The sequence below is a fragment of the Lolium perenne genome, chromosome 2 (genome assembly GCF_019359855.2).
Source record: "Lolium perenne isolate Kyuss_39 chromosome 2, Kyuss_2.0, whole genome shotgun sequence".
In the NCBI taxonomy this organism is placed as follows: Eukaryota; Viridiplantae; Streptophyta; class Magnoliopsida; order Poales; family Poaceae; genus Lolium; species Lolium perenne.
The window spans coordinates 15,032,677-15,104,765 of NC_067245.2; the positions used below are offsets into that span (position 1 = coordinate 15,032,677).

Consider the following 72,089-nt stretch of genomic DNA (forward strand, 5'->3'; position numbering starts at 1 on the left):
CCGGGGCATCCCCAAGCTTAGAGCTTTCACTCTCCTTGATCATGTTGCATCATACTCCTCTCTTGATCCTTGAAAACTTCCTCTACACCAAACTTAGAACAACTCATTAGAGGGTTAGTGCACAATAAAAATTAACATATTCAGAGGTGACACAATCATTCTTAACACTTCTGGACATTGCATAATGCTACTGGACATTAGTGGATCAAAGAAATTCATCCATCATAGCAAAAGAGGCAATGCGAAATAAAAGGCAGAATCTGTCAAAACAGAACAGTTCGTATTGACGAATTTTAAAATGGCACCAGACTTGCTCAAATGAAAATGCTCAAATTGAATGAAAGTTGCGTACATATCTGAGGATCATGCACGTAAATTGACTTAATTTTCTGAGCTACCTACAGGGAGGTGGACCCAGATTCGTGACAGCAAAGAAATCTGGAACTGCGCAGTAATCCAAATCTAGTACTTACTTTTCTATCAACGGCTTAACTTGGCACAACAAAACACAAAACTAAGATAAGGAGAGGTTGCTACCGTAGTAAACAACTTCCAAGACACAAAATAAAAACAAAGTACTGTAGGTAAAAACACGGGTTGTCTCCCATAAGCGCTTTTCTTTAACGCCTTTCAGCTAGGCGTGTAAAGTGTGTATCAAGTATTATCAAGAGACGAAGTGTCAACATCATAATTTGTTCTCATAATAGAATCAAAAGGTACCTTCATTCTCTTTCTAGGGAAGTGTTCCATACCTTTCTTGAGAGGAAATTGATATTTTATATTACCTTCCTTCATATCAATGATAGCACCAACAGTTCGAAGAAAAGGTCTTCCCAATATAATGGGACAAGATGCATTGCATTCAATATCCAAGACAACAAAATCAACGGGGACAAGGTTATTGTTAACGGTAATGCGAACATTATCAACTTTACCCAAAGGTTTCTTTGTAGAATGATCAGCAAGATTAACATCCAAATAACAATTTTTCAATGTGGCAAGTCAAGCATATCATAAATTTTCTTAGGCATAACAGAAATACTTGCACCAAGATCACATAAAGCATTACAATCAAAATCTTTAACCTTCATCTTAATGATGGGCTCCCAACCATCCTCTAGCTTTTTAGGAATAGAGGCTTCACGCTCTAGTTTCTCTTCTCTCGCTTTTATGAGAGCATTTGTAATATGTTGCGTGAAAGCCAAATTTATAGCACTAGCATTAGGACTTTTAGCAAGTTTTTGCAAGAACTTTATAACTTCAGAGATGTGGCAATCATCAAAATTCAAACCATTATAATCTAAAGCAATGGGATCATCATCCCCAATGTTGGAAAAAATTTCAGCAGCTTTATCACAAAGCCAGTTTCAGTGATTTTAGCAGTTTCAGGCAGTTTCTCGCGCTTTGCATTAGAAGTGGAAACATTGCTAACACCAATTCTTTTATTATTATTATTAGTAGGAGGTGCAGCAATATGTGTAGCATTAGCATTACTAGTGGTGGTAATAGTCCAAACTTTAGCTACATTCTTCTCTTTAGCTAGTTTCTCATTTTCTTCTCTATCCCACCTAGCACGCAGTTCAGCCATTAATCTTATATTCTCATTAATTCTAACTTGAATGGCATTTGCTGTAGTAACAATTTTATTATGATGATTCTCATTAGGCATAACTTTTGATTTCAAAAGATCAACATCAGTAGCAAGACTATCGACTTTAGAAGCAAGTATATCAATTTTCCCAAGCTTTTCTTCAACAGATTTGTTAAAAGCAGTTTGTGTACTAATAAATTCTTTAAGCATGGCTTCAAGTCCAGGGGGTGAACTCCTATTATTGTTGTAAGAATTCCCATAAGAATTAGCATAGCCGTTGCCATTATTATAAGGATATGGCCTATAGTTGTTACTAGAATTGTTCCGGTAAGAATTATTGTTGAAATTATTATTTTTAATGAAGTTTACATCAACATGTTCTTCTTGTGCAACCAATGAAGCTAATGGAACATTATTAGGATCAATATTAGTCCTATCATTCACAAGCATAGACATAATAGCATCAATCTTATCACTCAAGGAAGAGGTTTCTTCGACAGAATTTACCTTCTTACCTTGTGGAGCTCTTTCCGTGTGCCATTCAGAGTAGTTGATCATCATATTATCAAGAAGCTTTGTTGCTTCACCAAGAGTGATGGACATAAAGGTACCTCCAGCAGCTGAATCCAATAAATTCCGTGAAGAAAAATTTAGTCCTGCATAGAAGGTTTGGATGATCATCCAAGTAGTCAGTCCATGGGTTGGGCAATTTTTAACCAGAGATTTCATTCTTTCCCAAGCTTGAGCAACATGTTCAGTATCTAATTGTTTAAAATTCATTATGCTACTCCTCAAAGATATAATTTTAGCAGGGGGATAATATCTACCAATAAAAGCATCCTTGCATTTAGTCCATGAATCAATACTATTCTTAGGCAGAGATAGCAACCAATCTTTAGCTCTTCCTCTTAATGAGAAAGGGAACAATTTTAATTTTATAATGTCACCATCTACATCTTTATATTTTTGCATTTCACATAGTTCAACAAAATTATTAAGATGGGCAGCAGCATCATCAGAACTAACACCAGAAAATTGCTCTCACATAACAAGATTCAGTAAAGCAGGTTTAATTTCAAAGAATTCTGCTGTAGTAGCAGGTGGAGCAATAGGTGTGCATAAGAAATCATTATTATTTGTGGTTGTGAAGTCACACAACTTAGTATTTTCAGGGTTGGCCATTTTAGCAACAGTAAATAAAGCAAACTAGATAAAGTAAATGCAAGTAACTAATTTTTTTGTGTTTTTGATATAGCAAACAAGATAGCAAATAAAGTAAAACTAGCAACTAATTTTTTTGTATTTTGATTTAGTGCAGCAAACAAAGTAGTAAATAAAACTAAGCAAGACAAAAACAAAGTAAAGAGATTGAGAAGTGGAGACTCCCCTTGCAGCGTGTCTTGATCTCCCCGTCAACGGCGCCAGAAATTTAGCTTGATGACGCGTAAAGCACACGCTCGTTGGGAACCCCAAGTGGAAGGTGTGATGCGTACAGCAGCAAGTTTCCCTCAGTAAGAAACCAAGGTTTATCGAACCAGTAGGAGCCAAGAAGCACGTTGAAGGTTGATGGCGGCGGGATGTAGTGCGGCGCAACACCAGGGATTCCGGCGCCAACGTGGAACCTGCACAACACAACCAAAGTACTTTGCCCCAACGAAACAGTGAGGTTGTCAATCTCACCGGCTTGCTGTAACAAAGGATTAACCGTATTGTGTGGAAGATGATTGTTTGCAGAAAACAGTAGAACAGTATTGCAGTAGATTGTATTTCAGTAAAGAGAATTGGACCGGGGTCCACAGTTCACTAGAGGTGTCTCTCCCATAAGAGAAACAGCATGTTGGGTGAACAAATTACAGTTGGGCAATTGACAAATAAAGAGGGCATGACCATGCACATACATATCATGATGAGTATAGTGAGATTTAATTGGGCATTACGACAAAGTACATAGACCGCCATCCAACTGCATCTATGCCTAAAAGTCCACCTTCAAAGTTATCATCCGAACCCCCTCCAGTATTAAGTTGCAAAGCAACAGACAATTGCATTAAGTATAGTGCGTAATGTAATCAACAACTACATCCTTAGACATAGCATCAATGTTTTATCCCTAGTGGCAACAGCACAACACAACCTTAGAACTTTCTGTCACTGTCCCAGGTGTCAATGCAGGCATGAACCCACTATCGAGCATAAATACTCCCTCTTGGAGTTACTAGCATCAACTTGGCCAGAGCATCTACTAATAACGGAGAGCATGCAAGATCATAAACAACACATAGACATAGCTTTGATAATCAACATAACAAGTATTCTCTATTCATCGGATCCCAACAAACGCAACATATAGAATTACAGATAGATGATCTTGATCATGTTAGGCAGCTCACAAGATCCGACAATGATAGCACAATGGGGAGAAGACAACCATCTAGCTACTGCTATGGACCCATAGTCCAGGGGTAGACTACTCACACATCACACCGGAGGCGACCATGGCGGTGTAGAGTCCTCCGGGAGATGATTCCCCTCTCCGGCAGGGTGCCGGAGGCGATCTCCTGGATCCCCCGAGATGGGATCGGCGTTGGCGGCGTCTCTGGAAGGTTTTCCGTATCGTGGCTCTCGGTACTGGGGGTTTCGTCACGGAGGCTTTAAGTAGGCGGAAGGGCAAGTCGGGGAGGGGGCACGGGGCCCCACACCATAGGCCGGCGCGGCCAAGGGGGGCCGCGCCGCCCTAGGGTTTGGGCACCACTGTGGCCCCACTTCGCTTCGTCTTCGGACTTACGGAAGCTTCGTGGCAAAATAGGCCCCTGGGCGTTGATTTCGTCCAATTCCGAGAATATTTCCTTACTAGGATTTCTGAAACCAAAACAAGAGAAACAAAGAATCGGCACTTCGGCATCTTGTTAATAGGTTAGTTCCAGAAAATGCACGAATATGACATAAAGTGTGCATAAAACATGTAGATAACATCAATAATGTGGCATGGAACATAAGAAATTATCGATACGTCGGAGACGTATCAATGACCTGAGAGAAACCTTCACCAATCTGAGAAGATTCCGGATGAAGCTCAACCCGGCCAAGTGCACATTCGGCGTGCCGTCTGGCCAGCTCCTTGGCTACCTCGTCTCTCAGCGAGGGATCGAAGCCAACCCGGAGAAGATCAGTGCCCTGGAGAAGATGGAACTGCCGCAGTGCCTCAAGGACGTCCAGAAGTTCGCTGGCTGCCTGGCCTCCTTGAGCTGCTTCGTCAGCCGGCTGGGGGAGAAGGCACTGCCCCTGTACCAATTGATGAAGAAGGCGGACAAGTTCGTCTGGTCACCGCAGGCGGATGAAGCCTTCCGTGATTTGAAGCGCGTGCTCTCAACCGCGCCAATCCTTGCAACGCCGGCTTCAATGGAGCCGATGATGTTATACATCGCAGCCACCAACCGAGTGGTTAGCGTTGTCCTGGTGGTGGAGCGCAAAGAAGCCGGCAGGGAGCAGCTGGTTCAGCGCCCAGTCTACTACCTCAGCGAAGTGCTTTCCCAGTCGAAGCAAAACTACCCCCACTACCAGAAGGTCACCTACGGCGTGTACATGGCGGCCAAGAAGCTCAAGCAGTACTTCCAAGAGCACCCCATCAAGGTGGTTGCCACAGCGCCCTTGGCGGAAATCATTGGCAGCAAAGACGCCAACGGCCGGGTTGCCAAGTGGGCCCTGGAGCTAGCCGCCCACACCATCCTCTGCGAGCCGCGCACAGCCATCAAGTCACAGATCCTCGCGGACTTCTTCGTCGACTGGGCCGAGATGCAGTACTTGCCGCCGGTGCCGGATTCCACACATTGGAAGATGCACTTTGACGGCTCGAAGATGCGCAACGGCTTGGGAGCCGGCATCGTCATCACCTCTCCCAAGGGAGACCGGCTGGACTACGTCCTGTAGATCCACTTCGCCGCATCAAACAATGTGGCGGAGTATGAAGCGCTCATTCATGGGCTCAAGCTGGCCAAGGAGATTGGCGTGCGTCGCATAGTTTGCTTCGGCGACTCCGACTTGGTTATACAGCAAGCATCTGGCGACTGGGACGCGAAGGACGCCAACATGGCCTCGTACCGCTTCCACGTCCAGCAGCTATCCGGCTTCTTCGACGGCTGCGAATTCCATCATGTGCCACGGGCAAACAACGAGGCGGCTGACGCCTTGTCCAAGATTGGCTCAACCCGGCAAGCCATTCCGCCGGGTGTCACCTTGGCGGTTCTCAAGAAGCCGTCCATCACACCGTCACCGGACTCGGATTCAATATTCTTGCCGGCTGACCCGGGGGCTGCTCAGCCGAACCCGGGGGCTTCATCGCCCAAGTCGGGGGGCTAACAAGCCAAACCCGCCGGCTACCATGCCGAACCCGGGGACTTCTCAGTCCAACCCGGGGGCTTCATCGCCAAACTCGGGGGCTAGCAAGCCGAACCCACCGGCTAGCAAGCCGAACCCGGCGACCATGCAGTCGAATCTGGAAGCTCCCACGCAGGAGGCCTTGTTGGTTAGCGTATTCGAGATAAGATGCGTACCTTCATGGGCACAAGAATTCCTCTCCTACCTCACCGACGGTGTGCTGCCTGACGACAGAGTCCAGGCCAGGCAGATTGAGAGAAGGGCCAAGGCCTATACAATCATCAACCACCAGCTGTACAAAGGCAGCGTAAGTGGGGTGTTCCAGCGGTGCGTCGAGCCGGCTGAAGGGATTGAACTCCTGCGGGAAATCCATCAAGGAGAGTGCGGACATCACGCCTCATCCAGAGCCATAGTGGCCAAAGCTTTCCGGCACGGTTTTTACTGGCCGACTGCGCTCAGAGACGCAGAAGAACTGGTGAAGAAGTGCAACGGCTGTCAGCGCTTCGCAAAGAAGAGACACCAGCCGGCTTCCGCCTTGAAAACCATCCCCATCACATGGCCGTTTGCCGTATGGGGCTTGGACATGGTGGGCCCATTCAGAACGGCGCGAGGCGGCATGACACATCTCTTGGTGATGATTGACAAATTCACCAAATGGATCGAAGCCAAGCCAATCAAGAAGCTGGATGGCTCCACAGCCGTTACATTCCTGAAGGAAATGATCGTGAGATTCGGCTACCCCCACAGCATCATCACCGACAACGGCAGCAACTTCTCCCAATGCATCTTCTCTCGCTATTGCGGGGAAATGGGGACCCGGATGGCCCTAGCCTCTGTGGCGCACCCGGAGTCTAACGGACAAGTGGAGAAGGCTAACGGTTTGGTCCTAGCCGGCATCCGGCCCCGGCTGGTGGAGTCGCTCGAGCGAGTAGCCGGCTGCTGGATTGAAGAGCTGCCCAATGTGCTGTGGAGCCTGCGCACAACGACAAACCGCTCAGTCGGCTTCACACCATTCTTCCTCGTATACGGGGCCGAAGCCGTCCTGCCGACTGATATCGAGCACGACGCGCCAAGGATCAAGCTCTACACAGAAGCCGAAGCGAAAGAAGCTCGCGAAGATGGAGTCGACCTGGTCGAAGAGGCCCGGCTGCTGGCCGCGTCCAGATCTACTATCTACCAGCAGAGCCTCCGACGCTATCACAGCCGGAAGGTCCAGCCCTTAGCATTCCGAGAAGGAGACCTAGTGCTCCGGCTGGTCCAACGGACAGCCGGACAGCATAAACTGTCATCCCCATGGGAGGGTCCCTTCATCGTGAGCAAGGCAGTAGGCAATGATTCCTACTATCTCATAGATGCCCAAGAGGCTAGAGAAAACAAGCCGGACAAGGCTGACGAGGAGACTAAACGTCCCTGGAATGTCAACTTGCTCCGCCCATTTTACACTTGAGAGCAGGAATGTATGTATCCCTTGTACTCCTTTTGTAAGTTATGAAAAAGCATGCGCCAAGAGCGCCGTTTCCGACAAGTTTTTCGCGTACTCTACTTTGTTCCGCCAATTGGCTTAAACCCTCTCACGCGGCCGGCTAAGTAACGTGATCCGGTTTCCAACAGCCGGCTTCCGATCCAGCTACAGACCGCAACCCGGCTGTCCGGCTGGCGGGAGTAAGGCCTAGGGAGCCGGCACGTGAAAGACGACTAAGGGAAAGAGTGAAAGCGAATTGACTTGCAACTTTTCACAAAAGTGCCTGATACGTCTCCGACGTATCGATAATTTCTTATGTTCCATGCCACATTATTGATGATATCTACATGTTTTATGCACACTTTATGTCATATTCGTGCATTTTCTGGAACTAACCTATTAACAAGATGCCGAAGTGCCGATTCTTGTTTTTCTGCTGTTTTTGGTTTCAGAAATCCTAGTAAGGAAATATTCTCGGAATTGGACGAAATCAACGCCCAGGGTCCTATTTTGCCACGAAGCTTCCAGAAGACCGAAGAGTCAACGAAGTGGGGCCACGAGGCGGCCAGACTACAGGGCGGCGCGGCCTAGGTCTTGGCCGCGCGGCCCTGTCATCTGGGCCCCTCGTGATGCCCCTTGACCTGCCCTTCCGCCTACAAATAGCCTTCGTCGCGAAACCCCCAGTACCGAGAGCCACGATACGGAAAACCTTCCAGAGACGCCGCCGCCAATCCCATCTCGGGGGATTCAGGAGATCACCTCCGGCACCCTGCCGGAGAGGGGAATCATCTCCCGGAGGACTCTACGCCGCCATGGTCGCCTCCGGAGTGATGTGTGAGTAGTCTACCCCTGGACTATGGGTCCATAGCAGTAGCTAGATGGTTGTCTTCTCCCCATTGTGCTTAATTGTCGGGTCTTGTGAGCTGCCGAACATGATCAAGATTATCTATCTATAATTCTATATGTTGTGTTTGTTGGGATCCGATGAATAGAGAATACCATGTTATGTTGATTATCAATTTATATCTATGTGTTGTTTATGATCTTGCATGCTCTCCATTACTAGTAGATGCTCTGGCCAAGTAGATGCTTGTAACTCCAAGAGGGAGTATTTATGCTCGATAGTGGGTTCATGTCTCCGTGAATCTGGGGAAGTGACATAAATCTCTAAGATTATGGATGTGCTGTTGCCACTAGGGATAAAACATTGGTGCTATGTTCGAGGATGTAGTTACTGATTACATTACGCGCAATACTTAATGCAATTGTCTGTTGTTAGCAACTTAATACTGGAGGGGGTTCGGATGATAACCTGAAGGTAGACTTTTTAGGCATAGATGCATGCTGGATAGCGGTCTATGTACTTTGTCGTAATGCCCAATTAAATCTCACAATACTCATCATATCATGTATGTGCATGGTCATGCCCTCTTTACTTGTCAATTGCCCAACTGTAATTTGTTCACCCAACATGCTGTTTATCTTATGGGAGAGACACCTCTAGTAAACTGTGGACCCAGGTCCAATTCTCTATACTGAAATACAATCTACTGCAACTGTTCTACTATTTTCTGCAAACAATCATCATCCACACTATACATCTAATCCTTTGTTACAGCAAGCCGGTGAGATTGACAACCTCGCTGTTTCGTTGGGGCAAAGTACTTGGTTTGTGTTGTGCAGGTTCCACGTTGGCGCCGGAATCCCTGGTGTTGCGCCGCACTACATCTCGCCGCCATCAACCTTCAACGTGCTTCTTGACTCCTACTGGTTCGATAAACCTTGGTTTCTAACTGAGGGAAACTTACTGCTGTACGCATCACACCTTCCACTTGGGGTTCCCAACGGTCGCGTGTTGTACGCGTGTCAAGCTAAATTTCTGGCGCCGTTGCCGGGGATCTGAAGAAAAGTTACACCCCAGAGATTGCCAACTCCCACGGGAATAGCTCTTTTTCTGGCGCCGTTGCCGGGGAGATCAAGACACGCTGCAAGGGGAGTCTCCACATCCCAATCTCTTTACTTTGTTTTTGTCTTGCTTAGTTTTATTTACTATTTTGTTTGCTGCACTAAATCAAAATACAAAAAAATTAGTTGCTAGTTTTACTTTATTTGCTATCTTGTTTGCTATATCAAAAACACAAAAAAAATTTAGTTACTTGCATTTACTTTATCTAGTTTGCTTTATTTACTATTGCTAAAATGAGTAATCCTGAAGTTGAAGTTCGTACGTTTAAGCAACGAGGGGGAGAATGTTTAAGAGATGCTTGGTATAGAATTAGTGATGCCCATAACAGGTGCACTAAGAAACACTCCACCACTATTTTACTCAGGAATTTTTATGTTGGTATCTCTAGCTGGAATAGGTATGTTCTTGATTGTCTCGCGGGAGGTAACTTCCTAAGTACTCCTGCATTAGAAGCTAGCTGCATTATTGAGAGTCTATTTGGAATACCCCCTGTTGATGAAGTTAAAACTGAAATCTCTCTTGAGGATGTTATGAAAAAATTGTAAACCATAGAGAAATTTTTTCCAAGTATTGAAACTAAATTGGAAATGTTACTTGATAAAACTGATGAACTTGATAAATCCTTAGGAGGAATTGATGAAAGAATTAGTGTCCTAGGAACTTGTGTTGTCCATGATGATCAAACCAATAGGATTGACGAACTTGAAAAAGCTATGGGAACCTTGAGTTCAACATTTTCTTCTCTTAAATATAAGGAGAAAGCTTATGTGGGTAAGGAGCAAAAGTTTATGTATGTCTCTAAAGTGCCTAAACCAAAGAAGTATTATTATAGGCCTAAAATTGACAAAGCCCTTAGTACCACTACGGATGGGGGAGCTCATGATAACGATGCTCCATCTCTTGATAATACTTGATACACACTTTCTGCGCCTAGCTGAAAGGCGTTAAAGAAAAGCGCTTATGGGAGACAACCCATGTTTTTACTACAGTACTTTGTTTTATATTTGTGTCTTGGAAGTTGTTTACTACTGTAGCAACCTCTCCTTATCTTAGTTTAGTGTTTTGTTGTGCCAAGTAAGTCGTTGATAGTAAAATTCATACTAGATTTGGATTACTGCGCAGAAACAGATTTCTTTGCTGTCACGAATCTGGGCAAAATTCTCTGTAGGTAACTCAGAAAATTATGCCAATTTACGTGAGTGATCCTCAGATATGTACGCAACTTTCATTCAATTTGAGCATTTTCATTTGAGCAAGTCTGGTGTCTCAATAAAATTCGTCAATACGAACTGTTCTGTTTTTGACAGATTCTGCCTTTTATTTCGCATTGCCAGTTTTGTTATGTTCGATGGATATTTCAATTCCATTGACTTTCAATAGCTTTGTGCAATGTCCAGAAGTGTTAAGAATGATTATGTCACCTCTGAACATGTATATTTTGATTGTGCACTAACCCTCTAATGAGTTGTTCTAAGTTTGGTGTGGAGGAAGTTTTCAAGGATCAAGAGAGGGAGATGATACAACATGATCAAGGAGAGTGAAAGCTCTAAGCTTGGGGATGCCCCGGTGGTTCACCCCTGCATATATCAAGAAGACTCAAGCGTCTAAGCTTGGGGATGCCCAAGGCATCCCCTTCTTCATCGACAACATTATCAGGTTCCTCCCCTGAAACTATATTTTTATTCCATCACATCTTATGTGCTTTTCTTAGAGCGTCGGTTTGTTTTTTGTTTTGTTTGAATAAAATGGATCCTAGCATTCATTGTATGGGAGAGAGACACGCTCCGCTATAGCATATGGACAAATATGTCCTTAGGCTTTACTCATAATATTCATGGCAAAGTTTATTCTTCGTTAAATTGTTGTATGGTTGGAAACAGGAAATGTTGCATGTGGTAATATATAATAAAATACTTGTAGGACATTGAGCTTTGATAACTTGATTCTTTGCAAATGTTTTGAGATATTTAGATGGTAAGGCTTGCTGAATAAATAAGTTAAAATTAGTAGTGGATTGTTGTCTTTAAGCTTGTGCCGTACTGCAAACTCTATTTAAATAGTTGAAGGCGTAGTTGGACTTGATAGCTTTCCATGTCTGAGAGTTCATCGTAATAACTAAGTTGTGCTGAAGGTCGAGGGAGCTAGCGGGGTACTTGTGCCACCGTGAACGGCCCTCCTTGGAGTAAAATTTTAATCATGCTCTTAATGATGAACCTGCTAGTTGTTTGCAATAAGCTTGTGAGTTCTTTTTGACTAATGTTAAGCTACGGTTTTTGGCACTTCCACCATCCAAATTTGCTAGCCTCTTCGGTACTGTGCATTGCCTTTTGCTCACATTGAGAATTGTGCATACTTCGCCGGTACATCCAAACCCGTGGGAGAACTTTCTCTTGTTCTCCTACACATAAGCCCATACATCTCCTCAAAACAGCCACCATACCTACCTACCACAGCATTTTCATAGCTGTTCCGAGATATATTGCCATGCAACATCCATTTTTACATTACATGCCATGTTGTCATTTATTATTTATATATTGCTTTGCATGATCATATACAGCTGATGTGTGGTTTACCCATGTTACGCTAGATCATTGCACATCATGCTAATCGCGCAGGCATACAGTTTCATACATCATGTTTCATTCATTATGAGTTATTTGTACCAAAAAGTGTGTTGTCATATTAGGATGTTGCCCCTAAAAATGAAAAGAGCCGTGGAGGCCATCAAAAAGAAAAAAAGAGAAGAAAGAAAAAAAATGAAAAGAAAGAAAAAAAAGAAAAAAAAAGAAAAAAAGAGAGAATAAAGAAAAAGGGGGCAGCATTACTATCTTTTATCCACACTTGTGCTCATGTTTTAGCACCCGCATTATTCATAGTCATCATTTGTGCTCATGTTTAGCACCTACATTCATATGAGAGAGTTTTCATGTTTTACTAGTATAACTATGTGGGGAATTTACACTATAGAACTTGGGTTGTATATTCCAATGATGAGCCTCCTCAAAAGTGCTCTAGGTCTTCGTGAGCAACCAAGTTGGATGCACCCCCACTAGTTCCATTGGAGAGCTTTCATACACATATAGCTCTATGTGCATCCGTTGCATGGCAATCACTACTCCTTGCATAGCTTCGATCATAAGGCTTCCGCTTGTCTAATGGTCATTTACAGCTTTGCAAGCCTTTCTTCCATTTGGCCTTCCAAACCCCCATTAACGTTCTTTATGCCATAACATCCTGGTGCTAATACCAAATGCTTGCGCTCACCGGTTGAGTAGACTTCGAAACAGTTGATTCATGACGTTCATGTTTATGTTTACTTGACTGAATCCTTCTTATGTTGTGAAGATTTACTTGATGCTTGGAATGAAGGATAGAACTTCTATGTTGAATACTTAATACATCTTTAATGAACTTTGTACGGTTGCATGTCTTTGAAGCAATGGTTCATGAAAACTTCTAGCTTGTCTAACTCTTGCATTATCATCTCTTATATCAATATAGATACTTGCTTTGAATGATTTGATCTCAGCTCATATGCTTTACAATAGTATGATCAAGGTTATGATGGCATGTCACTCCAGAAATTATCTTTGTTTATCGTTTACCTGCTCGGGACGAGCAGGAACTAAGCTTGGGGATGCTGATACGTCTCCGACGTATCGATAATTTCTTATGTTCAATGCCACATTATTGATGATATCTACATGTTTTATGCACACTTTATGTCATATTCGTGCATTTTCTGGAACTAACCTATTAACAAGATGCCGAAGTGCCAGTTGCTGTTTTCTGCTGTTTTTGGTTTCAGAAATCCTAGTAAGAAAATATTCTCGGAATTGGACGAAATCAACGCCCAGGGTCCTATTTTGCCACGAAGCTTCCAGAAGACCGAAGAGTCAACGAAGTGGGGCCACGAGGCGGCCAGACTACAGGGTGGCGCGGCCTAGGTCTTGGCCGCGCGGCCCTGTCATCTGGGCCCCTCGTGACGCTCCTTGACCTGCCCTTCCGCCTACAAATAGCCTTCGTCGCGAAACCCCCAGTACCGAGAGCCACGATACGGAAAACCTTCCAGAGACGCCGCCGCCGCCAATCCCATCTCGGGGGATTCGGAGATCGCCTCCGGCACCCTGCCGGAGAGGGGAATCATCTCCCGGAGGACTCTACGCCGCCATGGTCGCCTCCGGAGTGATGTGTGAGTAGTCTACCCCTAGACTATGGGTCCATAGCAGTAGCTAGATGGTTGTCTTCTCCCCATTGTGCTTAATTGTCGGGTCTTGTGAGCTGCCGAACATGATCAAGATCATCTATCTGTAATTCTATATGTTGTGTTTGTTGGGATCCGATGAATAGAGAATACCATGTTATGTTGATTATCAATTTATATCTATGTGTTGTTTATGATCTTGCATGCTCTCCGTTACTAGTAGATGCTCTGGCCAAGTAGATGCTTGTAACTCCAAGAGGGAGTATTTATGCTCGATAGTGGGTTCATGTCTCCGTGAATGCAGGGAAGTGGCAGAAATCTCTAAGATTATGGATGTCTTTGTTGCCACTAGGGATAAAACATTGGTGCTATGTTCGAGGATGTAGTTACTGATTACATTACGCGCAATACTTAATGCAATTGTCTGTTGTTAGCAACTTAATACTGGAGGGGGTTCGGATGAAAACCTGAAGGTGGACTTTTTAGGCATAGATGCATGCTGGATAGCGGTCTATGTACTTTGTCGTAATGCCCAATTAAATCTCACAATACTCATCATATCATGTATGTGCATGGTCATGCCCTCTTTATTTGTCAATTGCCCAACTGTAATTTGTTCACCCAACATGCTGTTTATCTTATGGGAGAGACACCTCTAGTGAACTGTGGACCCCGGTCCAATTCTCTATACTGAAATACAATCATCGCAATTGTTCTCTTGTTTTCTGCAAACAATCATCATCCACACTATACATCTAATCCTTTGTTACAGCAAGCCGGTGAGATTGACAACCTCGCTGTTTCGTTGGGGCAAAGTACTTGGTTTGTGTTGTGCAGGTTCCACGTTGGCGCCGGAATCCCTGGTGTTGCGCCGCACTACATCTCGCCGCCATCAACCTTCAACGTGCTTCTTGACTCCTACTGGTTCGATAAACCTTGGTTTCTAACTGAGGGAAACTTACTGCTGTACGCATCACACCTTCCACTTGGGGTTCCCAACGGTCGCGTGCTGTACGCGTGTCAGTGCCGGATTGCCGAACTCGGCTCGTTCGACTGAAATACTGTCGGCCTCACCCAGCGGCCCGCTCTTGATCCGGCGACGGATCGCAAGTCGGACATACGACCGGCAAGAGCAAAGCCAAAGAGTGGGGCGGATGGGAAAAAGCGAACAAGTCGAAAGAAAGCAAGTCGGTACACAAATGATTAACAAACACATTAAAGTGTGACATAATAAAAGGACGATAATATTCATACATATGCACCCGGCATCCCGGGGATTTAACAAATTGTCTTGGCAAAAGCAACAATTAAAAGACAGGTAAACTAAGCACCGGCTGGAGGAGGACCAGCCGGAGGAGCATCAGCGGAGCCGGCTGCCGGGTCGTCCCCAGGCGCATCTTCCGCCTCCTCATCTTCCATCTCCTCATCCTCGTCGTCAGACGGCGGGTTCGGGTCCGCGATGAAGAGGCCCTTGTCGACGAAGTCGGCGATGGCGCTGGCTCGGGCAAGCCGGGCAGTCTTGTATTCGGCCGGGAGCTTGTCCTCCACACCGGCTCGCCGGTACTCGAGCTGCCCAAGGTCCACCTCGTTGTACCAGGAGAGGACGAAGGACAACGCCATGTCGGCTCCAACGCGCGTGGCAGACTCCTTCCAATCGAGGAAGCGATCCGGCGCCCGCTCCAGCCAGGAGATGAGGTTGGAGAGATCTTGCGGCACCGCCTCCGCAGGCCACAGCATCTGGACCAGCTCCTCAGCCGCCTTCCGGAGCTCCCAGCCAAGCTTGGTGATGGGCTCGACGCGGGCGGCCATGGATGCCATGTAATCTTCCATGGTGAAGTACTCCGAGCTGCCCTCGCCAGTCGCCCGCCTCCTAGCCTCGCGCGCAACGCCAACGGCTGCCAACGCCGCATCTCGCGCCTCCGGGAAGGCCGCTGCAAAGAAGAAGCACGTCAGAAATCGTCAAAGCCGAAATAAGCTGAAAAATGCGAATTTTCGAAGTCCTAAAGTAGGCCTGGCGGCAGCCGGCAAGAGCCGACTGCCCCCAGCCCGAAGATGGAGATTCCGAAGCTCTAAAGTAAGACTGGCGGCAGCCGGCAAGAGCCGACTGCCCCCCAGCCCGAAGATGGAGATTTCGAAGGATAAAAGGAAAAGCCTGGCGGCAGCCGGCAAGAACCGACTGCCCCCAGCCCGATGATGGAGAGCGAAAAAATCAGAGTTTCTGCCGCCGGCTGCCAACCTAAGCCGGCAGCTGACAACCAAAAGCTGGCAAAGGGGAAAGGAAGAAAGAAAAAAGCACTCACCCGACAGGCCACGGTCGAGCGTGCCAATCTCCTCCACCCAGCGCTTGGCGGTGGCCGACAGCTCCACGGTCTTGGTGGTGACCTCTTCCTGAAGCGCAAGCCGCTGCTTCTCCACCTCGGTCAGCCGTCTGCTCAGGTCGTCCACCTTCTTGATGACCCACAAGTATAGGGGGTGTATCGTAGTATTTTCGATAAGTAAGAATGTCGATCCCAACGAGGAGCAGAAGGTGTTGACAAGCAGTTTCGATGAAGGATTCACTGTAAATGCTCACAGACAAGTATTCAGGGGGTTTTGATGTAACAGTTGAATAAAGTACGAATAAGTAAAGTGCGAGAGTAATAATTGCAGCGAGTGGCCCAATCCTTTTTAGCACAAAGGACAAGCCGATTTGTTTACTTATAATGACCAAACGTTCTCGAGGACACACGGGATTTTAGTCTAGTGCTTTCGCTACATACGGCTAAATAATCTTCATTGTTATGATAAGTGTTGTGTGGGTGAACCTATGCTAATGTACCGCCCTTCCTAGGACTAATACATACTTGTGATTATACCCCTTGCAAGCATCCGCAACTACAAGAAAGTAATTAAGAATAAATCTAACCACAGCCTTAAACTCTGAGATCCTGCTATCCCTCCTGCATCGATATACCAACGGGGGTTTAGGTTTCTGTCACTCCGGCAACCCCGCAATTAGCAAACGAATACAAGATGCATTCCCCTAGGCCCATAAATGGTGAAGTGTCATGTAGTCGACGTTCACATGACACCACTAGAAGAATAACACCACAACTTAAATATCACACCATTGAATATTACTCAACCATAGTTCACTACTAACATTTAGACTTCACCCATGTCCTCAAGAACTAAACGAACTACTCACGAGACATCATACGGAACATGATCAGAGGTGATATGATGATGAATAACAATCTGAACATAAACTTGGTTCAATGGTTTCACTCAATAGCATCAACAACAAGTAGAAATCGATACCGGAGAGTTTCCCCTATCAAACAATCAAGATCAAACCCAAATTGCTACGGCGGTGACGGTGTCCAGCGGTGATGACGGCGGTGATGATGGTGGAGATGATGATGATGGTGATGGCGATGATGTCCAGCTCGATGACGGTGACGATGGCGTCAATTTCCCCCTCCCGGAGGGAATTTCCCCGGCGGATTCCTGCCCGCCGGAGAGCTCTTGTCTCTCTGGTGTTCTCCGCCCCGCAGAGGCGGCTGTAACTCTACGCGAGGTACCCTCCGAGGCTTAGGTTTTCGGCACGAAGGAGGTCGCGAACAAAAGGACGCGAAAGGGGTCGTGGGCCCCCAAACCACATGGCGGCGCGGCCGGGGCATGGGCCGCGCCGCCTAGGGTGTGGGCCCACCACAGGTCCTCCTGGCCCCTCCTTACGGCTTCCTTCGTCATCTTGAAAAATAGGATTTTGGTATAATTTCCTCCCACGCTTGATCTTCCGAAATATTGCGTTCGACGGTGCTTTTTCAGCAGAATCCACGGCTCCCGGTGCTTGATCCTCCAATAATGATGAAACATGCAAAATAGATGAAATAACATAAGTATTGTGTCCCAATATGAAATATATCAATGAATAACAGCAAATTATGATATAAAATAGTGATGCAAATTGGACGTATCAACTCCCCCCAAGCTTAGACTTCGCTTGTCCCCAAGCGAAACTGAACTCGATAGACAGGACCACATGTTTATGGAGTGAAGAGTCGATAAATAAAATACGGACAAGAAGCATCATATTCATTCACACAGGACATTATAGTAAACAACCTCTTATAACTCATCTTGAAACAAGTATAAGGTAATCACAAGTAAAGGTGCATAAGAAATCATAATTGGTGATGGCAAACTTCGTTCTTGGTCAGAGAACAATTAATAGATTATAATTATCTCCTTGAGCAGCGCTCTTATGTTAAAGTTTATAAGGCACAACTTGCATACTCAATCATAATGGTCTTTTCATGATCATTGATAACTTGCAAAGGTATATTCATTCAGATAAAACTTGTACTAAACAAGGAAGAATAAAAGACATGATGAAGCAAATCACAATATAATGGTTTGATCACAACTACTCAAATGCTTGCTTGAGATGGAGGGAAATAGGTTTACTGACTCAACATAAAGTAAAAGACAGGCCCTTCGCAGAGGGAAGCAGGGATTAAATCATGTGCTAGAGCTTTTTCAATTTTGAAATCATATAAAGAGAATAAAAGTAACATTTTGAGAGGTGTTTGTTGTTGTCAACGACTGGTAGCGGGTACTCTAACCCCCTTGCCAGACAACCTCCTAAGAGCGGCTCCCATATTATTTTCATTTTGTGTGGCACTCCTTCCAACCTCTCTTTCACAAACCATGGCTAACCGAATCCTCGGGTGCCTGCCAACAATCTCATACCATGAAGGAGTGCCTTTTTATTTTAGCTTTATGATGATGATGACACTCCCCCCAACCTTTGCTTACACAAGCCATGGCTAACCGAATCCTTCGGGTGCCGTCCATCAATCACATACCATGGAGGAGTGTCTGTTTAGTTTAATTAATTTGGGACTGGGAATCCCATTGCCAGCTCTTTTTGCAAAATTATTGGATAAGCGGATGAAGCCACTAGTCCATTGGTGGAAGTTGCCCAACAAGATTGAAAGATAAAACACCACATACTTCCTCATGAGCTATGAAACATTGACACAAATAAGAGATACTAAGTTTTGAATTGTTTAAAGGTAGCACATGAAGTATTTACTTGGAATGGCAGAAAATACCATGTAGTAGGTAGGTATGGTGGACACAAATGGCATAAGTTTGGGTTAAGGTTTGGATGCACGAGAAGTATTCCCTCTCAGTACAGGTCTTTGGCTAGCAAGGTTAATTAGCAAGCATAAGAGTCGAGGGAAACAAACAAATATACATATGATAGAAACAATCATGCATCTTCCTTGTAAGCACAAACAATCTTAACTTCAGAATAATAAGCTATGAGCTAACAAGAAAGACAATGAAACATCTACATGTATTTCTCTTTTCTACTTATCCTCAAAGTGTTGTTGCTATTGACCAATGCTAAGTTTGCCAAAACCAAACAGATTTATTCAATGCTCCCAAAGTGATACCAATACTAACAACAAGGTAAATCATATAATAGAGATTGCAAACAAAAATAAGATGTGCAATATGTAAATGATAAGACTTCTCATTAATATTCCATAACGATAACTCACACCAAGGGATACATAGACAACCAACTAAAGGAGAGATACTTCCAAACGCAACCCATCTTATATGATAACTTCCCTACTCATGATATGACACTACTTGACAAATAAAAGTAAAAGGTAGTGATAATGTGATACCGCGGCACTCCCCCAAGCTTGGAACAAACCAAGGGGATGCCAATACCGATGATGAATTACTCCTTTGGTGATGGTGGTGATGAATTCCTGACAAGCTTCTCAATAAGCTCCTGAAGCTCGTCAATCCTGTATATGAGATTGCGAATCATCTCTGAATTGTGCTCGACGCGGTTAAAGAGTCTGTCTGACGGCGAGTCCCAGCTCTTGGAGTTATTTCCCCACTCTTCAGCCTCAGGCTCCTTCTCTCCTGCAGTGTTAGAGCGATCTATATCCCACTGGCTAGGCAATGCTGCCTTGGGAGTCCTTTCAATTTGATTATTGAAAATTAGATTGTGGAAGGGGTGATGAGTGCCTGATGGAGATGTTTTCGGAGCTAGGTAATGACGTGGAACCCCTCCTCCAGTGCGAATTCTTGCGCTCTTGTTTGCACTAAAAGGGTTGTCCACCACCTTGATGCTTGCGATAGTAGCACGCGGGTGTGCGCGCGAATCTTCCTCCACCTCTTCTTCATCCTCTTCCTTGACGTCCTTGTCTTCCTCTTTCCACCCAAGATCTCGATCTTCTTCATCCGGAAACTCCTTGCCCTTGTTCTTGGAGACCATGGTGCTTCTAAACTGAAAACAGAGATCTGGCAGAAGCTTGCTCGAAACAAAACACGTCGAGAAAACGATATACGGACCTCCAGGGGTCCGGGGGATTATATAGCAAAATTTTTCGTGACACAAGGAAAGTACCAGATCGAACCAGAGTCGGAAAGGAGCGACGGGGCGGCCAAACCATAGGTCAGCGCGGGCCCAGGCTTGGCCGCGCCGGCCTATGGTGGCGCCCCCTCGTGCGTCCTTTCCACTCCGTTTCGAACTCGTAATTTTTCATATTTTCCAAAAACAGCAAAAATATTGTTCGGAAAGTAAATTGCGTACTTTTCATTACCAAGATCAAGTACGTTACCTATTCAAAGTCGAGTTACGGCGGATTTGTCAATTTGCCCTTTGATGAAAGCTTCCGGTGTTTCCACTTGAATAATATCAATATCAACATTATAAGAATCACCTGAGATATAATGCTTGAGTCTTTGTCCATTCACCACTTGCGTGGCATTGCCTTGGAGAGAGCTAATTTTGATTGCTCCTGAATGATACACCTCCTCGACAACATACGGTCCTTCCCATTTCGAGAGTAATTTCCCTGCAAAGAATCTGAGACGAGACCGATACAGTAGGACTTTATCCCCAATATTAAATTCTCTTTTGATAATCCTCCTATCATGCCATTTTTTAACTTTCTCTTTAAAGAGTTTAGCATTTTCATAAGCTTCACTTCTCCATTCATCTAGAGAACTCAATTGCAACAACCTCTTATCACCGGCAAGTTTTGGATCTTTATTTAATTCTCTAACAGCCCAATAAGCCTTGTGCTCTAGTTCTAAAGGTAAATGACAAGCTTTCCCATAAACCATTTTATAAGGTGACATTCCCATGGGATTTTTATAAGCAGTTCTATAAGCCCATAGTGCATCCTTCAATTTACTAGCCCAATTCTTTCTAGTTTTATTAACGGTCTTTCCCAAAATAGATTTAATCTCTCTATTTGATAATTCTACTTGACCACTAGTTTGAGGATGATAAGCGGAAGCAATTCTATGATTAATGCCATACTTAGCAAGAGTTTTTCTAAAACCTCCATGAATAAAATGAGAACCTCCATCAGTCATAATATATCTAGGTACTCCAAATCTAGGAAAAATAATATCTAAAAGCATTCTTAAAGAGGTCTCACCATCAGCACTTTTTGTAGGTATAGCTTCCACCCATTTAGTAACATAATCAACAGCAACAAGTATGTGAGTGTTACCTTCCGAAGATGGAAAAGGTCCCATGAAGTCAAATCCCCAACAATCAAACGGTTCAATAACAAGAGTATAATTCATAGGCATTTCATTGCGTCTGGAGATATTACCAACCCTTTGGCATTCATCACAAGATAAAATAAACTTTCTCGCATCTTTGAAGAGAGTTGGCCAATAAAAACCTGATTGTAGAACCTTTTGCGCGGTTCTTTCTCCGGCGTGATGTCCTCCATAAGCACTACCATGACATTTACTCAATATCTCTTGTTGTTCATATTCGGGAACACATCTTCGCATAATACCATCCACTCCTTCTTTGTATAAGTGTGGGTCATCCCAGAAATAATGCCTCAAATCATAAAAGAATTTCCTCCTTTGCTGAGCTGAAAAGGTTGGAGGCAAGTACTTGGAAACAATAAAGTTAGCATAATCAGCATACCAAGGACTGTCTCACGAGTTCACCTTTATTACAGCCAATTGTTCATTTGGAAAACTATCATTAACAGGAACAGGATCATAAGCAATATTTTCCAATCTAGACAAATTATCAGCAACAGGATTATCAGCACCTTTCCTATCTACAATATGTAAATCAAATTCTTGCAAAAGAAGTACCCATCTAATAAGTCTCGGCTTAGCATCTTTCTTTGTCATTAGGTATCTAATTGTAGCATGATCAGTATGAATAGTAACTTTTGAATCAACAATATAAGATCTAAATTTATCACAAGCAAAAACTACAACTAATAATTCCTTTTCAGTTGTAGCATAATTTCTTTGAGCAGCATCAAGAGTTTTACTAGCATAATGAATAACATTCAGCTTTTTATCTACTCGCTGTCCAAGAACAGCGCCTACAGCAAAATCACTAGCATCACACATAATCTCAAAGGGTAAGTTCCAATCAGGAGGTTCAACTATAGGAGCAGTTGTTAAGGCTTTCTTAAGAGTTTCAAAAGCTTCCTTACAATCATCATCAAAAACAAATGGTACATCTTTTTGAAGAAGATTAGTAAGAGGCTTTGAAATCTTGGAGAAATCTTTAATAAATCTCCTATAAAACCCAGCATGACCAAGAACACTACGAATACCTTTAACGTCCCTCGGATAGGGCATCTTCTCAATTGCTTCAACCTTAGCTCTATCAACTTCAATACCTCTCTCAGAAATTTTATGTCCCAATACAATTCCTTCATTAACCATAAAGTGGCATTTCTCCCAATTAAGAACAAGGTTAGTTTCTTCACATCTCTGCAAAACTTTATCAAGGTTTCGCAAGCAACTATCAAAAGAATTCTCATAGACAGAAAAATCATCCATGAATACCTCTACAATACTTTCACAAAAACCATGAAAAATAGCAGACATGCATCTTTGAAAAGTAGCAGGAGCATTACATAAACCAAAAGGCATGCGTCTATAAGCATAAGTTCCATAGGGACAAGTAAAGGTGGTTTTCTCTTGATCTTTAGCTTTAACAGCAATTTGTGAAAACCCAGAATAACCATCAAGAAAGCAAAAATGAGTATTTTTAGACAATCTTTCTAGCATTTGATCAATAAATGGTAAAGGGTAATGATCTTTCTTAGTAACTTTATTAACTTTTCGAAAATCAATGCACATTCTATACCCTACAACTACTCTTTGAGGGATGAGCTCATCATTATCATTAGGCACAACAGTCATACCTCCTTTCTTGGGAACGCAGTGCACAGGACTAACCCATCTACTATCAGCAATAGGATATATAATACCAGCTTCAAGAAGTCGTAATACCTCATTCCTTACCACTTCCTTCATCTTCGGAATTAGACAGCGACTGATGTTCAACAACAGGCTTTGCATCATCTTCCATATTAATAGCATGTTGGCAAATAGAAGGAGAAATCCCTTTCAAATCATCAAGAGTATAGCCAATAGCTCCTCGGTGTTTCTTCAATATTTCCAATAACCTTTCTTCCTCAATCTCTGAAAGCTTAGAACTAATAATAACAGGATATATTTTCTTATCATCAACATGAGCATATTTAAGATTATCAGGCAAAGGCTTTAAATCAAAAACAGGATCTTCCTTTGGTGGCGGTGTTGTACCCAAATCTTCCACCGGTAAATCATGCTTGAGAATAGGTTGGCGAAGAAAAATTTCCTCAAGCTCATCTCTTTCTTTCCTAAAAACTTCACTCTCGCTATCCTCCAAATGTTGCTGCAAAGGATTGTTAGGAACAAGAACAATAGATGCACATTGCTCCATTTTAAAATCATTACTAGGCAAATCAGCTTTATAAGGAGTTTTAGTAAATTTAGAGAAGTTAAACTCATAAGATTCACCAGCAAATTTAGTCAAAATTTTCTCTTTCTTGCAATCTATAATAGCTCCACAAGTATTTAGAAAAGGTCTACCAAAAATAATAGGACAATAATCACTAGCAGCAGAACCAAGTACCAAAAAGTCAGCAGGATATTTAATCTTACCGCATAAAACTTCCACATCTCGAACAATACCAATTGGAGAAATAGTTTCTCTATTAGCCAGCTGAATAACCACATCAATATCTTCAACTTCACAAGAATCAATTTCGTGCATAATCTCCGTGTAAAGCTCATAAGGAATAGCACTAACACTTGCACCAATATCACATAATCCATAATAGCAATGATCACCAATTCTAACAGATAGCATAGGAACACTAGCTTGTTTGGGTTTATTAGGATGTGAAACAATATTAGAAGCATCTTCACAGAAAATAATATGACCATCCTCCACATTTTCAGTCACAAGATCTTTAATTATTGCAACAGCAGGTTCAACTTTTATTTGTTCTTCAGGCTCTACAGGTTTCTTTTCACTTTTATGAACCGCACTATTTATAACAGAGTACTCCTTCATTTTAGCAGGGAAAGGAGTTTTTTCAATATAAACTTCAGGAATAACATGATCAGCAGTTTCAACTACAACACATTTATTAATAGATGAATCAATTTTATCTTTATACGGTTCATGATACTTATCAAAATTCTTCTTTGGCAATTCATAATGAGAAGCAAAAGCTTTATAAAGATTTGCAGCAACTTGAGAATCAAGACCATATGTAGCACTCATATTACGAAATTTATCAGTATCCATAAAAGCTTCAATGCATTTATAATCATAAATTATACCTGATTCTCTATCCTTGTCGTTCTCCCAACCTTCGGTATTTTCTTGGATCCGATCAAGAAGGTCCCTTTTAAACTCTTCTTTGTTGCGTGTAAATGATCCAGAACAAGAAGTATCCAACAGGTCTTGTCTTGAAAAGAAAGTCTTGCATAGAAATTATCAATAATAACATTACCAGGAAGCTCATGAATGGGGCATTTGAGCATTAAAGACTTCAATCTCCCCCAAGCTTGGGCAATACTCTCTCCATCATGAGGCCAAAAATTATATATGCGATTCCGATCCTTGTGAATTTCACTTGGAGGATAGAACTTAGAATAAAACCGGGGCACAATATCATTCCATTCAAGAGAATCCCCATTATCCAGTAATTTATACCAATGCGCCGCTTTACCAGACAGCGATAAAGAGAATAGTTTCTTCCTCACTTCATCCATAGCAATACCTGCACATTTGAATAACCCGCATAATTCATGCAAAAACAGTAAATGATCACCAGGATGGACAGTTCCATCCCCTTCATAGCGGTTATCCATAACACGTTCAATAATTTTCATAGGTATTTTATATGGTATTACTTCCTCACCTGGCGCCTCATCCACTACCGTTGCAGTAGTAGTAGATTTCCCAAATAAAAATTGAAGAGAAGATCTCTCCATAATGACTTATAGCAGCAGGCAGAAATAAAATCAGCACAACAGTAAAGGTTTTCCTTACCAATTCCACTTACCAATAGCGCTTCACTCCCCGGCAACGGCGCCAGAAAATAGTCTTGATGACCCACAAGTATAGGGGGTGTATCGTAGTATTTTCGATAAGTAAGAATGTCGATCCCAACGAGGAGCAGAAGGTGTTGACAAGCAGTTTCGATGAAGGATTCACTGTAAATGCTCACAGACAAGTATTCAGGGGGTTTTGATGTAATAGTTGAATAAAGTACGAATAAGTAAAGTGCGAGAGTAATAATTGCAGCGAGTGGCCCAATCCTTTTTAGCACAAAGGACAAGCCGATTTGTTTACTTATAATGACCAAACGTTCTCGAGGACACACGGGATTTTAGTCTAGTGCTTTCGCTACATACGGCTAAATAATCTTCATTGTTATGATAAGTGTTGTGTGGGTGAACCTATGCTAATGTACCGCCCTTCCTAGGACTAATACATACTTGTGATTATACCCCTTGCAAGCATCCGCAACTACAAGAAAGTAATTAAGAATAAATCTAACCACAGCCTTAAACTCTGAGATCCTGCTATCCCTCCTGCATCGATATACCAACGGGGGTTTAGGTTTCTGTCACTCCGGCAACCCCGCAATTAGCAAACGAATACAAGATGCATTCCCCTAGGCCCATAAATGGTGAAGTGTCATGTAGTCGACGTTCACATGACACCACTAGAAGAATAACACCACAACTTAAATATCACACCATTGAATATTACTCAACCATAGTTCACTACTAACATTTAGACTTCACCCATGTCCTCAAGAACTAAACGAACTACTCACGAGACATCATACGGAACATGATCAGAGGTGATATGATGATGAATAACAATCTGAACATAAACTTGGTTCAATGGTTTCACTCAATAGCATCAACAACAAGTAGAAATCGATACCGGGAGAGTTTCCCCTATCAAACAATCAAGATCAAACCCAAATTGCTACGGCGGTGACGGTGTCCAGCGGTGATGACGGCGGTGATGATGGTGGAGATGATGATGATGGTGATGGCGATGATGTCCAGCTCGATGACGGTGACGATGGCGTCGATTTCCCCCTCCCGGAGGGAATTTCCCCGGCGGATTCCTGCCCGCCGGAGAGCTCTTTTCTCTCTGGTGTTCTCCGCCCCGCAGAGGCGGCTGTAACTCTTCGCGAGGTACCCTCTGTGGCTTAGGTTTTCGGGACGAAGGATTTCGCGAAGAAAAGGAGGCGAAAGGGGTCGTGGGCCCCCCAAACCACATGGCGGCGCGGCCAGGGCATGGGCCGCGCCGCCCTAGGGTGTGGGCCCACCCTGGGTCCTCCTGGCCCCTCCTTCTGGCTTCCTTCGTCATCTTGAAAAATAGGATTTTTGGTATAATTTCCTCCCACAGTTGATCTTCCGAAATATTGCGTTCTGACGGTGCTTTTTCCAGCAGAATCCTGGCTCCGGTGCTTGATCCTCCAATAATGATGAAACATGCAAAATAGATGAAATAACATAAGTATTGTGTCCCAATATGAAATATATCAATGAATAACAGCAAATTATGATATAAAATAGTGATGCAAATTGGACGTATCACTTCTCCTTCTCAGCCGTCCTGAGGAGGGCAAGCTCCTTGAGGTGGTTCTCCTCAACCCGGCGCAGCCGCACCAACTCCCCCTCAGCCACCTTGAGCTTGGCGGCAGCAGATCGGCCCGCCTCCTCGCTCTCGGCGCACTGGGCGCGAGCAACCCGAAGGTCCGCCTCCAGCTGCGGGACCCAGGCGGCTTCAGCTGCAAGGTAGCCAGAAAGAAGCATCAGCCAACCAAGATCAAGAAAGAAGACACCAAGTCGGAAGGAAAAAGATCTTACCCTTGACGGCCTCCAGCTCGCGGGCCAAGTCGGCCCGGTCAAGCTTGGCCTTGTGATAGTGGGTCACGGCGCGGTTGTACAAGTTGGTGCGCCACTCCATCACCGCCTAAGGAGAAAGAAGATCAGTCAACTAGACGAAACCCGGACCGGCTCCAAGCAGCCGGCCCATGCCTCGTAGGGCTACCAGGATAATAACCAAAATAAAAAACAGATGAAGTGCTTACCTTGCTGGCTTCCTCCACCTTGGCGAGGTTGGCCGCAGTCTCGGCAGCCCTGGCCTTGAGGTTGGCCTGGAAGCCGGAGAAGAACATCTTCACCAACGCCTGGCCTGGGTTCCCCTCCCGGCTGGTCACCTCGTAGGAGTCCGCGCTGAGCCACGCCTGCTCCATGGTGCCAGCCGAGCCAAGGCTGGAGTCGGAGGCGAACGGCACGTGCAGAAGCCGAGCGCCCTTGGCAATATGCAGGCCCCCCAACGGCGCCGACGGGGCCTCCGTCCTCACGAGCGCGCGTGAGCCGGTGTCCTCGGTGCGCGCCGGCTCGTCCCTCGCCGGCTCCTTCCCAGCCGGCTCCTCCCTTGTCAGCTCCGGAGGCGAAGGCGCTCCGGGCGAAGCAGTCGGCCCGGTCGGAGCAGCCATCTCCGGCGCCTGAGGTGCCCCTTCCGGGCTCTCCTCCAACACCACCACGCTCGGCCCGGCTCCGGCTCCGGTCGCAGGCGGCGCAGCCCTGCTGGCTCCGGCTCCGGTCGCAGGCGGCATGCCCCTGCCGGCTCCAGCTGCTGGGTCCAGAAGACGAGTGCGGCGCGGGAACATGTCGTCCAGCGTCGGCTGGCGCGTCGGCTCGGCCCGTGTGCCACGGCCAGGCGCTGAAGCCAATGGCACAGCGAAGGAAGGCGCCCCTGCGGGAGGCGGAGTACCCGCAGGCGGCGGCGGCGTAGGCGCGCGCGCCGAAGGCTGCGGCGTCGGCTCCCTCCTTTGTCGCGGAGGCGGCGACACGACACACGGTACCTGCCGGGAGCCGCCACCCTTAGTAAACTTGATGGGAGCCCTAGCCGAACAAATAAGAAAAAGATAAGCATAAAGAGTAAGGAAAGAAAAGGAATCAAACAAGAGAAAGAGAGAACTCACCCGGCCTGCTCCGGAACCTTCTTCGGCTGCTGCCGGCGCAGTTTCTTCGCCTTCGCCTCCAAGGCAACGGTGGAGCGGGGGTCGCCAACCCGCTTCTTCCCCTTGGGCGCCGAAGTCGCCGTGGTGCTAGGCGGCCTCGCGCGCAGGGGCACTGCGGGGATCGGCCCCGTGGCGGACGTCGCCGGCTCGTCGTCCTCCTGCTGCTCTGGCGAAGGAGGCGGGTTGTGCTCCCCTTGGCCGCCTTGGTCAGGCGCCTGCAGCAGGTCGTCGTCGCTGGCCTGGTCGCCGGCTTGGTCAGCCGGATCGGCGTGATCCGGCGTCCACCTTCTTGTCGCCAGGTCGCCGTCCTCGACGTTCTGGTGGTCGAAGAGCTAGAAAAACAGAAGACATAAGCAAACAGCAAGCCAGAAGTCGGCAAAAAGAGAAAGAAGTCGGCCACGCAGCCGCAAGCCGGAAGTCGGCCGAAACAACAAGCTTACCAGCTCGGGTGGCAAGTCCCGGTTGCGGGGCGCCAGCCCGTAGTTCCACTCGTCCGGCATGTTCGCCTTGGTGATGTTATTCACCCGGCGGGCCACCTGGGCCTTGGTGAGTGGCGCCTTGGACGTCCGGGTCGGATCGAACCGGCCGGACATGTGCCCGATCTTGTGGGTGCGCATCTGAAGCGGCAGCACCCGGCGCTCGGCGATGGTGCAGAGGAGGTCCTCGGCAGTCAGCCCGTTCACGACGGCGGCCCCCAGGAAGTCCCAGAGTTGGCTCACCTCCGCGTCCGGGTCCGTCGTGCGGGCGTTGTAGCCCCAGTTGATCCGGCCGACTGGAGGAGCCGGATTGTACTCCGGCAGATTGATCCGGTCGAAGAGCGGGTTCTCGTTGCGCACGTAGAAGAATGACATCTGCCAATTCTTCACCGAGTCAACAGTTGGAATCTTGGGGAAGGGCGTACCCGGCCGGGAGTAGATCGAGGCGGCGCCGCATGTCCGCAGGTGGCCGTCGGTGGTCTGCGCCTTGATGAAGAAGAGGCGGCTCCAGAAACCTATGTCCGGCCACAACCCGGCATACGCCTCCATGAAAGCCACGTAGCAGCTGAAGAGGACGCAAGCGTTGGCCGGCAAGTGGTGCGGCTGCAAGCCGAAGTATTCGAGGAAGTGGCGGAAGAAGTTGGACGCCGGCAGGCCCAACCCGCGGTCGAGGTGCGCGCCGAAGACGACGCGCTCGCCGGGCTCCGGCGTGGGCTCCACTTCCGCGCCGGGCGTCCTCGTGGTCACCGTCGATGGGATCCGGCGGAGGCGCACCAGACGCTCGATGTCGTCGTCCCTCATGTACGATCCCCTCCAGGACCCGCTCGCGCCGGCCATCGATGAAGAGGAGGAAGAAGAAGACCACGAAAGACGAAAAGGTGAAGAGGAACCTCGCGACGGCGGCGGCGCCGACGGCGGCGGAGGGCGCACGGTTGAAACACGGGGCCCCGTGGCGCCGGCTCGACGGAGTGGAGGCGGCGGCTTGACGGAGATGCGCTCGCCGGAGTTCGCCAGTGAGAAGCTTTCGCCGGAGCAGCGAGAGTGCGAGGAAGAGCAGCGAGGAGCTCGAGCGGAGCGGAGCGGGGGCGCGAGGAAGAAGAAGAGTGCGGGGAGTGCCGCCTCGATCCCCCCCCCCCCCCCCGCGCGGCATTTATAGCCGCCCGCGGCGGACGGTTGGTCTCCAAGTGGCAGACGTGGCCACGCCGCCCGGATTTTCTACGCAATAACTCCTCCCACGTTCGCTGCGGTTACCAGAAACTGCCACACCACGTCCCCCACGACCGCACCGGATCCGGGGGAGACAGTGATGTGACCAGACGAACCGGCGGCAGAGCCCTAACGTCAGACCGGTCAAGTCGGGTGCAGGACCCGAGGCGGCGGAGACTCCGGCGCGCCGCAAGCCGGAGCCGGACATCAAGTTCAACTCGGCCCAAAAGTTTCCTCGCAAGGCGGAGACATCGCCAGGACTTGTAAAAAAGCAAAAGCTGCAGAAGTGAAAATCGCGACCGGCTACTAGCAGCCGGCCGAAACGAGCCGGATGAGGGCGCAGCCGGCTGAATGGGCATTCTCAGTCGGCCCCTCCGAGTGCCGCCAAGTATATTCAAGAGATCAAAAGCCAGGAAAACCTGCCTAGGTCCTTCTTAACGCAGGACCTTGCCAGCTTCGGGGGCTAATGTCGGGGGGAAGACCCCGGGTAGGGCAATGGACGCGGAGCAGCCGGCTGACCGCTGGCCGGCTCGCGGCAAAGGCCGGCTGAGGAGCAGCCGGCTGGCGCCGTGGCCGGCTGGTCCGGAAGCCGGCTGGCTCTAGGTCCTAGTCGGCTTGGCTACAGCCGCCAATGCTGTAGCTGGGCCGGCTTCTACAAGCCATATCCGACTGGGGGTTTGTACCTCAGACCGACTCGAGGCTGGCGAGTCTTGCACTAGAAGGAACCGGGTTGGTGATCCGGGTTCCCAAAGTCCACGCTGACTTCATCTTCTGTAAAGCGCGGGGCACTGTGGAGCAATAGTGCCATGCGCCGGACAGGCCATCATGGCCAACGTCAATCCGTACTGGCTACAGTGGCTGATGGCGACAGGGACGATTCCACTCCATACCGCTGACTTCGGCAGCCGGATGGGACAGGCCATGAGGCCTCAACGGCTCCTGACGTCACTGCCTCGGGAAGGAACGGAAGCCGGAGCCGGCCAAGCCGGCCAGTAGACTATAGGGTCTTATATGTAAAGTGACGGTGCCTATATAAGCCGCACTACCCCCTCTCGTGCAGGGGATCGATCATTCTCACCTCACTTCCACCCCTAGTGCTGCCCTGTGAGAGAGACTCTTGTCTTCCTTGGCCTCCCAGGAGCAGCCGGACACAGCTCTAGGAGCAACCTTCTATTGCGTGGTCATCATATACATCCCTAGCAGGAGTAGAGGTGTTACCTCCATCGGAGGGCCTCGAACCTGGGTACGTCGCCGTGTCGCTCGTCCCCATACCCGCATCTGGATACCGCCGTGAGATCTCCTAGGAACCTCCTTCGTTAGCCACCCTATGGCATATGCCGTGACGATACCACGATAGCAAGGAGAAGGGACACTGGAAGCGTAATTGCTCCAAGTATTTGGCTGATCTGAAGAGCGGCCTTGTCAAGAAGAAAGAAGGTATATCTGATATACATGTTATAGATGTTTATCTTACTGGTTCTCGTACTAGTACCTGGGTATTTGATACTGGTTCGGTTGCTCATATTTGTAACTCGAAACAGGAACTAAAGAATAAACGAAGACTATTGAAGGATGAAGTAACGATGCGCATTGGAAACGGATCCAAAATCGATGTGATCGTTGTCGGCACACTTCCTCTACATCTACCTTCGAGATTAGTTTTAAGCCTCAATAATTGTTATTTTGTACCCGCGTTGAGCATGAACATTATATCTGGATCTTGTTTAATGCAAGACGGTTATTCATTTAAGTCTGAGAATAATGGTTGTTCTATTTTTATGAATAATATCTTTTATGGTCGAGCACCTGAAAAGAATGGCTTATTTCTGTTAGATCTCGATAGTAGTGATATACACATATACATAACATTGATGCTAAGCGAATTAAATTGAATGATAATTCTACTTATATGTGGCACCGTCGTCTTGGTCATATTGGAGTGAAACGCATGAAGAAACTCCATACCGATGGATTACTTGAATCACTTGACTTTGAGTCACTTGATAGATGCGAAGCATGTCTGATGGGAAAAATGACTAAGACTCCATTCTCTAGTGTTATGGAGCGAGCTACAGACTTATTGGAAATCATACATACCGATGTATGCGGACCAATGAGTGTAGCTTCGCGCGGTGGTTATCGTTATGTTCTAACCTTCACAGGTGATCTGAGTAGATATGGGTATATCTATTTCAAGAAACATAAATCCGAAACTTTCGAGAAGATTAAGGAATTCCAAAGTGAAGTAGAAAATCAACGTAACAAGAAGATTAAATTTCTACGATATGATCGCGGAGGTGAATATCTGAGTTATGAGTTTAGCATGCATTTAAAGAAATGCGGAATACTTTCACAACTGACACCGCCGGGAACACCACAACGAAACGGTGTGTCCGAACGTCGTAATCGAACTCTCTTAGATATGGTTCGTTCTATGATGTCTCTTACTGATTTGCCGTTATCATTTTGGAGTTATGCATTAGAGACAGCTGCATTCACTTTAAATAGGGCACCATCTAAATCCGTTGAAACGACACCGTATGAATTATGGTTTAATAAGAAACCTAAGCTGTCGTTCCTTAAAGTTTGGGGTTGCAAAGCCTATGTAAAAAGGTTACAACCGGACAAGCTAGAACCCAAAGCGGAGAAATGCGTCTTCATAGGATACCCTAAGGAAACTATAGGGTACACTTTATATCACAAATCCGAAGGCAAAATCTTTGTTGCTAAGAACGGAACCTTTCTTGAGAAAGAATTTCTCACTAAAGAAGTGACTGAAAGAAAAGTAGAACTCGACGAGATTACTGAATCTTCACTCGTTGATCAGAGTAGCGCAATACCAAAAGTTGTTCCTGTGCCGCCTGCACTGGCAACAGAGGAAGCTAATGATAATGATCATGAAACTTCGAATGAGACAACTACTGAACCTCACAGATCGACAAGGGAACGTGCCACTCCAGATTGGTATGATCCTTGTCTAAATGTCATGATTGTGGACAACAATGATGAAGACCCTGCGACATATGAAGAAGCGATGATGAGCCCAGATTCCAACAAATGGCAAGAAGCCATGAAATCCGAAATGGGATCCATGTATGATAACAAAGTATGGACTTTGGTAGACTTACCTGATAGGTGCAACGCTGTCGAGAATAAATTGATCTTCAAAAGAAAAACAGATGCTGATGGTAATATTACTGTCTATAAAGCTCGACTTGTCGCAAAGGGTTTCCGACAAATTCAAGGTGTTGACTACGATGAGACTTTCTCGCCTGTAGCGAAGCTAAAATCTGTGAGGATTTTGTTAGCAATAGCTGCATTTTTCGATTATGAGATTTGGCAGATGGATGTCAAAACGGCGTTCCTTAATGGAGACATTGATGAAGAGTTGTATATGGTACAACCCAAAGGTTTTGTCGATTCTAAAAATGCTGACAAGGTGTGCAAACTTCAGCGTTCAATTTATGGACTGAAGCAAGCATCAAGAAGTTGGAACCGACGCTTTGATAAGGTGATCAAAGACTTCGGGTTTATACAGTGTCATGGAGAGGCCTGTATTTACAAGAAAGTGAGTGGGAGCTCTGTAGCATTCCTGATATTATATGTAGATGACATATTATTGATTGGGAATGATATAGAACTATTAAGCAGTGTAAAAGGTTATTTGAATAATAGTTTTTCAATGAAAGACCTTGGTGAAGCATCGTATATATTAGGTATCAAGATCTATAGAGATAGATCAAGACGTCTAATAGGGCTATCACAGAGTACATACCTGGACAAGATTCTAAAGAAGTTTAGAATGGACAAAAGTAAGAAAGGGTTCTTACCTATGTTACCAGGCAAGGTCTTGAGTAAAACTCAAGGACCGGCTACGGCAGAAGAAAGAGAAAGGATGAGTAAAATCCCCTATGCCTCGGCAGTAGGCTCTATCATGTATGTCATGCTATGTACTAGACCGGATATAGCACATGCTGTTAGTTTGACTAGCAGATATCAAAGTGATCCAGGAATGAAACACTGGACAGCGGTCAAGAATATCCTGAAGTACTTGAAAAGAACTAAGGATATGTTTCTTTGTTATGGAGGTGACCAAGAGCTCGTTGTAACCAGTTACACCGATGCAAGTTGGAACACTGATCCTGATGACTCTAAGTCACAGTCTGGGTACGTGTTTATATTGAATGGTGCTGCAGTAAGCTGGGCAAGCTCGAAGCAGTGCATGGTGGCGAAGTCTTCAACAGAATCGGAGTACATAGCGGCTTCAGAGGCTTCATCAGAAGCGGTATGGATGAAGAGGTTCATTGTAGAGCTCGGTGTGGTTCCTAGTGCATTAGACCCACTAGTCATCTACTGTGACAACATGGGTGCCATCGCCAATGCACAAGAACCAAGGTCACACAAGAGGCTGAAGCATATCAAGCTGCGTTATCATTCGATTCGCGAGTACATCGAAGATGGAGAAGTAAAGATTTGCAAAGTACACACTGATCTGAATGTAGCAGATCCGTTGACTAAAGCTCTCCCTAGGGCAAAGCATGACCAACACCAGAATGTCATGGGTGTTAGGTACCTTACAATGTAATCTAGATTATTGACTCTAGTGCAAGTGGGAGACTGTTGGAGATATGCCCAAGAGGCAATAATAAAAGTGGTTATTATATATCTTTGTGTTTATGATAAATGTTTATATACCATGCTATAATTGTATTAACCGAAACATTGATACATGTGTGTTATGTAAACAACAAGGAGTCCCTAGTAAGCCTCTTAACTAGCTTGTTGATTAATAGATGATCATCGTTTCATGATCATGAACATTGGATGTTATTAATAACAAGGTTATGCCATTATGTGAATGATGTAATGGACACACCCAATTAAGCGTAGCATAAGATCACGTCATTAAGTTATTTGCTATAAGCTTTCGATACATAGTTACCTAGTCCTTAAGACCATGAGATCATGTAAATCACTTATACCGGAAAGGTACTTTGATTACATCAAACACCACTGCGTAAATGGGTGGTTATAAAGGTGGGATTAAGTATCCGGAAAGTATGAGTTGAGGCATATGGATCAACAGTGGGATTTGTCCATCCCGATGACGAATAGATATACTCTGGGCCCTCTCGGTGGAATGTCGTCTAAATAGCTTGCAAGCATATGAATAGTTCATAAGAGACCACATACCACGATACGAGTAAAGAGTACTTGTCAGGAGACGAGGTTGAACAAGGTATAGAGAGATACCGATGATCAAACCTCCACTACTAGGAAAACAGCTACTGCTGGCGCACCAAAATAGCTTATTGCCGACGCACCTGAGCCTGCCGGTGGGAACAGGCCGGTGATATTTGCCTACCACCGGCCCAGCGAACCATTCGCCAGCAGTACATGGATATAGGACCGGCGCATGTGCTGTGTTCGCTGGCAGTAGTACGAATAGGAAACAAAAAAAGGCCCACCCACCACCGTCCCACCACGTGCCTTCATCATTACATTTACAGAGAGCACAAGTGAAAGAAATAAAATTACAACTAGCGATGAATTTTGCACAAAACACCCTAACAACAATTTAGAAAAGCAATCGAATCCTGGAAGCCACGACCGAGGACGGCGAGCCCTGCTCGACGTGACAACCATGGACGGCGAGGCCTGCTCGACGCAATGGATGACTGCTGCTGGAGACAGTGGAGGTGGACATGGCAGGCAGGGGGAGTGGGCGGGCTTGACCACTGCCAGGGCGTTGCTATCGCAGAGCAGCAGGTCGCGGAGCAAGTCCGTCGCGCCGCCATACACCAGGTCGTGGATGCCGGCAGATCCGCCGAACGGCCTGGGCGTCGTCGTCGCCCACAGCCGACAGCGCAGCCTCCTTCCGTCCCACGGCGGCATCCAGGTCCATCCCCGCGCTTTCAGCAGCCGGCGAAGGACTCCTCCTGCGGGACGAAGACCGTAGGGGTGGGTGAGGTTCTGGCGGCCAGGAGCGGCACCGGTGCCAGCAGATCTGCCTCGGCACGCGGCCGGAGATGGTGGCTAGCCTCCAGCGGCCGGCGGCGAGGCGAGCTCACCGAGGTGAGGATGAGGGAGATGTCCCCATGGGGCAGCTCGGGCGTGCTCGCCGAGATGGTGGCCGCCGGCGGGCCAAACTCACCGAGGTGAGGTGAAAAACGAGGGAGATGTCCCCATGGTGGTGGCGCCGGCGTGCTCATGGAGATGCTGGCCGGTGGGCGAGCTGAGGCGAGGAAAGCAGCGTGAAAATAATTGGAACCTGCAGCTCGCCGAAGAAGGGGATTGACTCAGGGAAAGGATAAGGAGCGGTCGGTTTGCGCCCTACAGGACGCGTGGCTTCCAGTTCCAGCCAAGGCGGAGAATCGCACGCGGTTTTCCTTTTCTTATTCTTTCAAAATTGTCCTCTATAGTTGGCGCACACGATTTTGGAGCGCCGGCATTGTAGCCTCGCGTAGCGAGCTGATCTAGCACGGCCAGCACCTCCTATATCACCGGCGAACAGAACTGCAAGCTGCGCCGGAAATTGACAGATATTGCCGGCACACGTATAAGTGGAGCGCCGGTGGTAAAATAGCACCGGCGTACCATTTTTTGGTGCGCCGGCGATAATTTTTACAGCTATAGGCCTTTTCCTTGTAGTGCTCGGACAAGTAAAATATCGCGTGACAAAGGGAATTGGTATCGTATGTGAATGGTTCATTCGATCACTAAGTCATCGTTGAATATGTGGGAGCCATTATGGATCTCCAGATCCCGCTATTGGTTATTGGTTGGAGAGAGTTCTCAACCATGTCTACATAGTTCGCGAACCGTAGGGTGACACACTTAAGGTTTGATGTTGAATTAGTAGAACTTGAAATATGGAATGGAGTTCGAAGTTTTGTTCGGAGTCTCGGATGGGATCCCGGACATCACGAGGAGTTCCGGAATGGTCCGGAGAATAAGATTCATATATAGGAAGTCATTTTATAAGTTTGAAAATGATCCGGTGAAATTTTGGAAGGTTCTAGAAGGTTCTAGAAAAGTCCGGAAGAATTCACTTTGGAAGGCGGAGTCCCGAAGGGACTCCACCTCCCATGGCCGGCCAACCCTAGAGGGGTGGAGTCCCAAGTGGACTCCACCAAGGGGGCCGGCCACCCCCCCTCATGGAAGGGTGGGAGTCCCACTTGAGGTGGGAATCCCACCTTGGGTAGGTTTCCCTACACATGGAAGGTTTTGGGTTGGGGTCTTATTCGAAAACTTGTAGTCCAACACTTGGGGGTTCCACCTATATAATGAGGGGCATAGGGGAGGGGGCAGGCCACCACAACACAACCACCTTGGCCGCACCCCAAGGAGGCCGGCCACCCCTCTCCCAAACCCTAGCCGCCCCACTCCTCCCCCTCTCCCGCAACGCTTAGCGAAGCTCCGCCGGAGATCTCCATCGCCACCGCCACCACGCCGTCGTGCTGCCGGATTCAAGGAGGAGCTACTACTTCCGCTGCCCGCTAGAACAGGGAGAAGGACGTCGTCTTCATCAACACCGAATGTGTGACCGAGTACGGAGGTGCTGCCCGATTGTGGCACCGTCAAGATCTTCTACGCGCTTTTGAAAGCGACAAGTGATCGTCTACCGCAGCAACAAGAGCTTCATCTTGTAGGCTTTGGAAATCTTCAAGGGTGAGTCTCGATCATCCCCTCGTTGCTCCCGTCTTCTAGATTGTATCTTGGCTTGGATTGCGTTCTCGCGGTAGGAATTTTTTTGTTTTCTATGCAACGAATCCTTACAGCAAATAGATACCAACTCACATATATGATAGAGCAATATAGGTTTGGTACTGAAATCATGTCACTCGGGCTCTAGTAACAAGAGCATTAAACATAGCAAATGTGCGCCAACACTCCTATAAGAATATCTTCAAGACAAGCACCTCAAATCTCGATACATATGGATGATTACATGACCAATATCACCCAAACTCCATGCACCTCTTAAGCCTACATAGAACTACTCACTCATGATGATGGATAGTGAGCCCATGGTTGTTGGTGATGGTGTTGGTGGCGGTGATGATGAAGAAGCCCTCAAAATCCCTCTCTCCGGGGTGGAGAGCAGGATCAATCTGGCCCCCGAAATGAAGATCGTGGTCTCGACGGGGCTCTGTTTCGCGAAACGTCTCGTCCTTCCAGGGGTAGGTTTTTTAGGTGTATAAAGCACCACGTGAAGGGGGGCGAGGCGAAGACCGAGTGCCAAAAGGCCCTGGGTGGCGCACCCTATGGTGTTGGGCTCACCACCTAGTACCTTTTGGGTCTCGTGCCCCCCTCTCGTGATCCAAAGCACCATGCCCTCTATTTGGATGAAAAAATTCCCTGGTATTTTCCCCAATTTTATTTGCTGCAAAAACTGACAAAAACGAGACTTGGCTAAAAACATCGTCAAATTCAACAATTTTTATCCAAGTATGGTGAGATTCCGGAGCAAATTTTTGAGCAAAGTGCTTGAAAAAGTAGATACATTTGAGATGTATCATAGAGTTATAACCCAAATAAAATGGATCGTTGGTAAATCCCCATAAATCAATATAAACATGGAAATAATGATATGTCTCAAACATATATATAATTTTTGATGCTCCATACTTGTTTTACACCAATTTATATATGTTTTGTTTACACTTCGTTTCACTTTTATAAAATTTTCCGAAACTAACCTATTGACAAGATGCCACAATGCGAGTTCCCTGTTTTCTGCTATTTTTTTCTATTTCAGAAAAGTTGTACATAAAATATTTTCGGAATTGGACGAAACAAAAGGTAAAGTTCCTATTTTACCGAATCGAAGACGAAGTCCAGAGGAGAGACGGAGGGGCACCAAAGGGCGTCCACGCCATGCCTGGGTGCGGCCCCACCCCTGGCCGTGCCTGGGGGTGCTGTGGGGCCCACAGGCACCCCACCGACCTATTCTCTCCGCCTATTTATTCACGATCTCGGGAAAAACCTAAATACCTGAGCCCCCATCCACGAAAAGTTCCGTCGCGGCCGCCATCGTCTACCCTAGCTCGGGAGGGTTCTGAAGCTCTTCCCGACACCTTGCCAGAGAGGGAGATCATCACCGGAGACGTCTACATCGCCATGTCCGCCTCCGAAGTGGTGTGTGAGTAGTTCATCCCTGGACTATGGGTCCATAGCAGTAGCTAGATTGTTGTATTCTTCAATTTGTGCCTCATGTTTAGATATTTTGAGTTGCCTATCATGATCAAGATCGTCCTTATGTAATGCTACATGTTGTGTTTGTTGGGATCTAATGACTACTGAATACTATGTTGAGATCGATTATATACTTGTCATATGTTATTTGTGATCTTGCATGGTCTCCGTTGCTAGTAGATGCTCTGGCCAAGTATGTACTTGTGACACCAAGAGGGAGTATTTATGCTCGATAGTGAGTTCATGCCTCTAGTAATCTAGAAGAGTGAAAAGAACTTCTAAGGTTGTAGATCTGCTGTTGCTATTAGGGAGAAAACAATAATGTTTTGTCTAAGGATAATTCTATAGTTTATTTTACACACGTTGCTTAATGCGATAATCTATTGCTTGCAACTTAATACTGAAAGGGGTGCAGATGCTAACCGGAAGGTGAATTATTAGTCATAGATGCAGTTAGATTACGGTCTATGTATTATGATGTAATGCCCAAATGAATCTCATAGTAATCATCTTGTCATGTATGGTCTTTATTCTGTCACTTGCCCAGCTGTAATTTGTTCACCCAACATGCTATTTATCTTTATGGAGAGACACCTCTAGTGAATTGTGGATCCCGATCATTTCCTTTGCACTGATAAAATCATCATATTCTGTTTACTTACTGCAAGCACTATTCTCTTTAATTCCATTGCAAATAAGCATCTCTTTCCACACGATACGGTTAATCCTTTGTTTTCAGCAAAACCGGTGAGATTGACAACCTCACTGTAAGTTGGGGAAAGTATTTTGGTTGTGTTGTGTGCAGGTTTCACGTTGTTGCTGATGCCGGTGGTGCGCCCTGCCACAAGTCAGCCAACAACACCTTCATAAGTCACTCATTTCTCCCACTGATCGATTAAACCTTGGTTTCTTACTGAGGGAAAACTTGGTACCGTGTTCATCATACCTTTTTCTTGGGGTTCCCCAAAGATAGGGCAAAGGAGGCCGATCTTTCGATGAGACGAGGATAGTTTGATTTGTTGGTGGAGTTCGTGCTTGACGATCCGACTACACGTGCAAAGCTTGTGCGCCAATGCAATCGCTAGGACAATCTTCGGGAGTTAGTGATCTTGCGGGAGCACGATCAGCCTAACCAGAAGGTCTTAATTCCTACCTGAAATCGAGAACATGTAAGAACTAAAGATGCAATCAGAATATTGCGAATAGAGATAAAAGCTTGATTGATAATGGTGGGATTCCGAATAGTCGGTCTTGTTCTCGGCGTTGGCCTCAAAAAAAGTACACGAGAGTTGCAGCAAGGGCTAATTTTTAATCTAATCAAAATCCAAATTCTAATGACGGCTACAAAGGGATATATATGGGGGAAGTGAAGAGATTTTCGTCCAACCAGCTAGGGTTGGCCAAAAACACATCTAAATGGGTCTTCCTCCACTTATATGGCCTCTTAAAATCCCCTAAAATACCTAATCCGAAAATACATAGGTCTGGCCCATTAAACAAGGTGACAAAACACCAAAAATAACTGTTGGACCAATTTTATGATGGGGAAACTTGTAGAATTCGTCCAAACATCGTTGCTTCATTATGGTGGCTTCAATGTTCTGAAATCCTCGCTTACAACGCCATCCTGAATTCTCGCAGGCCTGCTACCATCTTCATGCACGTTCCTAATCCAATGCTTGACGTCCATGCTAGATCCAATCCTAAATAATATAAACACATTTGATTTAGACAGCATCATATTCTCATATATATCAGGAAGGATTCCTAGTAACGAAGGTACCTGATAGTTTAGTTGAAACACACAAGCTCTTGCGAGAGATCCTTGTATTTGAAGTACAAGAGGATATGTGGTTGTAGGAGTATCGTTGTATCTATCATAGCAATCTCCTCATCATCCTTTCCTTCTTGAATGGAAGTCGTTCTCGACGTAGTCTCATCTTTTTTACCAAGATATACCTTTAAATCAGAGGTTATGATATCCTCATCAGATATATTAGGATGTGATCTGTTACCTCCCCTCTCGCCTATGATCCCAGTTTAATGCTTAGGCCAGGCTGTGCTCGGGCATGGAAAAAAGGGATTTAGGCAGTAAAATTATGTCAGGCTTTTTCTTGTTTGGGCAATGCTCCAGCCTGGTTTGTAAGCCCGACAGTTGGGCTAGGCCGGGCTTGGCCCCAGGTTTCCGTTAGGCTTTTAGGCCCGGCCCGGCCTGGCCCGTGAAATGTGTAGGTTTACAGATGAATATTATGTATAAATATTGTGCTTTTGATTATTTTTAGTACTCCGTATAACTATTGTCTGTTTTTGTTGTGTTCGTTTGAAACAATACAAGGTTTCTGTTGTGTAACAGAAAAAAATAAGTATACTGTATTTAGAAACAAAAATACAGTAAAGGAAAGTGACAACGCGGCGTGCGTGGAAGAACGCCGCGAACTCCACCTCTGACCTTGTCCTTCTTCCTCCTCCCCCTCTCCCCAATCCTCCTCCCCCTCTCCCCAATCCTCCTCCTACCCCAATCCACGACCCTCTCCCGACGGCGGAGGAAGCCGTCGAGGTGCTGGTCCCCGCTAGCCGCCCCCCTTGCCGCTACACGGAGGCGGCCGGTGCTGCGCCGACGGCGGCGGCGCGGGGAGACATGCACAGATCGGCGGGGGTCGCGATGGCGTGGAACGTCTTCAGGTTCTGCACGGCCCTCAGGGGGCTGGGCTCCATCATGATCCTGCTCGTCCTCGCCATCGTCGGCGTCACCTACTACGCCGTCGTCCTCTGCAACTACGGGCCCGCCCTCCTCCTCGGCGGCGGCACCACGCTCGCCGCGCTCGCCGTGCTGCTCCTCTTCCACTTCCTGGTGCGTTCCGCCTAACTTCCTGGTGTGATTTCGGTGGAACCGATGCAAATTGCAGCGGGATCGAGTATCGTTAGGTGTCAGTCCTCGTTCCTTGGGAAGCAATGCTGGTCGGAAATTTCAATTTTGACCTTTATTTGCTGGATCCTGGGAGCTAGGGTGCTCAACGAGCTATATTCTTGGAGTATGGGTACAGGCAGCCATTCCATGTAGGGAATCTTCGTTGTGCCATATTAGTTTCTTGTTAACCTTTGCTTCTCTAGGTGGTATTTCTTTGTAGCATCTAAGTAGTGGCAGGCGTGCTGTATCTTTCTATACTAGGAAGTTCCTTCTATTTGGTGGCACTATATGCTGACTGGGTTGATTGAACTGTTGTGCCCACGGTATAATCATTGTTTCCTTACATATTTTGTGGGAGCATGATAGATTTGTAGGATATGCACGCTACCATACGCAAGAAGTTCAGAAAACTGAGCTGATCAAATGCATTTTGAGTGATACTGATTGTTGAGCCAGAACACCAACTGTTTCTTTCCATCTACAATTTGTTGACTGTGAACATTTGTGGTATTATCTTACGAGTTAAGACATAACCTACCCGTTTTCTCTGTTAGTTTTATTGTGTATTAATAGCAATACTTGTTTGGGGTCTGCAGCTTGCTATGCTGTTGTGGAGCTACTTCTCTGTTGTGTTCACCAACCCTGGTTCTGTTCCGCCCAATTGGAATCTTGATTTCGACGAGGAAAGGGGAGAAACTGCTCCCCTCTCTAGTTCAGAGTACAATAGCCAGACGAATTCACAGCAGTCTATGGCTGTCGGTGATACAGGAAATCCAAGGGTGAGGTACTGTAGGAAGTGCAACCAATTGAAGCCGCCTCGGTGCCATCATTGCTCTGTTTGTAAGTTCATGGTTTTTTGTTCAGGATTAATACTATGTTATTTCCAGTTATTATCAGTTGCATAGTCTACGCATATATGGTCGTACCGTCTTATTTATTCCTAAACATTTTTCAGGTGGAAGATGTATCCTTAAGATGGACCATCACTGTGTTTGGGTTGTTAATTGTGTTGGGGCACTGAACTATAAATACTTTCTCCTCTTCCTGGTACGATTTTACTATGTTGACAGCTTGGGATGTTGTGTTCACTTTACAAGAAAGATTATTTTAGCTTCCGTTTTTAGTTATTTTAGCTGGGTGCTAGTTACTCTTGCTTATCATGCAGATAGGTAAGCAATATTTTGAGGATAATACAATCATATCTTTTCAGTTAGGAAACAGATTTATTTCGCTTAATATTTCTCAAGCTTCTTGCTAGCAAATAGCAATATATATCAAACAGTTATTAAATCAAAAATATACCATATTGTATTACTCCCTCCATTCCAAAATGTAAGGTGAATTTTATTTCTTTACGACAACGCTTTGACTAAACGTTTCTCCATTAAGATATGATTTGTGTGATGCAAAATCACGACAAGCTTTTGAATACGAATCTAATGACAGAAAATTTCCTTCATATAAATTATGTTACTGAAGTACTTGTTGGTAAAAGCCTTATCCTAACAAACCAAAAATACCCCTTATATTTTGTAATTGAGGTAGTATTATTTGTAACTAAAGCTAACCATACATGGGCGAATATCAGCATTCATTCACAAGTTAAAATATTATTGTATTGCTCCTTTACGTGAAGAGTCTATCTCACTTGTACAACGTTGAGGGAACCATAAGCCAGAGTATAAGCAAGTGAATCAGTGTGTTTATTATGTTATTGGTGTGTTTGGTGGCCTGTTCATTGTATCAACAGTACAAAGACTGCTTCTCCAGTACCTAGGACTTCTTTGAAACCAGCTAAATCTTCCATGCTGCTACATCGATTGTTTGTTTTCTGAAAAATGTAATTAATTATTATTTATGGTACTTGCAGTTCTACACCTTCCTTGAGACAACGCTTGTTACCCTATCTTTATTGCCTCACTTCATAGCCTTCTTCAGTGATGTCGATATCCCAGGAACTCCTGCAGCACTTGCAACCACATTTCTCACATTTGGTAAATAGATTTTGCTAATTTCTGGAAAAAAACTATATGCTTGAGCATGATTGATCGAACATCCGCTAAAAGTATTCTCTTCCTTGCAGTGTTGAATTTGGCGTTTTCCTTGAGTGTTCTGGGTTTTATGATAATGCATGTTTCACTTGTTTCTGCTAATACAACAACGATTGAGGCAAGTATCTAGTAATATATTACTAATGGTTTTATTTGTTGTATGCATGATGTGATTAATTTATCACTTTGTTTTCCAGGCATATGAGAAGAAAACTAGTCCACGTTGGATGTACGATCTTGGCCGGAAGAAGAATTTTGCTCAGGTTAGGCTTGTGGAAACTTTACTTTTATTAATAGCTTAATAGATTTCATTTCTATGGTGCTTGTATGCCCCATATTAGCTTCATTATAAGAAAATGGTAAACTTGACATGCTGAGGTGACTTAAACTCCCAATAGATATCACGATTATGCGCAGGGTGGAGATATTCATGATAGCTCAGCTCACTGTCAGTTGTCATAAATGGTATCTTTTTTTTGTAGAACTAATGAATTATCCTTGAGAGAGCTGCCTGATCTATATAATTTTTGAAATGACACAACCTCAATTTGCTGTGGGACATGTTTAATGTCATAATGCATAGAAACCTTGGTAACTCTGGAAGCAAAATAAGCAACCCAAGTGTGGAATTATTTTTATATCCAACTAGGGGTGTAACTTCCTGTAGGTAAATAACCATCATGGTTTTGGCATATTCCATGGTATTCTTTAATTAATTCCATAAACCTTGAGTGCGCCCTTCCGTAGGAAGTGTTGTTAAGGTAAACCTGTGCAACCAACCTTGAGTACTTGGGATTCTCGCACTTCTTCCTTCTTACATAATGGAAACGCTAAACAATGGTCCTTTTATTAGGTATTTGGAAACGACAAGAAGTATTGGTTCATTCCCGCATACTCAGAAGAAGATCTGAGGCGAATGCCTGCTCTTCAGGGCCTTGACTATCCTGTGAGATCAGATTTGGACGGGCAAGAATTGTGACAACATGGAATTTTCCAGGGCCCTGACTGACACAGCAGTTTGGACTGGCAAAATGTTCGGTGTAAAATTCGATAGTTTTCTTAACAATATGCTTCAGTGCTCAACATCTTGCACTACACACGTCATTGCTGGATGGTTATGTAAGGCATCTAGCCAGTTTTCACAGGATAGCTCGTGAAATCATGCATGGTTCCCTCCAGCTCTCGAAGGCGTCCTGTACTCTGGCTGCTGTAGTCCACGCGCTATAGCCATGCGATGTAAATTATTTGTGCTGTATGAATTCTTTGTAGTGTTTTTAGATGGGCTTTCAGATGCACATGATGTACTGTTGCTGAGGTAAAGCCGATTTGGAAATGTACTACAGTATTTGTTGATGAATTAATCTGAGTCCAGTGACCAGTCTTATCATTTCAGTCTTGATTAATGAACCTGTGACCTCCATGCCCCATCCTGGATAACGGGAAGTTTACATTGTTCCCACTTCTGAGTAGCGTTGAAGTTGACAGTAAGTTTGGTATTGCAGTGGAGTATGATAATACTGTTCGGTTGATGTATTTTTTTTTGCCCGTTTGGTATCCTGCTTAGATATATTATTTTTGTTTTATACCAAATCAAAATGGTCACATTGTTTTATTGGTAGTACTCCGTAGTAGAAAGTTTGGATGATCTTTTGTTAACACATTGGATCATCAGTGTGGCATCACCAGTTTTTAGGCTGCATTAGGGCATGTACAATGGAGGCAGTACCAAGCAGTCGCCTCATCCTCTCCACGTAGGCTTGTAGTGCTGAAGCTGCTATGTTCTCAAATTTTCACCCAACGGAAGCAGTAGTATGTGGGGCCTACATTGCTCTCTTTTGTACTACTTTCTCCTTTCCCCTTTCTAGTACACTTCCTTGATGATACCCGGCCCATTCATTCCTAGATACACGCATAGAACCAGGAAGATGGCCAAAATAGCTGCTCAAATCGGTTCAATCAAAGCACTAAGTTGGTCAATCGCCGAACTCATTGTTTGCTGCATCTTCTCGAGCTCGCGCCGCCCATCATGGCTGCACCAACTACCTCATGCTAGTAGGATTTCGGCTGCCAGCCATGGCCAGAACCTTGAGCTGCCGGTGCCGGTCTTGGCCGTATTTTTCGAGTTCGCTGCGTCCGCCATGGCCTCACCAATGAGCTCCGGCTGGCTGGATTTCGGCTGCCATGGCCGTGACCCTCAATTGCCGCGGCCGTCCATGGCTGTAATTTTGGAGGTCGTGACCCATCTTCTTTCTTCTACCTTTTTCCCTTTTTTCCTATTTCTCCTGCCTTTCTCTGCTGAGGATGTTGCCTCCCCTGCAAGAGACTACTTAATCTGCAGGGCGACGAGTTGCAGGCTCGGGTCTGACATCCGAGCCTAGTGGCCTGCGGGGCAGCGACTTGGAGCGGCGCGTTGGCCATGCCCTTATGGAAGAAGTCTCATTTTCAATCTTTTTGTGGGTGATGTTTCTTGGTCAGCGACAGGTATAATTTCTCAACTGTCAGATTCGGAGTCCCTGGTGACTTTGCTTCCTGGATGACAGGTTTTTTTGGCAGTCCACTCTTCCTCTTTTTGTCGGCTCCTCACAACTGTGCTTTGTCTCTTTCATCTCATTTTGTAAGGCACATCACCAGTCTTTCCTCTAGGAGGAACATCTTTTGAATCTTACACAATGTCCGGGGCTTTTTGTGTGTTTTTATCCTACTCAAAGCCTTTAAGGCAGCTTCTCTAGCTACTCCTTGTTTGATTTTTTTTTATTTGTCTCTCTTAACAACATTTTGAGTCATCTTGTTTTGGTTCCTTTTATTTCTATTGGGTTTCATACCTAGCCTACACCAACTTGCTTGACAAAAAAAGGCTTTGATATTTTTGTTGCCTGTTATGTGTGATGTCCTGCAGATTTGTTGCTGACGGGGCCTTTTTCTGGTAGCTTTGCTTCTCCACTAAGGCTTGCTCGGAAAGTGCAGACCGTGAACTGAATCCAGTATTCTAAATTTCTAATTAGCAAGCATATTGAACTTGATGATCGGAGAGGCATGAGTCGGATTGAATCAACATCAAACTGATAGAAATCAACAATCAGATGAACAACCTATTAGTGGCTGAGGAGAACATACATGCACTAGAAACTAATCTTTTTTTGGACAAGTATAATAATAGAACAATATTTTAATTGGTAGACATGACTTAGTGGGCTATGTTACCATTCTCTGGTGGATTTCAAGTATGAAGAATGCTAGCCCCAATACTTTTTTTTGTTGACCTTCTCTGAATGGCCATGGCAAATGTGTTAACTTGTGAAACCTAGCTACTCCCCGTGTTGCGGAAAAATCATATTCCTTGTATGATCCATTTTTCTCTTTGGCTTATAACTCGTAGGTCTGTACCTAACAAATTGACGAGCTGTTGATGGGAGGTTGGCGGACTATAGAAAGCTCTAGGGAGCAGATCCTCACCATTACCGCACAGTCAGTGTCATGTTAGGCATAGATAAACTCCATCTGAAAAAACAGTTTATTGTATTAGCGGACAAGCACGCTTCGCCACTCCGTGGTAGACGTGGCGGATTTGCGTGGTGGACTTCATGTGTACATGATCTGTAATGCCTTAATGCGAATTAAAATAGTCCTTCCTAGTCAAAACAGACTGATTGCACACGTAAAAAAACAGACTGATTGCATGAATCATATTCTTAACTTAACTCAAATATATGAAAAACATTAAAAAACATGGGACATTATTCCTTTCTTCTTTCCTGCTATGACAATGATTAAGAACAATAAATATATACCTAAAATTAAAAGTATGGGACATTATCCCTTTCTTCTTTCATAAAACAAACATAACTTTCTAAGGAATGGAGAAATAACCAGTGAGTGGATAAGTAAAGACCGAGCTACACGTAGCCCTTTAGTTTCAAAAAATTGAAAATCATATTTGTAAGTTTCAAAAAAATCTTAAAAAAATGATGGATGTAACCAATGATGAAATCTACAATCGTGCAAAATCTCAACGTCATTTTTTTTTTTTGTATTTTAAACTACACAACAATGAAAAATGTGTGGATCTAAGTATAAGTATAGTGAGTAGTACACATTTCAAAATTCTAAAACTTATCACAATTTGTCATTTTTTGTAGCCTAGAATACGAAAAAAATGACAATCGTGCAAAATCTCAATGTCAAATTTGTTGTATTTTAGGCTACACAACAGTGAAAAATGTGTGGATCTAAGTATAGTGAACAGTACACATTTCAAAATTCTAAAACTTATCACAATTTGTCATTTCTTTTGTAGCCTAGAATACAAAGAATTTCACCTTGAGATTTTGTAAGTATGTAGTATTTTGTAGAATTTTGTTTTCAGATTTTTTGGAACTTTAAAATATAATTTTCATTTTTAAAAAAATAAAGAGCTACATGTAGCTCGGCCTCCTTTTTTTTTTTTTTTTTTTGGAAATAACCAGCCATATGTACATCAACTGCCACTTGCAGTTCCTGCTATGCTACAAAAAAAAAGCACTCTCAACTCACTTCTAGGCCCTACTTGATCAGCTCCAGGAAAAGAAAAACTGTTTCCCTTCACGGAAAAATGATCATGAGAACACTACATTAATGCTACAAGATCACATTGCATCATTTCCAAAAACAGGCAAGACGGACAAATGGGTCACAAAAAATCTCAAGTGAGCTCATTTGTAACATTCCAATGCCGTGTTCTAAGCATATCTCTTGTGTTTAACCTGTCAGTAATCAATAACCAAGCAAATACCTTAATCCATAACATCACCTTGATGATCCAAATGCAACTGTATATTTTACTAGCAATCATGTCCTTACAGCAATACTGACCAAATGCCTTACAGTTCTTCCTAAAAAAAAACTCAAGTGATCATAACATGTGACTGCTATTATGAATCTGAGTTGACTGCTGGTACCAATCTTGGCCGCACTAAATATCTGCCGAGGTGGAGATAAAGGACCATCTGGTATCTCCCCAGCCAAGTCCTCATCAAGAACTGAAGCTGCACCCAAGAAATAGAATGTCCCGGTGAAAATTTAGAGGTTTAATTATACACATGACTGTATTAACTTTTAGAACCATCAAGTACTTTTAGTTAACGTGTTAACATTCTGTAAAGAGTATAATCTAACAACAGTGGCAAGAAGCAATGAGGCAACAAAGTTATAGTGAGGCAAGCAGACACATAGACAATTAAATCATCCCAATCATTGTCTACAGGAAAGTTAGCAGCTGCAACAGAAAGAGACAATATGGTTCATACCAGAAAAGTCTGAATGATTATCCATACAATAGTAGCACCATAGACTGTTTGTTGACCTTTTGTTTCCTTGATCTTTCATATAAGAAATATATAACCAGAAACTCAAGCGAATAAAACAAATAAATTACAGCTATGCATTGGGCTAGACACAAAGCATCAAATTCTTCAGCGCTACAACCCAGGATATGACAAAAGGATATTTGGTAAGTGCTTAGGTATTTGCAATCAGCAAATACAAAAATGTGAGTAACAGCTATTTATATAGCAAAAAACAACAATACTAATTTACGGCACACGATATGAAGCACTCAAGAGCACCAGAAGACTATCATTATTCATGAAAATTCCACGTAATACAAGTGAAGGAACCGTTTCTACAACTAAAAGATTCAGTAAAGAACTATTACTACACGAAATTCATCTGTCATTCACTAAAGTGAGGAAGACCTGTCAGACTGTAGAAATAATTGCCTTGATGGACAGCTACCAAACTCCAAAGCAAAACAAAAAAAACTGCATAGTAATTCTTTGAGAACATCCTTTAAGAAAATAACAACCGATTGAGAATTAGCAAAGCCACTAAGAAAGATAGACATGTGTCCAAATATAATAAGCAAACAATAATGGGACTAAAGTATGAGGTGATGTACCAAAGCACTCTGTTGTTACAAAGTAAGTTTGGCAGCAAGATAAGTGACTGACCACAGTTAACAACTAAAAAGTCCAAAGAACTGAAGAGCAGTCTTACCAGAGCAAACAAAGTGGGTACCACAGGTAGCAATATCATGACTGCACAGTTGCAAACAAAGCGAGTAGGTCCCTGTTAGTTTGCAGTGAAGTCTAAAATAACAGCAGAAACCAAATGCAATACCCCAAATGAAAATCACACAAATCATAAAGCAACTGCGATTCAAGTAAATAATGGCCCATCTCAAAAAAAAAGTAAATAATGGCCTATGAAGCTTTTCACCAATATTTCTATATTCGTGACACAAAATAAACAGATAAGTTTCATAAGTTGTCGACTTTAGCTGAGAGATCATACCAATTACAATGAGACAAATGAGATCTGGGGTGATAGAAGATATCTGCTTCGTACTATTTCGAGTCCTGGAAAAATTAACGGTTTCATCCTTCTGGTGCTAGTATGAGAAGAGTTTTAGAGAGCCTTACATTTTCAACTACTGCTGATCTATGCACTTTTGGTAACAACCATCATATTCAAATCTACTGTCCGAACATATATGCATCAACCCTGCTCAATTCGAGTCCTACATGCTGCAGGAAACATAGAATAGTAACAACGCATGAGTACTGTCGTGACAGGGATCTTCAGTTTAGTTAGTGATTGAGAAATCCACCAAGACCTCAATTTTCATTAGGATGCATTCGAGAAAGCAGTACTGAATCCATTGCAAGCAGAAGAAACAACCGACTAATGATACATCAGCTAATAATTAGAGAACGACTACCAGAAGGAGAAATACAGAAGCAAGCATACCAGCTGCAGCACCAAAATCGACGAACCCCTGTGAACAAACAGTGAAGAACCCCACAGCGTCCTCAAGCAGGCGTGTCCCAACCAGAAGCGGAAGGCCGGAGACCGTCGGGAGCAACAACTCCGCAATCATGGAAACCCCCTCCGCCATGGGTGCGCAGTTTAGTTGGCTTGCCAATGGCAGAGTGGCTCCCTTCTGATTGCAAATCGCATCCAAATCCCAGTGAAACACAGCATGGGTTCTAACACCCAACAGAATGTCACTCCCAGATCTGTGTATGGTGCCAGTTCGGGTCTTCCTCCAGCGTTGCCAAGTGGCAGTGGAGGAGGACGCTGGATGATAGTTCGGCGAGGCACATGAATCTCCAGGGGTGAAATTGTTAATCCAGGGGTAAGTCACAGGTAGAATTTTGAGGAATCTCCAGGCAGTCTTCATACTTTAAATCCACCAAAGAATAGTAACATAGACCACTAAGTCATGTCTACCAATTAAAATCTTGTTGTATTCTACTTGTCCAGCAAAAGATTAGTTTCTTACATGTATTTTCTCCATCACTAATAGTTTGTTCATCTGATTGTTGATTTCTAAACCCGTTTCATTTCGATTGGATCCGCCTCATGCCTGTTCGGTCATCAAAATCAATATGCTTGCGAATTAGAAATTCAGAATACTTGATTCAGTTCACGGGCTGCGCTTTCCGACCAGCCTTTAGTGGAGAAAAAAAAAAGCTACCAGAAAAAGGCACGGTCAGCACGAAATCTGTAGGACATTGCACATAACCGAATGAGCCAAAATGTTGTCAACAAAGACAAATATAAGCAAGAGAATCCAACAAGGAGTAGCCGGAGAATGCGCAGTAAAAGCTTTGATTAGGATGAAAACACACAAAGAGGCCCGGGCATTGTGTCAAGATTCAAAAGCTGATCCTCCTAGAGGAAAGACTACTGATATACCTTACAAAAGAGATGAAAGAGCCAAAACCCAGTTGTGAGGAGCTGACAAGAAAGAGGAAGAGTGGAGTGTGAAAAAAGAAACGGTCATCAAGGAAGCAAAGTCACCAGGAGCCCAAATCTGATAGTTAAGAAATTATACTTATCGCTGACCCAAAAACATCATCCACACAAAGATTGAAAATGAGCCTTCTTCCATAATACAGCCTAAAATTGTGGATGCTACACTGATGAACACCAAGGAATGCAGCAAAGAGCTAAGTGGCATCAAAAAGGGAGTACAGCAACTTTGTTTGTCAGATGAGATGAGTAGGACTTGACACTGCACGAGTCTGTCTTCACTGCTCCACCATCCCCACATTTCTGGAAGAACGTTTACAGAATGGTATTCTCTTTCAGTTTTATAGCATTACAAGCAAGATATAGTCTTGCTTGTAGAATTATATGAGAAACAATGCTCTCCCAGTTAAATAAGAAATCTTGTTTGTCAACAGATCATAATAATTCCTAGACAAGTTTTTAGTGGTATATATAACGAGGCCAAGAATGATATTTGTATTTGCAACAATGTGATCAAGGGAATACACTAAAAGAACATCCAATCGGCTTTGCAACCTTAGACTAATAGTTACAATACAGTAGGCCAGAAGGATTGATCTTCAAAACAGGTCTTTTTCACGCTATAGAACAAAGTTGAAATTGATCAAAGAAGCCAGTGGTCGGGTTGCAAGTTAGTTTACTTATTTGGATATATGGGATTTCTCACATCATTGCTGAAAGTATACAAATGACTTGAAATTCCTAAAAAGATACATTGTCTTGATTTATTCGACACATGACTAAAACTAAACAGCATGACATCCATATACTACCATAGCAGAACATCAGTTCATAATATAAAGATAGAAAGCAAAAAATAATTCTGTTTGAGTTTCCTTCTTCTCAGTCAAGCACCTTCAATTCGAGGGTTCATCTTGTTGCACACCAAAGAAGAAGGCCACGGCATGATGTAGGGATAGGACCTTTCTAGTTCGTATTCATAGAGAGAAAATATTTTCTTCAGCTCTGCTGTCTCCAGGCAGAAGGAGAAGAAGGAGCAAAGAGGAACAGTGTTGGGGTTCTGGATGGCAATCAAGTGCAAGTGCAGAAACCCATGGTTAACCGCCACCAGCTTCATCACAGGGATCTCACCCAATCTAATCTCATTGTCGAGCATCCATTTCTCGACACGGTCATCGTCGGCTTTCCAGACCCAAACAGCAATCATGAGCTTGTCATCAATTGCACAAACCATGCAGAGCTTATCATCCTGGGTCTCACCAAGCACGAAAGGTTTTTGCCCATCCATGAAGGGCGGCAGATCCATTGAAGTGAACTGCATCGTCATGGTGTCCAGCACAATCAGGTAGTCGTATCTTGTCCAGTAGATGCGCCCATTCACCAGCCTTCCAGCCCTTGGCGAGAGGCAGTGCTTGTCGTCCTCGGGATGGTCCTTGTTGATCGTCGCAGCCTCCGTCCACGGTAGAACCTGCCACTCCCCGGTGTCCGATGAGAACACAACTGGACGCACCTTCAAGCCGTCCGCATGGATGCAGACAAGGCGGAACGACCCATGGCGTTCTTCGGGGGAGGACAGAATATAGAGCTCGCGGACCGCCTCCGGTGGCGAGGGGATCCGATGCAGCACCCCGTCGAGGGGGCTGTAGGCGGCTAACACCCTGTTTTGCCAGTTGTGGAGAAGAAGGTACCCGTCGCGGCAGTCGTCGATGTTCCAGAAGCCTTGGTCGTCCGGGAGGCGGGTGAGGAAGAAATCGGAGCCGCGGATGAGGGCGGCTTGGTCCGGATCGGCGCGGCCGCGGAGGGGGGCGAAGGAAGGGATGTCGCCGACGCGGTGCATGAGGAAGAGGCCGATGAGGGGTGGCGGGTGGAGCGCGCGGAACCTGGGGCGGAAGGTGGGGAACGAACGGACGGCGTGGAGGAAGCTGCGGCAGGCGAAGGCGGCGCGGACGAGGGTCGCGAGGGAGGGGAGCCGGACGAAGATCTCCAGGAGGAGGTCGTCGCCGATGGTGAATATGGTGGTCGGAGCGGGTGGCGGAGATTCCGCCGCCGCCGGCAGTTGGGACGACATGGCTAGTTGAGGAAGATGACAACGGAATCATCAGATGTCAGACCATTTTGTCACGGTCGCTGCTGGGCCGTGCTATGGCCCATAAATGATATAGCCTCACATCAAACAATCGGCCCAGAAGAAACCACTATATAAATTCCGGAAATCAATCCACAGCAGGATTTTCTATAGCAAGGATTTTTTTTTTGAAATACCATATATATTAAGCTAGTAAGTCGACTCATTAAAAACCTCCAGTCCCCTTAGGTACGCTCGTAAGAAAAAGAGTGCGTCTGAAATTTGCTGCTTCAATCAAAGTATAGTTATATCGTTTAAAAGCCTACAGATTGATTTTGCTATGAGTTAGTCCTGCTTGGATCTTTTTTTTGACTTGTCTTGTTTGGATCTTTGTCTCGACATGTACAGTAGGATTTTGACTTTCTATTGCATAGTTACCGGTTGGATTTTTTACTTGGTTACAAAAGAGAGGTGTGGAGGCGGTAGGAGATGGTGCAGGTCCGATTTAGGATTTCGAAAATCATCTAAATTATTAGTCTACTCCTAAACCGTTGGATTGCATAGTAATTTGTGGTAGCTATGGGTTGCAACTACACCTAGGCATTTTTTGGGCCAGGACGGGTTTTCGGCTAGGCCCGAAAAAATCCGAACCTAAATTCTCAAGCCTGAACCCAGCCCGGCCCAACCTTCAGTCTTATAAACTAGGCCCGAACCCGGCCTAAACGGATGAAAGCCTGGCCCGGCCCGAACTAAACCTAAAGCATGTTTTCTGCAAGCTACTCACCGGTGCACATACCCCACCCGTTCTTCCGGCGATGTCCGGTCGCCCTTCATCGTGCCTCAACTTGCTCTCCGCCTAAGCCTCCACTGCAACGCTGCCCACATACCTTCTCATGGATTCTCTACAAGCTATTGTTGGCATTGCTAGAAGGTGGCACTCACTTTTCTACAATCCCAGGAGTCGGATGCTGCGAGCGTCGACATTGATATCACCTTTTTTTTTTGGATTCTACCGGCTCCTGAGAATCGGCATCATCTTCTAGTTCCCCTTCTCCCAGATGCCCATAGGTGTACTCAGCTTCCTCCTGCTCACAGTTCCAGCCCCCATCATCTTCCCCTTCACCGTCTTCCTTTTCGGGCATATAATCATCATCCAGTTCTTCATCCTAGAAAATGGGGGGAAATTTCTTGTAGAAAAACACTTTCCAGTACAAATACAGTGAACAAGTAAACAGTAAAAACATGCACCTATGTTTCAGTATATATGTAAAGGATCATCGATCACAAGGTGTAAAAGCACCAGACAGATGAAATTTGCTTGGAGTAAAACTTAATTAAGCCTAAGTAAAGAGCTTCTCTTATAGCCCAAACTCTAATCATCGGACCTGCACCCTAAATAATTGGAGGGCATCCTTGTACAGAAAACTTTCCAGCACAAATTCAGTGAATGGGCTATTACAAAAAGCAAGACCAGTAGCACCCATAACAACTGACTCGGAGTCCAATGAATAGTGTCAGCAAGGAAACAAACATACAATCAACAATTACAACTGGGACAAGGGGCCAAGAACCCGAGTTATCAAGACACGGAATTGGACTGAGAAATAGCAGAATAGGAGCACAAAGTTTCACCTCGTCATTTTACTCTTCCCTTAAATCCCCATTATCTGGTCCTCGATCTCAGAAAATGGAAGAACATTCGCTACCAAGCCATCCGATTACACCAAGTACTAGCAGAAAACAAATTCGGACAAAGTAGAAGATCCCACCGTTTCCCCCTCCTCTACAAACCAATTCAGAAATTACACAGAACAGAGTCCGCGAGTATCAAACAAACCCATGCAAGAATCGCACCAATTCGAAGAACACACGACCGCGCCCAATCCTGCGTCCAAGAAACTAATAACTAACCACGACCGCGCCATATCCTACAGCCAAAGAAAGCAGCCGCCATGAACTGAGCACAAGAAAGGCTCGGAAACAGACCAAGAACGACACAAGAAACATCCGGGCGCACCCAATTTCACCGAACGAGCATTGCCTAGCAATCGCCACCAAAGGCATAACAGGACGCTAGAACTCACCGTATCCCTGTCGGCGGCACGCGGCGGGGCAAGTGGCGGTTGAAGCGGGGGTGGTGATGTGGAAGGCGCCCCAGGGACGCGGGAGGGAGACGTCGGTGGTGCCACCGGAAGCCGTGGTGGTGACGGCGGTGTGGTATCGCCTCCGCCGCCGCCGCTGCTAGTTCCCGCGCTGGATGCCCGAACAAGGTCATCGGAATTTCCATTGGACCCCATTTCTTTCCTCGCTGGAGTTACCTTTTCTGCCCCTCCGAGAAACCCTTCGATTTTCGCACTTCTCCCCTCGTTTCGTCTGAAATTCGTGTATCACTCTCGTCCAGGGACCGAACTGGCACATATTTATACTACCGGTATATGAGGGTACCTTGGTACTATCGGCTGGGTTTTTTATTTTTTATTTTGGTGGTGAAATATATTGATGGAAAATGTATTACTGGAGAATATTTTTGTAGTCTCTTAAGCACATAAATTTACGGTTGAAAAGTTGTTTCTATGTACCGTAGCAAATTTTGTGCCATAACAACATTTCCTTTTTGTTGAAAGAAATTTCATTAATTTTTTCCTTATATTTTGATATATAGAAAGATTTGTGCCCTCAAACCCACCCCCTATTTTAAATAGTAAAGCACAATGATAGTTGAGTGAAGTTGAACACCATATATGTTTGAGGAGATTCATGAAAATATCAACAACTTTTGCATTGGGAGTATGGTTTCGGAGAAACCCAAGTTCTTGTCTCTAAACATATATAGACACATGGAATGTTACTGTCACGTCTCTCATTCGTTTCGGATGAGCTTGAGGAGGTGGTGAAGAACACCAAGACGGATATGGCGCCAGGGTCGTCCCTATCGAGTTCTTTAAAAACTACTGGCCATTGGTTAATCATTCAGATCTGTAACATCCCCAAATTTCCAAATAAAGAAGAAAATAAATTTTCCTTTTTTCCAAAAATTGGAGCCAACAAAAACTTTATTTAAAACACTTGATGTGCATAGTGCTCATATAAGTATGTAGTGATACTTGCCATGTTAGTTTGTTTGAAGTGTGAACATCTCTCAAAACCCTACCCTTCTCAAAACCAAAGAAGAACAAATGAAAAGAAAATAAAAAAGGGTGAGGCATATGTGGGCTTATGGCCATTTCCACCAATAATGGCCTATGCCCTATTTACTTTACTCAAATGGTGAAACCCTCCATCAACCCAACCAACATCAAAGGAACCCACAACAATGATCCTTTGGATCAAGAGAAATAAAGAAAAAGAAAAGAGAAATTGCAAAAACCTCACATATGGGCCTATGGCCATTTTTGAAAATCTTTAACCTAGGCCATATTAACTTGTGCCAATGGTTTGTAAACTCATCTAAACTCAAAAGAATCCCTTTTGCATCAAAGAAACCAAAATCAAATCAAAAGAAAAATCAAATTTAAGTTACATGTGATAATGGTCACATGTGGCAATTTTAACATCTTACCCTCTTTGAGCCCCTGGATTAAGAGATTCTTAAAACAAACCCTCTCAACTCTTTACACCTCATCCAAGAACTCATCAAGATGAACACTTTTGATGTTGACCACTTTGACCAACTCCTTTTCTATTGCTTAATATAGGAGTGCAAAGTGGTGATATTGAATCAGATTTAAGATCACCCCACTTTTTGATTTCACAAACCAGTGATACGTCTCCGACGTATCGATAATTTCTTATGTTCCATGCCACATTATTGATGATACCTACATGTTTTATGCACACTTTATGACATATTTATGCATTTTCTGGAACTAACCTATTAACGAGATGCCGAAGAGCCAGTTGCTGTTTTCTGCTGTTTTTGGTTTCAGAAATCCTAGTAAGGAAATATTCTCGGAATTGGACGAAATCAACGCCCAGGGGCCTATTTTGCCACGAAGCTTCCAGAAGACCGAAGATGAGAGGAAGTAGGGCCACGAGGTGGCCAGACACCAGGGCGGCGCGGCCCAAGCCCTGGCCGCGCCGGCCTGTCGTCTGGGCCCCTCGTGTGGCCCCCTGACCAGCCCTTCCGCCTACAAATAGTCTTCGTCGCGAAACCCCCAGTACCGAGAGCCACGATACGGAAAACCTTCCAGAGACGCCGCCGCCAATCCCATCTCGGGGGATTCAGGAGATCGCCTCCGGCACCCTGCCGGAGAGGGGAATCATCTCCCGGAGGACTCTTCACCGCCATGGTCGCCTCCGGAGTGATGAGTGAGTAGTTCACCCCTGGACTATGGGTCCATAGCAGTAGCTAGATGGTCGTCTTCTCCTTATGTGCTTCATTGTCGGGTCTTGTGAGCTGCCTAACATGATCAAGATCATCTATCTGTAATGCTACATGTTGTGTTTGTTGGGATCCGATGGATAGAGAATACTATGTTATGTTGATTATCAATTTATATCTATGTGTTGTTTATGATCTTGCATGCTCTCCGTTGTTAGTAGAGGCTCTGGCCAAGTTTTTGCTAGTAACTCCAAGAGGGAGTATTTATGCTCGATAGTGGGTTCATGCCTCCATTAAATCTGGGACAATGTGTGAGAAAGTTCTAAGGTTGTGGATGTGTTGTTGCCACTAGGGATAAAACATTGATGCTATGTCCGAGGATGTAGTTATTGATTACATTACGCACCATACTTAATGCAATTGTCTCGTTGTTTGCAACTTAATACTGAAGGGGTTCGGATGATAACTTTGAAGGTGGACTTTTTAGGCATAGATGCATCTTTGGATAGCGGTCTATGTACTTTGTCGTAATGCCCAATTAAATCTCACTATACTCATCATATCATGTATGTGCATGGTCATGCCCTCTCTATTTGTCAATTGCCCAACTGTAATTTGTTCACCCAACATGCTATTTATCTTATGGGAGAGACACCTCTAGTGAACTGTGGACCCCGGTCCATTCTTTTAATTGAATACAATTGTTATCACCAGAATTTGACCGAGCCAGAGGTGGGCCGCGATCAAGATGAAATTGAAGAATATACATGGAAGAATTACGTGAATCGGCCTGTTATGCTGAGTTTGGGCTAGTCTGCCTTTGTATCTGTAACATATTAGGATACGTGTCGGTTAGTTGGAATTTTACCCGTGCACGGTTAGGTGCACGTCTGAATTAGAAAGTCCCTTGGACTATAAATATGTATCTAGGGTTTATGGAATAAACAACAACACACGTTCAACCAAACAAATCAATGTCGGCGCATCGCCAACTCCTTCGTCTCGAGGGTTTCTACCGGTAGCGACATCTTTGCCTAGATCGCATCTTGCGATCTAGGCAGCACAAGCTCCACGTTGTTCATGCGTTGCTCGTACTGAAGCCTTGTTGATGGCGAGCAACGTAGTTATCATAGATATGTTAGGGTTAGCATAGTTCTTCGCGTAACATGCTATCGTAGTGCAACCCTTGCATGTCTAGCCGCCCTCACACCTATCTCAGGTGTGGGGGCGGCACCCCGCTTGATCATTATTTAGTAGATCTGATCCGTTACGATTGCTCCTTGTTCTACAAGGATTAGTTTAATATCTGCAATAGTTAGGCCTTACAAAGGGGGGGAGGATCCAGCGGCACGTAGGGTGTCGTTCGCTAGTCCTAAACAGGATGTTCCGGGGATCAACTTCATGTTGGTTTTTAGGCCTTGTTTAGGATCGGCTTACGATCACCGTGCGTGGCCGCGAGGCCCAACCTGGAGTAGGATGATCCGATTATGCGGCGAAAACCCTAAATCGTCGTAGATCTAATTAGCTTTATCTTGATCAAGCAGGACCACCATATATTCGTGCACCCCGTACGAATCATGGGTGGATCGGCTCCTTGAGCCGATTCACAGGAATAACACGAGAGCCGATCGAGGCTCGTATTTAATGTTTATGTGTATGCCATGCAGGAAACTAAGCGAGGCATCTCCATCACCTTCCTGACCAGGTATAGGTCAGGTGGCACGCCCTTGCAATCAGCATCGGACGTGTGACCAGAAGGCTTTGCGGGCCGTCGCTCGGAGGGACCTCAGCCAGCCGCAGCTCTAGGTTGTTCCCGGCTCTACCGTGTTGATCGTCGCTGCCCGCCGGTGGGTTTTGACAGTCAACACATTACGCACGCCCGGTGGGACAAGCTTCTACATCAACCACATCGCCATCTACATCCGGGATGGCGGACGGCACGCCGATCACCTACGAGGAGCTGCCCGACGAGCTCAAGAAGAGGTATGACGAGATCAAAGTCACCCTCGAAGCCGACCTCATCGGCTCTTTTCAGAGAACCCGTTCCCATGGCATCAGATGGAAGGGGTTCTCACCGCAAGGTGCACTCGATGGGATAGACCTCTCTGCCCCGTCGGAGGAACGCACCAGGTCCTGCGGCGGAGATCAACTACTTGGTGGCTCACTCGCTACACCGTCACTCTGAGAACCTGGTCAACACGTTGGAGCGTGTCGCTCTTCGCGTGATCCAGGAGATCATGAGGCACCAGTACTCGCCGTCAGGACCAGCTCTCGGGACGCATCAAGGAGAGTTGCCACTCCAGTCCCATCCACCACTGCCATATGCGTTGGCAGCACCAGAAGTGCCGGCTACACCGGCATTCGTCGTCTACAAGATTGGTGGTGACCCTAGTGACTACCAGTTCTTGCCTGAGGCGCCTAAGGAGATCCCTCACGGGTACACGTGCACGTATGTGCCAGATTGTGGCAACTGGGCACTCACAAACCAGGCCACAACATCAGGGACTTCTGGGAAAACAGGAGGGACGTCGGCGACAGAGCTTGAGAAGCGATGTGGCTAACTAAGTACGCCACCCCGACGAACCTCCAGAGCTCAGCTCTGCAGTTGGCTCAGAGCTGGAAAAGCAAACATGGCTGGCTAAGTACGCCACCCCGGCGAATCTTCAGAGTTCAACTCCTGCGGCCAGCACAGCGGATCAGATCAGTACCATACTGAGAGACCAGTTCGGCATGGTGCCGAAAAGGAGGGCAATCGGCTATTCCAAGCCGTACCCCGACGACTACGAGATGATCCCGCTACCACCCAAGTATCGGCTCCCTGATTTCTCCAAATTCAGTGGATCAGATGGTTCCAGCTCCATCGAGCACGTCGGCCGATATTTGGCACAACTAGGACCGGCTTCAGTGTCGGATCAACTACGCGTGAGGCTCTTCTCACAGTCCCTCACGGGATCGGCTTTCGGATGGTACACCTCTTTGCCACCAGACTCCATCCGGACTTGGAAGCAGTTGGAAGAGCAGTTCCATATGCAGTACCATTCAGAGGCTTCCGAGTGCGGCATTGCCGATCTAGCACAACTACGTCGGATGCGCGGAGAAAGTGTGACAGAATACATCCAGCGCTTCGGGAATCTTAGGAACCGATGTTATTCGGTTCGTATAAGCTGAAAAGAAGCGATCGAGTTGGCGTAGCAGGCCTTGCAACACAGCTCAAGGACATGGCCTCCCAAGCATATTATCCCTCAACGGCGCACATGGTTCAAAAACTATCGGCATATGAACAGCGCCACCCGGACTGTACCAAGACAAGTTCAAGCGTGCGATAGTCCTGGTCGATGCAGAGGAAGACGAAGTTCCTGCGGGAGACCAAGAGGTAGCAGTGGCTGAATGGACTCGGGGAGGAACCCCCGTGTCCTGCAAATGGGTAAAGCCACCAGGCCCACCCAGGGGATTTGATTTTGACGTGACCAAGACTGAACAAATCTTCGACCTCCTACTCAAGGAAAAGCAGTTGAAGATACCTGAAGGTCTCAAATTCCCCACGGTGCAAGAGCTGAACGGAAAGCCATACTGCAAATGGCACAACTCGCTCTCCCATGCCACCAACGACTGCAGGGTGTGGCGTCAGCACATCCAAGCGGCGATAGAGAAAGGGCGTCTAATTTTCAACCAGTACGCCATGAAGGTCGACACCCAGCCCTTTCCCGCCGTTAACATGGTGGAGTGCACTTACCCTGAAGGTTGCCAGCCAGGATCCTCGTTCAGCATCAACATGGTAGGACCTGGGAACCACTCTGGCAAAGATGGAGACGAGGGCAGCTGCTCTCGTAGCAAGGACACAGAGGAGGCCGCTCCACGCGATCGGCTCCATCATGATGGCAAGCGCTACGTCACAGAGGGAGAGGTGAAGAACATAAGATATCAGCGACCCCTCTCTGATCACCTCCTCAACAAGTATGTAAGTCAGTATGACCAACGCCGACGGTCCAGCTATGATGATGAAGGAGATCGTCTGGCTAGAGAAGCCAGAAGATATCGTCGGCATGATCATGAGGAGGAGGAGCACGAGCGCCGTGCCATAGAAAAATCAAGGGAGCAAGATGACAACGCCGAGCAGCTGAACCGCCCCTTCTTCAGACACTGCTGGGATTCAGGAATGAGCCGATTGCCCACAATCGGCAATTGCCCAGAATGCAACCAGAAGAAGAAGGAGGCAGCCAACGTGTCTGTGTTCAGGCGCTTAGGGCCTCTCCCGCCACAAAGCAAACGTGCTGAGTCCCCTCGGTGGGCAGATCTCGAGGATTTCGAAGACGAGGGACAAGAAGAAGAAGAAGAAGACAGGTACCGCCGGCCAAGGTGGTGCCCTGATGGACTCAGCCGTTCACAAAAGCGCAGGGTTCAGCGATTGTGCGGCCTGGAGGAAGCCGAAAGGTTATACTTGCATACGTTAAGGAAGGCACGACCTGGTCTGGCTGCGAAAGTTCAGCGAACCCTGGACGAGGAGGGTCGTCCACGGAAAATGGAGTGGCGCCCCAAACAAAGGAAAGCCGATGATGAAACATCGGCTGGCACAAACATGGTGTTCATCCTCCCTTCGGAGTTCAGTGCTCCAGGATTAGACGAGGCACCTGTTGCACAACTTGACTGCGGCCCGAGGCCGGTTATCTTTGAGAAGCCACGAGAAAGAAGCTACAGACATCTGAAGGCCTTGTATTTGCGAGGTTATATCGATGGGAGGCCTGTAAATAAGATGCTGGTGGACACCGGAGCGGCAGTCAACATCATGCCGTACTCTATGCTACGTCGGCTGGGACGCTCTAGCTCAGATCTAATCAAGACCAACGTGACATTGAGTGATTTCAACGGCCAAGCGTCTGACGCACAAGGTGTTCTGAACGTGGATCTGACCGTAGGAAGGAAAACTATCCCTACAACGTTCTTCATCGTCGATAGCACGAGCACTTATGCTGTTCTGCTAGGAAGAGATTGGATCCACGCCAACTGCTGCATTCCCTCCATGATGCACCAATGCATAATACAGTGGGATGGAGATGAGGTAGAAGTCGTCCAGGCCGATGATTCAGCCGAAATTTCAACGGCTGGCATGAACGCATGGGAAGCAGCAGGCCAAGAACCCCTCTCAGGTATCAATTTGGACGACTGCGAGCGCATCAACGTGACGAAGGGAAGGGTTAAGCTGGTTTTATCCACTGGCCTGACCATGTAGCTGAGGCAAAGCAATAAGCAAACGGGGTGAGGCTGATCCTTGTGATCAGCCCCAAAAATTATGAAGGAGCATTACAGAACCTTCAGACAACACTTCAATAGATATGGAGGCCGATTCCAGCGATCGGCCAAAATTATCCTCACCACATGTTCTGTTTGTGTTCGTCCTTGATCCTATCAGGAGCCGACGTGCGAATTACAGAGCCGATATCTGCCATTCCCTGACAGATTCGGCTCGGGGGGCACCTAAACACGATGAACATGGGAACAGGTGCAGAAGGACATGTGTGCAGCGAAATATTGGGGCCGATAGGAGAAAATCGGCCAGTAAAAAAAAAATTTTGGACAGCCGATGCAAGGGCATCGACTTTAGAATTGAGAAGCAGCCGATGCGCAGCCATCGACTCTAGTGGAATTACGCGAGGTTTACCGAATCTCCACCAAATCCAGGCCAACTGTGGTGCCTTCTGCTTCTTCGCAGGAGTAAAACAATGGAAATTTCTTTAGCTGCTTCGAGCCGATCCGGGTTCCTGAACCTTTTTGTCGAGGATTTCCAATCTTTGGTGCTAGTTCAGCCGTGTTGACAGAAGGGGTTGTCGGCTTTCTAAGGAGGAAAGGTGATCGGTTTTGGTACGTCCTCTCTGACATTCTCGCCTCGAGTAAGGCTCGGGGGGCAGCAGGCCTGGTGGATACTCTGTTTAAGAGCCGATTGGGGTACCATCGGCTGGTTTTTCGTCGCCACCTTCTTCACAAATGATGAGTATTAAAGAAGACCATTAGGTTTGGTTGGAAGAATTCAAAGGCTTCCCTGAAGATTCTACATTATCCACCAGATTTCAGAATCATCAGTTGAAGGATGGAAGGGTGATTTTTAAAGGACCGATGCGTTGCTATCGGCTCATTACGCATTGGCAAAGGGGACAAATCGGCAAAATCAAATTGGGGAAAGTTCTTCATTGATAGATTTCTTACATAAAGAGCTGATTGCTCTCAAAAGGAAGTACTAGGGGATACATTGCCCCATCTACTACTACTGGTCCTATACTAGAGGTCCTATCTACGGGCCGTCGCTGCCCTCGTCGTCGCCGTCGTCGCCGCTGTCGGCGCTGCTCCCGGCGGGCTCGTCGTCGCTCCAATGGCCGCCGGCTGGGCCCTCATTGTCCTCGTCCTCTTCGTCAGCGTCGTCGTCATCGCTGTCGAAGTCGCTGAGGTTCCCCGGCCAAGGGCAGAACCGCTTGGCCGGCGGCTCGTCGGAGGAGGTGTCGTCCTCCTCCTCCTCCTCCTCTTCCTCCTCCACCTCCTTGGAAGAGGTGAAGTCGTAGGAGAAGCGGTCGTCGTCGCTCTCCTCCTCCGTTTCCCCGCTGGCGAGGAAGCGGAGGTCGCTCTCCCCGTCGGTCAGGGACTTGTCGTCCTCTGACCAGATGGAGAAGTCGTGACTAGACTCCTCCCCGGCCTCAATGGCACGGCGGGTGTTGGCTGCGTGGACCTCCGCCGGGTTCGGCTCCGGCGTCGGCTCGCGAGAGGGAGAGGACTGGGTGGAAAGATCCGATGAAGCAGAGGAGGAGGAAGACATGGTGGCGCAGGAGGGCTTTTGGAGTGCTAATGCGAAGAAGATGCGGAAATAAACTGCGCGAAACGGTTAAATAAAAGGGGATATAGTGGAAATTCAATGCCACAGCAGTTTCCGAGGAAGTGGTGCCTAAAAAAAAAAAAACTGCCAGGTCACGCGGGGAAGTTGAGAAGGCAAGGCATCATGATGACGGATACTGCAGCGGTTCTGCCACGACATGACCCGACGAAGGAAAAACAGAGTGATTTTGGAATTACCAATTCCAAAACCAGGGGGGCATGTGTTATCACCAGAATTTGACCGAGCCAGAGGTGGGCCGCGATCAAGATGAAATTGAAGAATATACATGGAAGAATTACGTGAATCGGCCTGTTATGCTGAGTTTGGGCTAGTCTGCCTTTGTATCTGTAACATATTAGGATACGTGTCGGTTAGTTGGAATTTTACCCGTGCACGGTTAGGTGCACGTCTGAATTAGAAAGTCCCTTGGACTATAAATATGTATCTAGGGTTTATGGAATAAACAACAACACACGTTCAACCAAACAAATCAATGTCGGCGCATCGCCAACTCCTTCGTCTCGAGGGTTTCTACCGGTAAGCGACATGCTGCCTAGATCGCATCTTGCGATCTAGGCAGCACAAGCTCCACGTTGTTCATGCGTTGCTCGTACTGAAGCCTTGTTGATGGCGAGCAACGTAGTTATCATAGATATGTTAGGGTTAGCATAGTTCTTCGCGTAACATGCTATCGTAGTGCAACCCTTGCATGTCTAGCCGCCCTCACACCTATCTCAGGTGTGGGGGCGGCACCCCGCTTGATCATTATTTAGTAGATCTGATCCGTTACGATTGCTCCTTGTTCTACAAGGATTAGTTTAATATCTGCAATAGTTAGGCCTTACAAAGGGGGGGAGGATCCAGCGGCATGTAGGGTGTCGTTCGCTAGTCCTAAACAGGATGTTCCGGGGATCAACTTCATGTTGGTTTTTAGGCCTTGTTTAGGATCGGCTTACGATCACCGTGCGTGGCCGCGAGGCCCAACCTGGAGTAGGATGATCCGATTATGCGGCGAAAACCCTAAATCGTCGTAGATCTAATTAGCTTTATCTTGATCAAGCAGGACCACCATATATTCGTGCACCCCGTACGAATCATGGGTGGATCGGCTCCTTGAGCCGATTCACAGGATAACCTGAGAGCCGATCGAGGCTCGTATTTAATGTTTACGTGTATGCCATGCAGGAAACTAAGCGAGGCATCTCCATCACCTTCCTGACCAGGTATAGGTCAGGTGGCACGCCCTTGCAATCAGCATCGGACGTGTGACCAGAAGGCTTTGCGGGCCATCGCTCGGAGGGACCTCAGCCAGCCGCAGCTCTAGGTTGTTCCCGGCTCTACCGTGTTGATCGTCGCTGCCTGCCGGTGGGTTTTGACAGTCAACAACAATCTACTGCAATACTTGTTCTACTGTTTTCTGCAAACAATCATCATCCACACTATACATCTAATCCTTTGTTACAGCAAGCCGGTGAGATTGACAACCTCACTGTTACGTTGGGACAAAGTACTTTGGTTGTGTTGTGCAGGTTCCACGTTGGCGCCGGAATCCCTGGTGTTGCGCCGCACTACATCTCGCCGCCATCAACCTTCAACGTGCTTCTTGGCTCCTACTGGTTCGATAAACCTTGGTTTCTTACTGAGGGAAAACTTACTGATGTACGCATCACACCTTCCTCTTGGGGTTCCCAACGGTCGCGTGCTGTACGCGTATCAAGACTGTTTTCTGGCGCCGTTGCCGGGGAGATCAAGACACGCTGCAAGGGGAGTCTCCACATCCCAATCTCTTTACTTTGTTTTTGTCTTGCTTTACTACTTTGTTTGCTGCATTATATCAAAACACAAAAAAATTAGTTGCTAGTTTTACTTTATTTACTGTCTTGCACTCTATATTAAAAACACAAAAAAAATAGTTACTTGCATTTACTTTATCTAGTTTATTTTATTTACTATTGCTAAAATGGGTACTCCTGAAAATACTAAGTTGTGTGACTTCACAACCACAAATAATAATGATTTCTTATGCACACCTATTGCTCCACCTGCTACTACAGCAGAATTCTTTGAAATTAAACCTGCTTTACTGAATCTTGTTATGCGAGAGCAATTTTCTGGTGTTAGTTCTGATGATGCTGCTGCCCATCTCAATAATTTTGTTGAATTGTGTGAAATGCAAAAGTATAAAGATGTAGATGGTGATATTATAAAATTAAAATTGTTCCATTTCTCATTAAGAGGAAGAGCTAAAGATTGGTTGCTATCTCTGCCTAAGAATAGTATTGATTCATAGACTAAATGCAAGGATGCTTTTATTGGTAGATATTATCCCCCTGCTAAAATTATATCTTTGAGGAGTAGCATAATGAATTTTAAACAATTGGATAATGAGCATGTTGCACAAGCATGGGAAAGAATGAAATCTTTGGTTAAAAACTGCCCAACCCATGGACTGACTACTTGGATGATCATCCAAACCTTTTATGCAGGACTGAATTTCTCTTCGCGGAACCTATTGGATTCAGCTGCTGGAGGTACCTTTATGTCCATCACTCTTGGTGAAGCAACGAAGCTTCTTGATAATATGATGATTAATTACTCTGAATGGCACACGGAAAGAGCTCCACAAGGTAAGAAGGTAAATTCTGTCGAAGAAACCTCTTCCTTGAGTGGTAAGATTGATGCTATTATGTCTATGCTTGTGAATGGTAGGATTAATGTTGATCCTAATAATGTTCCGTTAGCTTCATTGGTTGCTCAAGAAGAACATGTTGATGTAAACTTCATTAAAAATAATAATTTCAACAACAATGCTTACCGGAACAATTCTAGTAACAACTATAGGCCATATCCTTATAATAATGGCAACGGCTATGGTAATTCTTATGGGAATTCTTACAACAATAATAGTAACACACCCCCTGGACTTGAAGCCATGCTTAAGGAATTTATTAGTACACAAATTGCCTTTAACAAATCTGTTGAGGAAAAGCTTAGGAAAATTGATATACTTGGTTCTAAAGTCGATAGTCTTGCTGCTGATGTTGATCTTTTGAAATCGAAAGTTATGCCTAATGAAAATCATGATAATAAAATTGTTACTACAGCAAATGTCATCCAAGTTAGAATTAATGAGAATATAAGATTGATGGCCGAACTGCGTGCTAGGTGGGAAAGAGAAGAAAATGAAAAAGAAGATAATATAGCTAAAGTTTGGACTATTACAACCACTAGCAATGCTAATGCTCCACATGTTGCTGCACCTCCTACTAATAATGGTAAAAGAATTGGTGTTGGCAATGTTTTCACTTCTAATGCAAAGCGCGAAAAACTGCCTGAAACTGCTGAAACTGCTTGTGATAAAACTGCTGAAATTTTTTCCAACATTGGGGATGATGATCCCATTGCTTTAGATTATAATGGTTTGGATTTTGATGATTGCCACATCTCTGAATTTATAAAGTTCTTACAAAAACTTGCTAAGAGTCCTAATGCTAGTGCTATAAACTTGGCTTTCATGAAACATATTACAAATGCTCTCATAAAAGCTAGAGAAGAGAAATTAGAACGCGAAGCTTCTATTCCTAGGAAGCTAGAGGATGGTTGGGAGCCCATCATTAAGATGAAGGTCAATGACTTTGATTGTAATGCTTTATGTGATCTTGGTGCAAGTATTTCTGTTATGCCTAAGAAAATTTATAATATGCTTGGCTTGCCACCATTGAAAAATTGTTATTTGGATGTTAATCTTGCTGATCATTCTACAAAGAAACCTTTGGGGACAGTTGATAATGTTCGCATTACTGTTAACAATAACCTTGTCCTCGTTGATTTTGTTGTCTTGGATATTGAATGCAATGCATCTTGTCCCATTATATTGGGAAGACCTTTTCTTCGAACTGTTGGTGCTATCATTGATATGAAGGAAAGTAATATTAAATATCAATTTCCTCTCAAGAAAGGTATGGAACACTTCCCTAGAAAGAGAATGAAGTTACCTTTTGATTCTATTATTAGAACAAATTATGATGTTGACACTTCGTCTCTTGATAATACTTGATATACACTTTCTGCGCCTAGCTGAAAGGCGTTAAAGAAAAGCGCTTATGGGAGACAACCCATGTTTTTACTACAGTACCTTTATTTTATATTTGAGTCTTGGAAGTTGTTACTACTGTAGCAACCTCTCCTTATCTTATTTTGTTGCATTGTTGTGCCAAGTAAAGTCGTTGATAGTAAGGTTCATACTAGATTTGGATTACTGCGCAGAAACAGATTTCTTTGCTGTCACGAATCTGGGTCTAATTCTCTATAGGTAACTCAGAAAATTATGCCAATTTACGTGAGTGATCCTCAGATATGTACGCAACTTTCCTTCAATTTGAGCATTTTGATTTGAGCAAGTCTGGTGCCTCAATAAAATTCGTCTTTACGAACTGTTCTGTTTTGACAGATTCTGCCTTTTATTTCGCATTGCCTGTTTTGATATGCTTGATGGACTTTTCGATTCCATTAACTTTCAGTAGCTTTGTGCAATGTCCAGAAGTGTTAAGAATGATTATGTCACCTCTGAACATGTAAATTTTGATTGTGCACTAACTCTCTAATGAGTTGTTTTGAGTTTGGTGTGGAGTAAGTTTTCAAGGATCAAGAGAGGAGGATGATACAATATGATCAAGGAGAGTGAAAGCTCTAAGCTTGGGGATGCCCCGGTGGTTCACCCCTGCATATTTTAAGAAGACTCAAGCGTCTAAGCTTGGGGATGCCCAAGGCATCCCCTTCTTCATCGACAACATTATCAGGTTCCTCCCCTGAAACTATATTTTTATTCTGTCACATCTTATGTGCTTTGCTTGGAGCGTCGGTTTGTTTTTGTTTTTGTTTTTGTTTGAATAAAGTTGGATCCTAGCATTCTTTGTGTGGGAGAGAGACACGCTCCGCTATTGCATATGGACAAATATGTCCTTAGGCTTTACTCATAGTATTCATGGCGAAAGTTTCTTCTTCGTTAAATTGTTATATGGTTGGAAACGGGAAATGCTACATGTAGTAATTGGTAAAATGTCTTGGATAATTTGATACTTGGAAATTTTTGTGCTCATGTTTAAGCTCTTGCATCATATACTTTGCACCCATTAATGAAGAAATACATAGAGCTTGCTAAAATTTGGTTTGCATAATTGGTCTCTCTAAAGTCTAGATAATTTCTAGTATTGAGTTTGAACAACAAGGAAGACGGTGTAGAGTCTTATAATGTTTACAATATGTCTTTTATGTGAGTTTTGCTGCAACGGTTCATCCTTGTGTTTGTTTCAAATAACCTTGCTAGCCTAAACCTTGTATCGAGAGGGAATACTTCTCATGCATCCAAAATCCTTGAGCCAACCACTATGCCATTTGTATCCACCATACCTACCTACTACATGGTATTTCTCCGCCATTCCAAAGTAAATTGCTTGAGTGCTACCTTTAAATTTCTATTCTTTATCTTTACAATATATAGCTCATGGGACAAATAGCTTAAAAACTATTGTGGTATTGAATATGTACTTATGCACTTTATCTCTTATTAAGTTGCTTGTTGTGCGATAACCATGTTCCTGGGGACGCCATCAACTACTCTTTGTTGAATATCATGTGAGTTGCTATGCATGTCCGTCTTGTCTGAAGTAAGGGAGATTTACCACTTATTTAATGGTTAGAGCATGCATATTGTTAGAGAAGAACATTGGGCCGCTAACTAAAGCCATGAATCATGGAGGAAGTTTCAGTTTTGGACATAAATCCTCAATCTCTTATGAGAACATCAATTGTTTCTAAATGCTTATGCATTAAAGAGGAGTCCATTATCTGTTGTCTATGTTGTCCCGGTATGGATGTCTAAGTTGAGAATAATCAAAAGCGAGAAATCCAATGCGAGCTTTCTCCTTAGACCTTTGTACAGGCGGCATAGAGGTACCCCTTTGTGACACTTGCTTGAAACATGTGCATTGCGATGATAATCTCGGTAATCCAAGCTAATTAGGACAAGGTGCGGGCACTATTAGTATACTATGCATGAGGCTTGCAACTTGTAAGATATAATTTACATAACAAATATGCTTTATTACTACCGTTGACAAAATTGTTTCTTGTTTTCAAAATCAAAGCTCTAGCACAAATATAGCAATCAATGCTTCCCTCTGCGAAGGGCCATTCTTTTACTTTCATGTTGAGTCAGTTCACCTATTTCTCTCCATCTCAAGAAGCAAACACTTGTGTGAACTGTGCATTGATTCCTACATACTTGCATATTGCACATGTTATATTACTTTACATTGACAACTATCCATGAGATATACATGTTACAAGTTGAAAGCAACCGCTGAAACTTCATCTTCCTTTGTGTTGCTTCAATACCTCTACTTTGATTTATTGCTTTATGAGTTAACTTTTATGCAAGACTTATTGATGCTTGTCTTGAAAGTACTATTCATGAAAAGTCTTTGCTTTATGATTCAGTTGTTTACTCATGTCATTTACCATTGTTTTGATCGCTGCATTCATTACATATGCTTACAATAGTATGATCGAGGTTATGATGGCATGTCACTCCAAAAATTATCTTTGTTATCGTTTACCTGCTCGGGACGAGCAGAAACTAAGCTTGGGGATGCTGATACGTCTCCGACGTATCGATAATTTCTTATGTTCCATGCCACATTATTGATGATACCTACATGTTTTATGCACACTTTATGACATATTTATGCATTTTCTGGAACTAACCTATTAACGAGATGCCGAAGAGCCAGTTGCTGTTTTCTGCTGTTTTTGGTTTCAGAAATCCTAGTAAGGAAATATTCTCGGAATTGGACGAAATCAATGCCCAGGGGCCTATTTTGCCACCAAGCTTCCAGAAGACCGAAGAGGAGAGGAAGTGGGGCCACGAGGTGGCCAGACACCAGGGCGGCACGACCCAAGCCCTGGCCGCGCCGGCCTGTCGTCTGGGCCCCTCGTGTGGCCCCCTGACCAGCCGTTCCGCCTACAAATAGTCTTCGTCGCGAAACCCCCAGTACCGAGAGCCACGATACGAAAAACCTTCCAGAGACGCCGCCACCGCCAATCCCATCTCGGGGGATTCAGGAGATCGCCTCCGGCACCCTGCCGGAGAGGGGAATCATCTCCCGGAGGACTCTTCACCGCCATGGTCGCCTCCGGAGTGAT

The 72,089-nt window shown here is 45.3% G+C and overlaps 2 protein-coding genes across 3 annotated transcripts; one reads left to right on the top strand and one right to left on the bottom strand.

Annotated features, from left to right (window-relative positions):
* Positions 1 to 41,323: 41,323 nt before the first annotated feature.
* On the top strand, positions 41,324 to 45,235 carry LOC127331264 (probable protein S-acyltransferase 14). The gene is made up of 7 exons (XM_051357352.1): positions 41,324 to 41,745; positions 42,399 to 42,642; positions 42,758 to 42,849; positions 43,673 to 43,796; positions 43,886 to 43,971; positions 44,051 to 44,116; positions 44,707 to 45,235. Exons 1-7 carry the CDS (start codon positions 41,533 to 41,535, stop codon positions 44,830 to 44,832), a joined length of 951 nt encoding a protein of 316 aa, XP_051213312.1. The 5' UTR covers positions 41,324 to 41,532; the 3' UTR covers positions 44,833 to 45,235.
* A 3,409-nt stretch (positions 45,236 to 48,644) lies between these two features.
* Positions 48,645 to 53,768, bottom strand: LOC127331266 (uncharacterized). Of its 2 annotated transcripts, none has more exons than XM_051357353.2 (2): positions 50,637 to 53,768; positions 48,645 to 50,413 (listed from the first exon to the last, which is right to left on the bottom strand). In XM_051357353.2, the coding sequence occupies exon 1, from the start codon at positions 53,710 to 53,712 to the stop codon at positions 52,531 to 52,533; it is 1,182 nt and encodes a 393-aa protein (XP_051213313.1). In that variant the 5' UTR covers positions 53,713 to 53,768; the 3' UTR covers positions 48,645 to 50,413; positions 50,637 to 52,530. The 2 variants fall into 2 exon arrangements, with proteins under 2 accessions (XP_051213313.1, XP_051213314.1); XM_051357354.2 differs by having other exon boundaries at positions 48,645 to 48,874; positions 49,884 to 53,768.
* Positions 53,769 to 72,089: the final 18,321 nt, after the last annotated feature.

Coding starts and splice junctions, on each gene's coding strand:
- LOC127331264 (XM_051357352.1), top strand. CDS start 41,533: ATGCACAGATCGGCGGGGGTCGCGATGGCGTGGAACGTCTTCAGGTTC. Junction 42,850..43,672: donor AATACTTTCTCCTCTTCCTG/GTACGATTTTAC, acceptor TGGTACTTGCAG/TTCTACACCTTCCTTGAGAC. Junction 43,797..43,885: donor AACCACATTTCTCACATTTG/GTAAATAGATTT, acceptor TCTTCCTTGCAG/TGTTGAATTTGGCGTTTTCC.
- LOC127331266 (XM_051357353.2), bottom strand. CDS start 53,712: ATGTCGTCCCAACTGCCGGCGGCGGCGGAATCTCCGCCACCCGCTCCG.